This window comes from Phragmites australis, chromosome 8 (assembly GCF_958298935.1).
Source record: "Phragmites australis chromosome 8, lpPhrAust1.1, whole genome shotgun sequence".
NCBI lineage: Eukaryota > Viridiplantae > Streptophyta > Magnoliopsida > Poales > Poaceae > Phragmites > Phragmites australis.
Genome location: NC_084928.1, coordinates 3,031,852 through 3,083,217, shown reverse-complemented (window position 1 = coordinate 3,083,217; position 51,366 = coordinate 3,031,852). Strand labels below are relative to the sequence as shown.

Here is a 51,366-nt window from a genome sequence, read left to right as displayed (position 1 = left end):
ATATTGGAGGTACTGGTCGCTTAGAAGCTCGGCTAAGCTGCCAGCCTGCATTGCAGCAGCTCAGTCAAAATCACGTGTGCCGCTCCAGTTAGGCATCTGCTGCGTACAGTCAATGACGACCTCATGATGAGTCGATACTGCAGGTGGAGGTGTCATCGTAGTCTGAGGAGGTTGTGTCCACTGAGGGGGCTATGAACCCAGTGTACATTGTTCGAGCCCAAGAGCCTCCGTGCACTTCTCGGTTTTAGTACTGGAACGTGACACATGATGCTCCGCAGCCGAAGGCATCTCTCGCGACTGTGCCCGAACGGGTTCCTCATGGGCACTGGACGAGTGCCTGTTGTGGCACCGGTCCATGGCTGGTAGGATGAGGGTCATGTCAGTAATATATAGGTTTAACTAATGAAAATCATTAGAAGTATCGCATCACTTACCACAACATAAAGAAGGCGAGCACAATCCTCGGGGAAGGGTCTGGGGGCTGGGTCTACAAGTCCACTGAGTAAGGTGGTACGCCTGCACGAATGGTACTACCAAAGGTACTCCCAGTACATGTCGTCGACGTATTGTACAGTAGGAACGACGACATCCATTGCGGCTAACTCTATCCACCTGTTTATATGCTCGGCATTAATGGATGACCAGTTCTGCATGCTTGCAATCCCCTATGCGCTCCTCCTATACGTGATATAAACAGTTATAATTTCTTAACATGGATCACCTAAGGTAATAATAGTACATAAAATAACACACTTACTCATGCGCCCATCCAGCGTCTTGTGGGAGAGGTACTGGAACCAACTGTCGGTACCCGAACTGCCTTTGTACATGCTCAGGAGAATATACTTTCACGTTGTTCACGTACAACAAGAAGCATTTGGTCATCCATAAGTACGAGTCATGCAAATAAGAGGATAATATGAGGCATCCAATCGCAATTTCAGCCACTTGTGCCATACACCATGGATCCAACTTCACGATATCAGTGTTGAGGACGTCCAGATCACTTGCTGCTGACTCCATCTCAGCCTCGCATGAATCCACTGATACCCCATCGTAGGTCTCATGTTATCTGTAATGCCATCGGACATGGGGACTGGATAGTAGCTCTTGCTCACCCAAGGTCGACAAACTGGGAGGTACTCCCAGCTCCATAGTTGTAACAGGTGTAAGAAGCCTGAAATAGATCACTTCTTCTTTGACCGCTGGGTTGCAGCACATAATCCTCTATACGTAGCAGCCAGCACAACCGATCTCCAACTATAATATATCAGCTCATAAGGACGTAATGCAAGCTGACGTGCTAACCATATAATATGAGGGAGGATATAATCGTCTGTCATGTTGCAGAACATGATGCCTCCCAGCAGGATGTACAAGTACATCTCATAATACTGCATAACTGTAGTCTCATCCGCATCCTGTGGGCATGGACCAAACTGTAGCATGCCATGAATCCAGGACATGGAGAGGCCAACATCATTCATGTCATATTGCACACCAAACCTACAAAATACAAAGGGCCACTGAAGCATGAATAGCATTATATCATATGAAGTGCATTACGTAACAAATAATTACCTGCCATGAACGTAACTCTTCCACTGCTCCTTTGTTGGTAGCGAAACTACTAACGGGGTGCCCCTGATCGGTAGTCCGGTCAGTATAGCCACATCCCTCAATGCGACTTAGGACGCCACCAGTCCACAAGAGCTGTGAGTAGTGACGCCTTAATTGACGGGAGAGGTGTCATGCCACTACCAACCATGGAAGCTCTGATCATCATGAGAGCAAACGGTAGTAGTCCTACTCGTGCGAATGGCTCATGGAATCGAGAGTCTAACTCCTTAATCGTTTGCACACTCCTGGCACGCAACGGAACCAACTGCAAAGGTATCCAATACAGGTACTGAGTAAGCAACTAATTATCGTGGCAATTCAAAAGCACATATAATTGCTGTACCTGCTACCTTGTGAAAATCATCCCCCCTATGATTCTCGTCGTACCGCAGCTAAAGAAGCTTGGGAAGACGATCGTGAGCCATGATAACGATTTCGAGCTTTATGGTTCAATAATAAAACAGCATAAGATAACAGATATTATGTGAATAACAATGATGCTAGTACCACACAGTATATTACATGAACATGTATGTGATGCTAGTATCATACAACAACTAAATTGCAATAACTCTAATACAATACAATTCGATTGTGACTTGATAGTTTATTGCCAGGTGAGGCAAGTCCTCCTATCATTGCTAGGTTATTTGCAAATTTTGCACTTGCGTAGACCGTCAACAGCATCTAATGCATCTATGTCACCTTGCAGCCTCGTGGCTCTAGGCCTTTCAGGATCTGTGCATTATGCTCGGGGATAAGGTATCCACTTAGGCCCCTCGATCGCTTTTGTAGTTGCTTCCGATGTTGAAGGAATGTATCTTTAGAAGTCATGTGCTCCTCAATGTATTGACCGTGAAGTACGGTGATACATACTGTGATCCGTCATTGCTACTCATGTCCCTGCAAGCGGCGAAGACATGGGAGCACGAGATATGGTGCAGTTTTGGCTTATTGCATATGCACTTTACCTCGTGAGGCCCAACTTGACATTATCGCAAGGTGTCTCCCACGCTATACCCTGAATCATACTTGTGGCGGCACATGACCTTTAATCCATTGTTGGCCAGGTCATAGATTCTGGTCCGATGAAAGTGTGCCTTGTTACTCCTTCTGGATATGATTTCCTCCACCTTAGGTGTGAACCGCGTGCTGCACTCCATAGCAGCTATACCACTGTCTCGAAGTAGTCTGCCTTTCTATAGAATGCGAGCTCAATGATGGCACACAACGGGAGGCCCCGTACACCCTTTAGAATATTCTTGAACGTCTCTGGTATGTTCATTGTCATGATGATGCATCTAACATGGGAGACAATAATTTTAGAAGGGATATTTGTATAAGAAAGGATAAAATACGATAATTAAAATGTTATGTGATAACCTGGCATTGTGAATGTCATGGATTAGGGTCCAACGCTCCGTCAGCTTTTCCGTTATCCACTGGCTAAACATAGCACGTGAATGGCTAACATTAGTTTGGCCCTCACCATTTTGCCTCCGCAGATGGTCCTCCTGTGCTTCCTGCTCTGCCATCATATTGCGAGTGGTCTTATTTAACTCTCTCCATATCTCGTTGAACTTCGCCTAATGGTTTTGAAGACACAACCATTTGAACCTCTTTACAAGAGCATTGTTGTGGTACCTTGTATATAGATTCGCGCTCAAGTGTCGCATGCATCACCTTCTCTCAACATCAGGTCATGCAATGGAGTAGTTTGTGATGTCATGTAGCACATCTAACACATGTAGAAGGCCCTTGTTGCGGTCTGAGATGATGCAAACACATTCCCCATTAGTCACTACATGTGTCCTCACCAAGGTGAGGAACTACAACTAACTATTATTATTCTCACTGTCAACCATTGCAAACGTGAGAGGAATGATCTAATTGTTTGCATCCGCCACTATCGCTGTCATAAGGTTACCATGGTATTTGTCGCTTAGAAATGTGGCATCCACACATACAACCGACTTGTAATGTCTGAAAGCTTTGATGCACTGTCCAAAGGACCATAAAAACCTAATAAGGTATTGGTCAGTGGCTTTGTATGACCCATCCTCTAACTTGATCGGCTCATCCACCATGGCCCACTGAGTCCCTGGATTCGTTATGGTAATCTTTTGTAGCAGCCTCGGAGCATATTGTAAGACTCTTCAAAGCTTCCAAACAGCATCTTCAACGCTTCTGCTTCGCTCGCCACACGGTGTTAATTGGTCAGCATACTCGTCTTAGTCTGCACCTCCTTCATAATGGATTTTGACAACAAACATATGTTCGTGCCAACAAGAGTGATGAGGAGTTGGGCTATGAACCTCGCATCAACAGCGTGGCTCACATTCCTAATAGCCTCTTCACCACATATATGTGGGGTGTGTCTACTGAGTACAAAATAGTTCTCATATTTTAGCTTATGTGCTCGTATGAAGTAAGGACAATTCGGGTGCTTGATATACCTGACCTCATACTTCGTAGGGTTAGACTGAGTGCACTTGTGATCCCTTCTTGTGATTACAATATAATTGTTGTAGGATTAAGATAGATGACTAGAGGGGGTGAATAGACGCCTTACAAATTTCTTGCAAAATAGATAGTGTACTCTTTATCCACCCAACACACCTCAAGAAGAAATCACCACAAAGAGCAACGCAGCAGAAATTCAGGCTCAACCCAAAAGTTCTGATTCAAAAACCAAATTTGAAAATCCAACAAAAGGTGGGTCTCATGGTTGGAATCTAACCCTAGGTTCCACAGAAAACCAATCCATGGCTCAACCCCACACAAAAATTAGATCTTTAGAAGAAACACCAAAAACTCAAGGAGATGATCACCGGATGAAGAAAGCCTCCAAGTTAATGGATTAGAGGCAAAGAAATTTAATAACCAATTATATACTTTTATACACGAATTTTATGCCTCTAGCAACTAGAAGATTAACTCCAATAAGGTGGAAAAATTCAGCTCAAGCACGAAAATGAAAATCGCAACCAAGATCGAAAACTTGCAAAAAAAAAATAAGGGAACCAATAGAGGGAAACTAGGAGGGGAATTCAAGCATATGCAAAAATATAAACTTCATTACTCAAAGATGTCAACTCTATTTTAGACAAATTACAAAGATTTTTCTCTCAAAACTCACACCTATTACATAAGCTAAGCACTCATCCTTCCTCTCCTCTAAAACCCTAGCACTAGACTCTCAAATGGGTGGTGCAAGGGGATCAAGTGGTTGGTTCAAACTCTATCATAGCTCCACCCCTTTATTTATAGGCTTAGAAAATTTAACCCCTAATTTTTCTAGCTTGTTACCAAAATACCCTTTTCTTGTAGTAGACTCCTACCTTCAGGACTTAGCTTCGTCTCGACGCAAGCTTCGCGATAGTGCCATATACTCCTCCAGTCCTCCCATGGTTTTTAGGCCCAACCGTGAAACCCTCTGCACGCTTCTCAAATCGTGACTCACCACTTACTTACACCTTAAGCAAGCGCTCTGATGTCGACATATGTACTCCGTCTTGCGATCTTGACCACCGACAAGTCTCTCCCACTCCCGATCCCTCCAGCCGCCTTGTCACTTGCACTGGCATCCCTTTTGCTTGACTTTGTCAACACACCATCTTCATCCTCCGTTTCATGCTTTGCTTGACCTCCACCTGTATAGCTAGGATCACCCTTGACTCCGTCCAGCCTCCTTGATCGTTCGTCACTAAGCACTCACTTAGCTTCGATCACCCGCCGTCGACCGTCAAGTTGTATCCATCACCCGCACACCCCATGAGACAAGCAAACACATTTCTTCAAATCTAACTCTAGTTAGTCCATAATCAAAATGCTTAAACCAAGCTTAAACAATCCAAAACTTGACAAACTAAATCGATAACCTTGTCAATCACTCATCACACATAAACCAATGCACATTTCAAGTTGGTTTCTCAGTTGCTAATAAAGTGGATGATCTCCTCCCTGTTACGAAACCGTTGTCCAACATGGATATCGCTATTTTGGTATCCCTAGTTAGATAGGGTGTTATACTCAACGACGACACAATTCAGCAACCCAACACCATAAAAGCACTAAATCGGCGGCACTGGGTCATTATTGTCAGCACTTTCTTCCTCCCTGCTACCACCTACTTCATCATCCATACATCTTGCATCTACCTCAGAAGAGTCCACTCCAGCTCTCTTTGTATCGGAACTGCCCTCCCCGATATGTCATCCCTCCTCTTCATGCATCACATGCTGGCATGATCCTTCCACGCTAGTCACTGTATCACCTTGTACCAGTCATGACAATATGTTTATGTACACCCCCATTTCAAAGTTCTCCTCTAATGCCTTGCACGAGTACAAAGCCTATGTCTTGCTCCTTCTCATCTTGAATAACGTATGGACAACGATCGAGCTATTTGGAACAAGCCGTGGCTATACACCCTTTAGAACAACATTATAGGATGTTGGTTCACACGTAAAAGGCTCGTAACATATGATTTCAGACCATCTAGATCAATAGGTAGCTCAATCATACTCTCTATATGCTAGCAGTTCTGAAGTGATACGAGCCTCCCGTGCAAAATAGTGGGACATTCTCAATATAAATATGGATAGTCATAGCATATCTGCTAAACAAACGTTATAATAAAATAACTACTTACATATATATACGATACACAACTACTTACTCTAATTACTATACTTACTCTAAGTATTAATTACATACATAATCTAAATACTCTAATTTATCTACTTGATATAATTTATCAAATGTAATTGAACGGATTAAATAATCTACTTACTCTAATTACTATTACTAATCTAAGTCTTAATTACATAAATAATCTATATACTCTAATTTATCAACTTAATATAATTTATCAAATGTAATTGAACAGATTAAATAATCTACTTACTATAATTATTACTAATCTAAGCATTAGTTACCTACATAATCTAAGTAATTACTATAACTAATATCACGCTTATACTCCTTCTCTTCCCGCGCTGCTGCTCCTGCTCTCTTGAGCTCATCGCCTGAGCTCCGTTGCTCGCCTCTGAGCTCCTTGCCTCTGCTTCTCACCTGAGCTCCGCTGCTCGTCTCTGCTGCTCCTTCTCACTCCTCACTTTATAGCGGACAGGACGTGACACAATTAACACAAAATCCATCACCACTCAAACCGGTCACGCTGAAAGCACCTATGGCATCAAAGTGACCAACCGACGTGACGTGACGCGACCATGAGGTGATGCGATGCGACCGCACGACAATCCTGGCCGTATTCAGCATATGAGGTGCCGAAAATGGCAGGGCCGACCTATATTCGACACATCGTGTACCAAAAAACGGTTTTTGGTAAATAAGGTGCCGAATACGTATGCTAAAATTGTAAATACAATAATATGCTATCTATTTTGATAAATACGATCGTATATATTATCTACTTTTTGGATTTTTACCTTTAACATTTGACACATGCAGATTGGTGCTGCAACTTGTGGTTGCCTGTTGATAGGGAATGAGTAAGAGCACCTGGCGTGGCGTGCCCTTTGTGGAAGCAAGCTGCCAGATTCATGTTCATGTTGCCTGCCTAGTGCCGTTTGCTGGACGGAGGTTGAATGGATGGTTGCCCAGTAATCAGGGTTTCGGTCTGCAAACCTTTTACAATACAATATTAATTGTGTGTTCTTGCTGATGTTGCCAGTGATAGATTAGAGTCACAAAGTAGAAAACTCCCTTGTTTTTCTTCCTCTTCCTCTTCCTCTTCTATATAAAAAATTAGGGATAGGGCCTCAAGCCTAAGCCCCCTTCGCCCACCTGAATTCGCCCTGGCTGTTGCATGGAAAAAAGATAACAAAACTGGTCTGCGTCCTGTTCTGCAACATTTTTGTGTTCAACCATCGGTCGATCTGCTATTGGAAAGCAGGAACCAGCAGATGAGCTGGTTTTATTTACCTGTTTGATTCAGAAGTTAACTAATCACTGAAATTTGCTTACATGCACTAGGGCGATTAAGATTTTGCTTATTTCCTTCATCAGTTGGACTATTACTATGACCCAAGCGTTACAGTTCATCCCTGTTACTATCGACTACTTTAGCAGTCTACTATACAACATGCTCCCTGTTTTCCAAAAAACTATGAGCATCAACAAAGGGATTTAAGTCATTAACCAAAGAAACGACCAGCCGGTCAGCCACTGCCACGACACAATATACTACTAGTAAAAAATCCTTGTTCCTAGTCTAGTCAGCCAACACTTCTTCATCTCTACTCAAAACATATTTCTCATCGCCATCACCCCAAAACGTATTATTGGCTAGAATCTTCTTCCAGCAGCTCGTATTTCCCCCTCGTTTGTTTTTAGAATATACCTTTTTTCCAATTAATTCTTTCACTCGCTAGGTCTCGAAATCGATCCCATGACTATTCTTAGCAACTCGTGCTACTACCCCTAGGCTAGTACTTCTGGGTTGCAAATAGGTGACTATGTGAATATGGGTGAACGTGTGATAATAGTGGTGGTTAGGATTCTGGGTTGACGGTGGTGGTTTCACAACAAATTGATTTATCTGTTATAGGCTTAGAGTCATAGGGAGGGAGACTAGTATAGCGGAGAAGGCGGGCACAAGGGCAAAGCAACGAGGTGGTGGGGACACAACCAACCACGATGGCAGAGGATGGTCGCTGGACGATTCTAGGATAAGGGCGAGTGGCGACGGCCCGACAAAACTAAATTAGCGTGGCAGTGAGAAATCTAATGGTGGAAGCACCATCGAAGATGAGTGAAGAAGGATAGGAGGCGGGGGAGCGAGCCGACATTGAAAACAAGCACTAGAGCAGGTGCCTGAACAAAAGATAAAACGGGAAGTTGAAAAAACAACAGCGGCCGTCCGATGAACATCGAATGGATGAGGACGTTGGGATAAAAAGAAGTGCTATTTTCACATGCATGGAGTATATCATCACTCTATATATTTATGGACCGTAATCCTCTTGCAAGTTGCAACAAGTGCAATGCTCAAAGTAATCAGTAAGCAAAACAAAAGGAACAAGTCTTCTGGACTAGGGACTAATCGCCAGCTAAGGTGGCAAGAGATCAAATCTAGTAGAAACCCAAGCAAAATCCTCGTGACGAAGCGAGACGTGTCGAGCTCAGGATCCGATCATGCCGCGTCACGCTTTGATTTCCTACTGGTAAGGGCCGCCGAACGGTGCAAACGGCAGGTTCGGGTCGAGCTCGGGGTGAAGGTGGTAGAGCGAGGAGTCGAACCCAGCGGCGGAGAGGTCCGCCGTGGGGGCGGTCGCCCTGGAGACGACCTCGCCGAGCTCCGACTCCGGCCCGCGCATAAACACGCCCGTGCCGTAGTCGTACCTGCCTCCCGGGCAGTGCGGCGCAGAGAAGTAGCTTGACTCGGCCGGCGAGGAGAAGCGCGCCGCGGCGTCGTCCGGCGCCACGCCAGCGTGGAAAGGCACGGAGGGGAAGAAGAAGGAAGCGGGTGGCGCAGAGGCGGCGCCGTCGTCGTGGTCGTGACGCGGCCCCTCTGTGGTCTCCACCTTCAGGCAGTCCTTGAAGCCCGTGAGCAGCTCCATGCTCGGATCCTGCGGCTGCTGCTGCGGCGGCGGCGGCGGCGGCTGGCTGATGTCGTGCGCGGTCACCGCCGCGGCGGCCTGCCGCTGCTTCTGGTGGCAGGTGTGCGCGCCCTGGTACGTGACATCGAAGACACACATGTCGGAGTCCGAACGCTGCACCTGCTTCGTGGCGGGGCACCCCTGCGTGGCGCGGTAAGTGCACCGGTAGTAACCCCTGCAGGAACGGCAGCAGTATTTGTCAACGGAATAAATGGATGATTTGCCATTTAAAAGATGGACAATTTAATTATAGTATTACTTATATTAATGAAATATAAGATTATCTAAGTCATGATCGTAAGTTAGAATGACAAATAAGTAAAATCACTTCTTATCAGCATCAGGAACTAGAAAACGCTCAAATCACAACTTTCGCCACAGGAATTGAATGGTTTACCATGAAATTTTCGTAGAGTATTTTTCATATGCTGCGAAGAGGTCCCTATATGCGGAATTTTCTATAAAAAAATTATGCGCTCGAAATCTAATCAGTAGCAGTATTCGTCAGTGTCGGAAACTAAAGCCTCAAATAAGAACTTTCTCCACAAAAATTTCTGCAATTGTTTTTTGCTAGACTCATGTTTTGAAGAGGTCCCTATATGCAGAATCTCCTACAAAATATCACACACTCTATGTTCTAAAAATGGCATATCAATATATCATGACAAAAATTAAATCAATCATCAGGTTTACCTAGGATACTTGGCACCGAGTATGTCCTTCTGGCCGTACTTCCTCCAGCTGAACCCATCCTCAGGGGTGGCCTCCAAGTTTGCATCTGGCACTCGGAATTTGGCGGCCCATCTTGGCAGACCTTTCCTGTACTAACCAGGACCAGAGGTGACAGATGTTAAGGGCATGTTTAGTAGTGCTCTAACTTTAATTTTTTTTAAGTTAGATATTTTTTATTTTAGTAATTTATGAAGTTAAAAATATAGGTACATTAATGGTATTTTGCTGAGCTGTTTTATTTTTATTTTAGACTAAAATTAATAACTTAAATAGCTTTATTATAACATACAACCTCAAAATCTAAGGTGAAACTAGAAGTTAGAGCTCTGTCAAACAGAATCTAAAATTTTTACGATAACTTGCAAAATGCTGATATTTGACCGAGTGTTATGCGTCTATAATCACAAAATTCGTTTCTTTTTGACCAAACAACCATATCCTAAGACTGTGAGTACCATTCATTGATTTACTGTAGGACAATTCTCGTATTCCTTAAAAAAAAAAGACAATTCTCGTGCAGTTAGGTATCTTCCGAATACATATTTCAGGTTTACTAATGCAGCCATTGGTTTGAAAATTTCCTGCGTTCTTGAAAATAGTTTGAAAATTTCCCTGATTATAAAGTATACATGGAATAATCCTTACTTTCCAAATGTTTTCTTATGCTATTTACTACCTTTGAGCTGCGATGGTTGCCACACTTCCCACAGCTCAGCAGGGCGAACCGTTGAGCCGTGGTGCCAAACGAGGAAAACCGTTTGAGTTTGAAGTGAACGCACCTTCTCTTGCACACGCCTTGGCGCTCCTGCGCGTCCATCGCCGTCCCGACCGAGCTCTCGTCCGCCGACCGTGGCGAGTCGGAGCGGTCGGTGCCCCGCGACGACCCCGACGCGGCCTCGATGGCCTTCGCGACGGACACCGCCTTCCCGAGCGTGCACTGCAGCCGCCGCGCCGCGCCCCTGTAGTCGTACACCGCTCGGGACGGCGGGTCGTCGTCAGGCATCTCGCCGAGCTGCCTCGCCTGCTCCTCGCCCTCAGCCAGGATGCTCAGGAGCAAATGGATGCCCCCTTCTCCTGTAGTACCGTCCTGCATGGCTCGTACGTGCACTGGTGCACGAAAAGCTGCAGGATCTAGCTTAGCAACCTCGATCTGTGCTACAACCACACTGATTGGATACTCAGCAATCTCTTGTTCTGGGATCAGCTGGTTAATCAGTAATCCAGCAATCTCTGGTTCTTGGAGGTGACAGGCATGGTATGGCAATGGCAGATTTGAAGCGCGAGGCTAGCAGGCAGGAGCAACGGGAGGATCATGACAGGTTCAGAGAAAACAGAGGAGAAACAAAGTGAACTCTGATGACGCTTGATCTCTTCTTTCGACTTGCTTCAAGAATGAAGAAACCAGAGGCGAGAAGGATAGTAGTTATAGGCAGGTTTGCTAGGGATCGAGGGAGATGCGTGCGATGGCCATGATAGCAAGCTGGGTTTGGGCTGGCTGTACTTTTTGGCAACACTTGTGGTCTTCTGCATGTTGGTGAGAGGGAGCACGTTTGACCGGGGGAAACCGAGTGAATTTCGACGTATTTTTCTTTGCTTTGGGTCCTTGTCCGTCCATTGACCAGTCTTTGGTCAGACTCTTCATCGTACTGGAGGAGTAGAAGGAAATTGCTAGGTCCACTCGGTGGGGAAAGGCTTCGGCCGAAAAGTTTGTGGCATCTTTGTTAGTGGGGAAGAAATGAGTGGCGTGATGAGTCACTTTTCTTTTCGTAGTATCAGTTTCCTGAAAATCTCTTGCACTTTATTTTAGTCTAGGTGCAGTACTAGTATGAGAGCTGAATTTGCAAATTTGTTTAATATCTTTTCACCGTTATTTACTTCGAGTCAGATGGTTTGTTTAGACGGTAAAAACACAACGAGAAAAGCCTAATTTTGATTGCAGGAAACAGAAGAATATAAAATAGTTCTTGAAAGATTTTCTTCAAAAGATGAGGTATTTCTTGGAGTGTGAAGATCATGTTCATATGGATGAAGCACTCCAACATTTTTTTTCTTTCGGAATAGGTTGGAATTATATTAAAATTGAAAAAAAAAATTACATCCTCATATTACATAAAGATCTCTGAGAAATAATGAAATTAAAAGATTATACAATGAGGTCATCTTCTTCACCTCTGGTAATCTTCGCCATTCTTCACCTCTCACTGCAGTAGCTGAGCGAAGTAGAACATCAAAATCGGTGTCGGAACATTATACTAACTTTGACAAGGAACCATAACCTTTAGATAGCCGCAATAGTTCAGGCCTTGAATCCACTATGAAGATGAATACGAGACTCTGAACGAACATTGATAGTGTCCTTGTCAAAAGAGGTAAATGATCAAATCCGGTGCCACCTTCCACAGATTGATCGAATCCAATAGCCTAGAAACAAAATTTGTGACTACGGCGATGAAGCCATTGACCCAGAACAGTAACCCACACAAGGGGATGATGAAGTTCTTCAATCCTACTGCAAAGAGATGGAGAAAAGCTAACCTCCCACATGATTCACCGGAGTCGTTGCCGTCGATGACGTCCGTAGCATGGGATTCTGTAAGAGCATCTCTAAATAATAGCTAGGCATCAGTTTGAGCCGTCGTAGTTGAAGAAGAGGTGAAGGAATCCAATCTTACATGATCGTCGTACCATCACAACCACCTAAGGAACTCTAGTACACTGTACCTTTATCCAAAGAAAAACAAATCCTACTCAAAGATCTACAAGAAAGATGGGACACCGCTCTTCTCACCGTCGACGAGGTTGTCGGAGGTAGAGCAGGAGAGGGGCCTAGGGCAGGGCCGGCCCTGGAGGGGGGCAAGCAGGGCAGCCGCCCCGAGCCCTCAAAATACAATGGCCCTTTCTTATATTGTGTATTAGTGGTGTATGTACTTTGGTTATGATTAATTACTTTTACAAGCTTAGAAGGCTTTTCAAGTTAACTACTTTTTGGTTATAGTTGATATGGCAAACACTTCATTGAAAAATAGATTTGAAGAACTCCAAGCATTCAAAAGTATATTTAGGTTTTTACTGAGCTCGACAACCTTGAAGTCATTGGGTGATATTGAGCTGAAAGATTGTTGCACTAAATTTGCAAATACTCTCTCTAGATGGTTTGTATGATGTTGAGTTAAATGATCTAATGTATGAGTTAAGGATTATGCAATTGACTTTGCTAGATAGACTAATATCTTCAATGAAATGTTTTCAGTATGTCAAAGAAATAGATTGTTATCCAAATGTTTCTATTGCTTATCGAACCTTATTTACTTTGCATATGGTTGTGGCGTCAACTGAAATAATCTTTTCAAAATTGAAATTATTGAAGAACTATTTAAGGTACATAATATCTCAAGAAAGATTAAATGGCTCGACAACTTTATACATTGAGAAGAAATTATTAGATGTGATTGATATTGATATCATAATTAATGATTTCGCATTTAGAAATGTTAAAAGAAATGGTTTAAGATGATATCTAGAAAGTGTTTGAGGTTAACGTAGGTTTTTAATATACTTTAAGTTTTATCGAAAATATTTTTTAATATACCAAATATTATCAATACAATTTATATATTAATTAATTTTTTTATGTTTCAATTCAATGAGGTCTATTTTTAGTTTAGCTCCGGATCACAAAATCTGAGGACCAGCCCTTGCCTAAGGTGAGGGTGGTAGGGAAGCCTTATGCCAAGTCACCGATCGGTGATGTGCTTTTTCATCTGTAGCTTTCTTATCTCATCACGACGTACTCGAACATTTGTGTGCTTATAAAATGAGAAAATGAAGCTTAAGATAATACACTGAAAATTCAAAAAAGGTAAATGTGGTACTTTCCCAGTAAGGCACATACTTGATGCTCCTTTGAGTAGTATGCTTATTCTCACTGAGACAAGGACATGTTCTCTGATACTTCTGCGTTTCGTGTTGGCATGCATTCACTCACGAAGGATCGCTTGGAAAAGCTTGGTAAAACCTAGGAATATTCAAAACCTGGGCAGTGCTGAGACTGCTGACCGTTCAACCCTGCGATTTTAGTGGTCGAGATAGTCCAGAAAGAGGCTGAAGAGACCACAACAATATTGGCAGAGAGGTCAAGGACGAAGATTTGGAAGAGCTGGCATGGAATCTTCAAACCTGTTTCCGCGTATTAGACCAAGAGGAAGGGGAAGTGACAGTGACGCAAGTGTCAGAACCTGTGCTTACGCCGGTAAGCTGACCGAAGAAAAGAGGCAGACAGCCGCACAAGGAACAGAACCTGTGATTCCGTATAAACCACGGTGTAACACAAAGGCAGGAGTTTTACATGAAACAGTTCATTCCCCATGAGAAAACGCATGAGTTTTATAAGAAACAATTCAATTCTCGTGGGAATAGGAAATTTCCGCGCCTTCCTGATGTTGTGACTACCGACTCAGGCCAACTCAGGAGAGGAGTTATCCAGTGCTACAGTCCCCCGCAAAGTAATGCAGCACTGGAAATCGTTCTCCAGCAGTACCCATCCGGTGCTACAGTGCCACAAAATACTGCTACAGTGTTGCGGAGGTAGAATGAAGATGTATTTTGTCGGGAGTACTGTAGCAGTACATATCAATGTAGCGACGCTGTAGCAGTACTGTTTACAGTGACTGGTAGTGGGTCCAGAGGGGGGGACTGTAGCAGTCCTGCAGAAACACTGTAGCCACTCGGACCGCGTAACACCGTCCCATACTTAGCGCACTCGGATGCCACCTCATCTTCCAGCTCATCGTCAACCTCACCAGGACCAATCTAAACATGTTTCACCTCATGCATCAGAATGGTTTGCATTTTATTTAAACACTAATGTTTCCTTCTTGCTGAACAATACAGTCCCTCTAACTAGAAATGAATAATAATTCAGACTTTAACATATCATCCCTCCACTCCAAGCATAAGAAATGCCTCACAGACTTAAGCAGTGTTGGGATCATCCAAGGACTCGCGCAGTTAAAACAGACATACAGTTCAACAAGATAACTACATGAGTATTTTGTCAAGACTTCTTTTAGGAAGACTTTTTACCAAGATAAGTATATATCAATCATGTAGGATCAAATACTTATTATTTTCTGATTTATCAATTTTGTTCACCATGATATCGAGTGAACACTGTATGCCAAAACTGGGTAATAAAGTTGTTCCAGAACCAGCTTCGATCATGCTAATCAGGTTTCATGACCATAGCGTACTGTTCAAATTTATTACTAATCAGATGAAGAGTATTGCAGTGCCATAGTCAAAGTCCTACAGAGAACTCACTATACACTCAACTAACTTCCTGAGGAGTTTGACCACAAAGTATGTTTGGATCTATTAAATAAGTTGAACTAGAACTCCAAAATGCATTCACTTCATTCTGTGTAAAGAAAAATGACTAGAAAACTATGTAATTCAGAAACCTGCAAGGCCTGAAATTCAGCATTTCTAGGCATGTATTAACCAACATTATCACATAGAATGGAGTGAATGCTTGAGTCAGAAGCTAATGAACCCAGCAATTCATGAAGTTAAACAATTTTCCATTATCTTTTTTTAACCGAATCTTGAATTGCAAACTTACCGCACATTCAACAAGGTGAAGGTAAGGGCTTATGATACAATAGAGTATTGTTAACTATGCACAGCAGATCAATAACAGCAGCGGGCAGACAGTAGTTAGGGTGACAGATAAATTATGCAGTGAACAAATTCCTTTTCAGAAATTTTCATAACAATTCTGACTTCTGAGCATATAAATAGACCAGCACACATTGTACAACTCATCGACTAATCCAAATCCTTGCAAAGCATTACCCATGATCATATTAGCTGATCGTTCATGGAAAATTGCAGACGTTGACAAGATGCAGATTTTGATTATAAGATGCCACGCTCTTATCGTACAGATCCTGGAGAGGCATTTACCATGTTACGAAGCAGCAAAACTCGTGTCGGCAGGCCGTCAAAGTTGACAGATTTTGGCTTCTTTTCCAGCCTGGAATTGTTCTCATCAACTATAACCCCTCCCCTCCCATCGGTCTTCTTAGCGACTAGAGGTGCGGTGATTCCTTGCTCCTGCTTGCCGAGCCCCTGGCCTTCCTTCCACCCCATCTTGGCCATCATCCTCTGAGCGGCGGTCATCTGGCCGCCAGCGCCCACGCCCAACCCAGCGGAAGAGGAGCTCCCGATGGCGAACCCATCCCCGTGAGGCGGGGACGAGGGGATCGTCTGAGCAGAAGAGCCGCCGCTCATCGCCGCCCTCCTCTTCCACGCCTCCTCGCCGGATATGTTGAGGGAGGAGGCCCTGGACTGGTAGTCCATCTCCTCGCGCTCGCGCTCCTCCCTCTCCCGCTGCTCGCGCTCCTTCGCCCTCTCCTGCTCCTCGCGCCGCCGCCGCTCGAGATCCTTGCTCAGCTCGGCCTCCTTGGCCCGCCGGAGCTTGTACTTGCGGTAGTCCTCGTAGTCGTTGGGCCTGGCGGGGTCGTACTCCTCGAGCACGGTGGACTGTACCGCGACGAATGCGGGCTGGAAGGAGGCGGCAGGGGCGGGTACGGGTGCGGCGGCCTCGATGGTGGGAGCGGAGGCGGCCTTGGGCGGCCGCGAGTGCTGGTTCCGGAGGAGGGACGGGGGAGGAGCGAAGGTGGAGGCGGGCTTGCGGAGGGTGGGCGGTGCCATCTTGGTGGCGCTGGACCAGACGGCGGCGGTGGAGGCCTTTTCGTCGTCGCCGGCAGACGATGGCGGCGGCAGGTCGCCGTACAGGCCGCCGAACATCTTGCCGTAGGGTTTGGCTGCTTTCGTGGGGAGAGAGATGCGCGCGTGATGTGATTTGGGGAAGAAGACGAGGAGCTCTGATTTGCTGAAGGAAACTGGGGCTTTGTGCGATGGTCCAGTTTTTGCAGGGGGCGTGCTGCAAAATGGGCCTCATGTGGGGGGTGAGAGCAATTATAATCCGATCCCTAGGATTTGGATCGTACGGCTCGGATTGAACTGCAGAAACGGGCCTCATGTTGGGGCAGAAGAGAGAATCTGAATTATCCGGGCAAAGGGTGCCTAATGTGTTTGGTTACATGAGTTCTTAGGTGGATACGTATAATTTTAATAAGAAATATATTTATTTGCTTATATTCACTCTTTTAGTCTGATTCGACGAATGTAAATATATATCTTCAATCTAGTCCGGTGGATACATGCTCTACATTTGTTCAGTAGGCGAGCTCACTATCAGTAACACAAAATTATCTCATACGAGCAACCAATCATACTCTTAACTCCTGCATCTGTTTATGTGGTATCAGGTTCGATCAACCAAACAGAAACTCAGCTCAACTTATCCAGACAGACACAACCAACTAAACACTCTTTTTTCAACAAATATAACCCCACTTAGCCAGACTATACGATACAGCTATCCGAGGAACCAAACACTCCTTATTCACCTTGCTGTTTGCAAGTAGATGAGGCAATTTTACAGCTTGATGGTGCTAACCCAATGAGATCTCTCATTCACTACTTGGGGGGGGGGGGTGGCATGGATACGGTCTCCAATTCAAATACCTCGATGTCTACATTACATAGTGGTTAGAGTTTTACTAACTTTTGGGTAGCACATATGTAAGGATAGCATCTATTTTGGGCAATTTCCACATTGACTGGTATAAGTGACTGTCACTGTTTTGACATTTCGATGTTCCAATCCGAAGCTTCTTCTTTTTCAATGTTCCAATAAGAAGCTTCTATTTCTAGAATACCATCTTCCAATCAAACGTCCGTTGTAGCTTATTTTCTAGAAGGCTACACGATTGATAGAAAATATCAAACAGTATTGGCTCCAAAAAAATTCTAAAAATCCCTTATATGACTGGCATGTACACAACACATGAATGTGTTTGGGCACTGATCTATAGACCGGGCAACCGAAGGTATGATCATCGAACGAAAGCCATGGCACGAAAAAATGGTTCGTATATACTGTTTACCATGAATTTAGATGTAAAAAAATAGCGTTTCAAGATAGTGGTACGTGAACTTGTAAACCTGCAGCATAGCAGCAGTTGCCGGTGAGTAAGATTCACAGTAAATTGTTTCAAAATTGAAAAGCAATGATCTAAGAAACAAAGTCATTTACCCCATTCAACCGTACTTTCGAACGTATGAAATATATCTTATATGACTGACATGTACACAACACATGAACGTGATATTATTCCATACAAACCACCATGAGCATATCCAGTTTCAATATTTTCTTCTTTCTTTTTTACTTTTATCTTCTGTAATAGCTTGGTGCATCAGCATTTTGCGAAGTGCAGAGGTCGGAACAATATTTCATCACGAAATAAATCTTATTAATCTTAAAAAAGCATTGCTTGCTACAAATCTTCGTGTTTTCAACATTTATTATATTTTTACCGGATATGCCCTCTACAATTATAACATTTTATCGTTAACAAAATGTGTCTTTTATATGATGTGACACGGTAACATAATTTGATTTACTCGAAATATGCTCTTCGTTACAAAATAATCAAATCGACGAGATTATTCTGCTCTCTCATGTCATCTTATCTGTTGCTCTCCATTCAATCGTATACTAATCTTTCTCTCCTTATGGAATCCGGCAAAAACGAAGACAATACATTTGCGTTCAGTTTTACAACTAAAAGAGCACGAAGGAAAATGTGATTAGGTTTTTACAACTAAAAGATCACTTACGTTGAGCAGTCAAAGTCGGGCTTTGTCGGGATGAAGCCAACTTGCACCTTACACGCGGCGGGGAGGGCGGCGGCGCGTGCCGGGTCCACCTTGCCGGCGGCGGCGATCGCTTCCTCCAGGATGCACGCGCAGAGGGTGCGGCGCTTCGCGATGGTGTCCCCCAGTTCCCTGACGTCGCCGAGGCCCCTGCAGCAGTCCTGCGTGACCGCGGCGTCTTGGCCCACCACGTAGTTAACGCAGTCGCTGAACGCCTCCTGCGCCATCTCGCAGTCGTCGTGGCTCGCCGCCGTGGCCAGGCCGGCTGCAGCGGCGAGGACGACGAGCGCAACGGCCGCCGCCGCCGCGATCCGCCGGGTTGCCGTCATGGTGGCTGCTGCTGCTGCGATGCACCCTACTTCCACGAGGAGTGGATCGATGGATTTACGACGTACTTGCTGCTGCTGGTGACCAATGGGGATGCGACGTACACGAGAGATTGACGGGTTATTTATAGAGGGGTGGCAGCGCGGCTGTATATGGAATGTTTGCATATTTTTGTCTTTGGAGCTCTACGGAATGTTTGCTGGTCTGATGGGCATGGAATCACCGGTGTCAATTACAACCTCTAATTTCTCTCTTAAAGTTGGGAAGCAACGGATATGGTAATGCAGCAGCAAGGCATGTTTAGAGTACAATAATTTCTTTCTTTTAATTTACTCTAAAACTGAGTTCAAACTTGAATTTAATTGCCACGCGTAATTATTTCTCTCCTTTTTGTTTCTAGGTGTAATCTTCTGAGGTATCAATCCCGCAGCGGATTGCATGCTGCTAAGTTCGGATAGGCTTCAGGAGATCAGAGGCATCCCCTGCGTAAACCAGAAATGCGGCTGTCAACATCCAAATTGTGGTCAAACAGGAGTTTAGATTGGCAATTTTTATTTAAAAAATATATAAATAAAAAAAAATCGTCCAGACTGCATCTACATGATTCCTCGGCCTGGTCTGGAAGAGATCAAACCTGAGTCACAATTGAGCGCAACTCAGCCCAGCCCAGTATCTGATCAGGTTATTATGGGCTTGGTGCCAACTACCAGGTCAGGCATGCCCATCTCGCACAGAAGATCTCGACTTGTTCTGCGTGGTCTTCGAACATCGCGAGCTGGCATTTGGCGAGTTTTTTTTATATATATTTTTTAAAAAATTTAAATAAATAGATTCCCCGCGGGAGTATTTGCAAAACTAGACGCCTGCAGCTCTCTCACGGGTCTGTAGCCCTCTAAGAGAACGGTTAGAGACCCTAACCGCCTCTGAGAGGGCGGCAGGCCTAACCGCCCCCTCAGAGGGTGGGTACGGCGTGCCCGCCCGAGCTAGCTCCCTTACCACCCCTTGAGGGGGCGGGTAGGGGTCCTTACCGCCCCGCTCGCTGCGCTCCGCTGCCCGCCCGTCCGCTCTCTCCTATAAAAAGGCCGAAAAATAGGTCAAAATTTCATTATAATCCGAAAAAAGAAAAAGTTGAGAAGATGGGGGAGAAGAGAGGAGAGGAGAGGGGAAGAAGAGAGGTCGGCGAAACCCTGCTGCATTTGAGCCACGGATTTGAAGAATAATTTCGGGTAAATCTTTTTTTTCTTTTTGTTGTTGTTAATTAGTACAGTAGTAATATATGACATATGTTTTAGACATTTATGATCTAGAGTTTAGAAAATTGTCAAATTTATTTAGAAAATTGTACGATAGCAGTACAATGTAGAATATTATTTTTAGTATATATTTTTTACTATATTGGGGTTGTACCTGTGGACGTAGGAGGTAGCAGTATATGATAATTTACGAACCTAGGATAGCATTTAGAAATAATTTTATCTGATAATTAGAAATATAGTTTATTGTCTTAACATTGGTTATGTTTGTGGGTGTTTTTAGGGATGGTAGATAAATTAATTTCTCAGATATATTATGGTGAGAGTGAAATTAGGTACGGTCATAACGGTGTAGATCTGTCTGAATTTCGTCATGTCATGAAGGTTCTTAGTAAAGCTAATGAGAGGACTATTGTGGGTGTGTGCAAATGGCTCATGCGGTTTTTCCAACTGGATCCGCAGCAACATGAGCTGAAGTTGAAAGCTATCCTCAGCCGTGCTAGTTATGGATACTTTGGTGAGCTTGTTCCCATCGAAGCCACATCAACTTACAGGCAGTATGTAGATATATGTTATGAACGTGGCCTGCCGCTGGTTTTGTTAGCTGAGGCGTACCTGAAAGATCAAACTAATGTGAACTCTACGGAAGCAGTAGCGGGACCAAGTGAGGTAGTGGAAGATGAATCAGAGACGGCTAATGTCGGGCCCAGGGAGGATGTTAGTGATATTCCAGGGCTGCAACTGATGGGTGTAGCTGATGAAGAGGAGCACATCCCTAGCATAATTGAAGATATGGATTTGGAGGATGAAGAGTGGGGGAAGGCTTTGCCGATGGGGATTCGTTTGACGAGGAGGGTGATGCTCCAGTTCCTGCAGAGTGGAGGGATCATGAATTTTCGAAGCTGGTGGTTAGCGAGGCTGACCGGACACTGTGGCAGTACTATGAGAATGAGGTGTCACAGGGTGCTATGTACCCTACAAAAGAGGCAGTTATTGATGCAGTGAAATTCTGGTCGTTGTCTCTTCGTAGGCAATTCAAGGTTGTTAAATGCAGTAAAAGGGAGTTTGGCCGCGTCATGCGACAGTTTGGCCATCACCAGGCATTCCCTCTCGTCCACATTCGTACCGTCCCCGTGCAAGTCCACAGGTACATATGCAAAATTACAGTTTTTGTAACCTTCGTTTTACTGTGACTTACATTTAACGTGGTTCAAATACAGGTGCACACGGAAAGGCCAGCCAGCTGGCAACCTCTGGGCAGAGCGCTTAGCCCCTTACGTGGCAACATGGGCCCAAGCGCTACAGGATATCGTGGAGGAGGCTCGTCCCCACACCGAGCGGAACTTTAACGAGTACCTACGGTGGTATGTTCCACGTACACGCACACGTGTCACCTACACCCCAGAGGGTGTCCGGCCCCACATCGCGTCGCCAATGGAGGCATACCCGGTGCATTGGGATGAGGACGCCGCATTAGCAGTAAGCTGTTTTTTGAAGTCAGTAGTCCATACTCAACGAACAAAACCGTATACTGTAATTGTTTACTTCTGTTTGTATCCGTAGGCAGATATCATTTATGATGTACATAGGGATGCAGCTGGTGCCATGGACCGCCTTCGGCAAAGGCATCACCTAAGTGCGTCGGATGTTGCGAGCTTCATCAAGCGGGTTCTCGACAAGACCGCGCGCGCCTTAAAGCTAACCTCCTGCCGATCTACCACAGATGTAGCAGGGGCGCCTCCCAGGTCCAGTGGTGTCCACGCCGAGTCGTCTTGGCGGTCAGACGTGCACCGTCGTTCATCCGTGTCGGCACCCACACGACCCCTTTTATCATGTCATGGAGGCTTGGAGCAACTTGGTACGAATTTTAATTTTGAATAATATTGAATAATATCCTTTACTTACTACTGCATTGATTATTAAACTTTCATTAGGTCCACCTGCACAAGTCTTGACGCAGCCTCGTAGATCGAGCCCTGTGCGTCTACCCTCAGGTACTGGCTGCACCATTCATCCTAGTTTTTAATACTTTCGGCAAATTAAGTTAATATTGTGATCAGGTTACTTCGGTGACGAGGCCGGTCTGTCTTCCGCGGCCTCACGCCCGACCCCACCCGCAATGTTCGAGCCATACTACGGCACGACAGCGTAGCCTTCTTCTGCTGCACCGTCATACCACGTAGGTACAATTATACAATTTTTACTACTACTTCCAATACTATATTGTTCGTATCTAATGTAATTATTTGTTTGTAGGCCCCTCCAGCTAGTACACATGGATGCCAGCGGAGCCTTCACAGTCCTCCTTCCCTAGTCAAGAGGATGAGGCTGGCCCGGACGCCGCATACGACCTCGTCCGTGACTTCTTCGGGGGCACACCTGACTACGATGTCCTCCAGCGGTCCCAGGTACCCAGTGCTCCCCTTCGGGCACAGCCCACGCAGGACGAGGCCTCGACACCGGTGCTCCCTACTAGGCCTGCCAGACATGTCGGTCCACCCGACCCCCTCACCTACTCGAGGGGTCACGTGAGGGTTAACCAGCGGTATCGGAACCACGATGGGGCGCACGGGCGACGGCAACGAGGGAGGCAGCAGTAGAATTCTACATTTTATGTAACTTACATATGCATATTCGCTTCGTGATGTACTCCTATGTATTCAGACAAGTTTACTTTGTATGGTCGACTTAGCATGTCGTAACTGCATTTCGTATTCAGACACGTTTAATGAAGAAGTGACCACACTACTGAACTTTAACCATGACTTGACAACACATGCCTCTTTGTGCAGGCTTTAAACAAGACGTGACAACACTACTCAGCTTTTTTCAAACAATAAATGACAACACAGGTACCAATAAATTTGGAATCTCTGACCATGATCAATGACACAACTTTCCTATTCTTCAAGATGGAATTCGATGCTCCTGCCACCAGCTACGCCCCTGCTCTCACTCCTTTCTTCAAGAGCGAATCCAATGCTCCTGCCTCCCCCAACTATAAATAGCCGAACCTCCTTATGTTGAAGCATAACTCATTTCTCATATCTCTCAAGTGCAATATCTTCCTCAGTTCCATCAAGCCCACTAAGGAAACATTGGAGGACTACCGTACCTGAAGGTCTCGAACCACCAATGTGCTTCTGTGATGACCTTTGTAAGTTCCGCGAGTCGCAGGACATCTCATACACCTATGGCCTGCGCTTCTTCATGTGTGCCAACTACGAGTATGACAAGTCTCAACATGCAACAACTGGTTATCGACCGGTACGATAACAGATATCCGCCTCATCTCTTCCGATTTCGCACCCTCTTTTACTAACCGCTCATCTTGTTCCATTTGTTCAGTCCCCTCCACCGCTCTGTAATTTTATTCAATGGCTCGACAATGAGCAAAATGACGCACAGAAGCAGTGGGTCGACATGAACATAAGGTAGAGAAGGGAAACATACGCACGTTGGAAGTACGAGCAACAGCAAGAGGAACTTCGGCTCAAGCGGGAGGAAGAAGAGCGTACGAGGAAGGCGGCGCACGACCGTACCGTGGCTCAGGCTCGGGAGGCTGAGAGGGAAAGGAAGCGGGAGAGAGCCCGCCGTGCTAAGGCGGCAGGTCCCGATGCCCTCCGAAAGGGAAAGTATCATAGATACACTCAGTAGAGAGTATTTAATGTAACCCGACATACTTTCTCTCCCTAAGACATGTTATGATTATGATCGACGCAGTAATAAGTAGGTCTTAGTGCGAACCGTATATGCCACCTTTGTTTTCTCATCGTGTCGTCGCAGTAACAGTGTATTGTAATGTTTTCACCATATATTTAATACTATGTTTGTCCTCGTACGCACCCCATACTCACGTAAAATGCTGCGACTGCTAATTACAGATTTTTTATTCTCCGACTATTACATAACCTACTCCAAATTTAAATTCTTAATTTTCTTAAAGCCCTTCCTTTTTATTTCTTGAATTACACAAAAAATTACATTTTTAAGAGGGAAAAAGGCCCTAACCGCCCTCTCAGGAGGTGGTTAGGTGCTCTAACCGTCTTCTCAGAGGACTGCAGCCCCCTGTAGGTGTCTAGTTTTGCAAATTCTCCTGTAGGAAATCTATTTATTTAAAATTTTAATAAAAAATTAAAAAAACTCGGCATTTGGCCACCGAGATCAGTGATAAACACGAGCAAGATTACACTTGCATCTGTACTGTCCGATCAATATCCAATGCTGTCGATCTGATATGCTGGCGTGTGTAGAGGACGCATTCGTGCGCTTGTGTGTGGTATGCGCCTTCCTGGTAGTCGAGAGAGGGGGAAAAAAACAGCCGCGGGAGAATTCGGTATGCTAGAAATCTCAAGTGGAAGGAATGATTATGCTTCTTCACAGATCCACTATGCACAGGCTACTACACCCATGACGAATAGCCAGCAGCTACCATGCAACACACACATAGCATTCGAGTAATTGGGAAAGCTTAAGGTCACATAACAACAGACCCAATTGATGATTGATACCGTTAACAAAGTCCATATAAACTGCCGAAATTAATTATGAACCTCTCTGATCTGAAACTGCAATTGGTAACACTCAATGTAGCCTTCCGTCCTATCAATAGGCTCTCTACGCAAAAAAAAAAAAAAAAAAAAAAAAAAAAAAAAAAAAAAAAAAAAAAAAATCATCGAGAAAAACAAGAGTAGAAATGCAATTTAACCAGACACAAACCGGTGGATGCCTACTCCCAGGGGCGGATCTTCAGTGTGATGCCAGATCTTTTGCTGCGGTCCGGCCTATCTCCCGCTCTCGAGGCATAGTTGAAGCTCAGCTCACTCTCCAGCCCCCTCTCACCGACAGTCTGAGCCTGCCTGTCATCTCCCCCTTTCACTCTAGCCGTGCCCGCTCCCGTGCACCGTGCTCGCAACCGCCGCCCACCGAAACCGCTGGCGCACGCCCCACTCCGCACCTCATGTCTCCGCAACAGCATGCACTCTCTCGCGCCTATAAATGCCGTCCAACCCCACCGTGCTCCCGGTTCCCCCATCCTTGTTGCCGCTCGGAGCTCCACTGTCGCTGATCGCCGTGCCCGAGTCCTCCCCGTCGCGTCTGAGGATGTCACCAACACCGTAGGAGCACGAGAAGTCTTCTCCGCCGCTCCTCGACGCCATTCCGTCACTGCATGGCCATCTCCGCCAAGGTCCGGTAAGCACCGCCGCTCCTCTCCATCGCTAGCTTGCCCCGTAGCGTCTTGACGCCCACTAACCCACCCTTCGGCATTGCATGACCCCCAGAAAGCCTCCCCGGTCCTCGGTTTCACCTCCTCGTCACCGTACCCGCCTTCCCGTCAAGCGCCGATCATCGCCGTCGCCATCTCGCTGTCGCCAGCCATCTCTGAGCCATCTTCGGCTGTCGTGAAGCCTCGGTGAGACTCCTGTCACCCCGTCTCTGTTTTGCGCCACTTCCCATCATGTTTGGTAGGCCGTAGCTCCTTATCAAGTGTCGTCGGTGATGTTTCGGCCGTGTTCGAGGTGACGCCGCCATTTCCCGCTGCCCATCTCCCCCCCCAACCGCTCTCGACCGATCGATCGTAGATGGACGGCCGCGATTAGAAGCTCAGATACCCCTTCGTGAGCCAATAGGATTTTGACACGTGGCACATAAGCCCAGTCAGATTATGTGATCCACGTCAGCACCACACATCGCCCATGTGTCAGCCACATCACCCACCCGAGCCCAATCAACATGCTGACACATTAATTAGGTTTTTCAATTCCAAAATAAATCCTCTAATCTCTAAAATTAGGTGATCTTGCATTTAGGCCCTCAGACTTTACTGTTTTCACAATTATGCCCCCGTTAGTACTGTTATTTTACTTTCAACCATCTGAATTTTTACTTATTTACAAATAGGTCCCTAAATTTTACAAATAAGCCCTGGAACTTTCTGTTTTTACAAATTAGCCCTTGTTCTTTCTCAGAAAAGTCCCTGTAGCTTAAAACCCTTATAACTTTTTCATACGAGCTCCGTTTTAAACGATTCTTGCACTCACACGATCGTAGCAACGAGTACTATCTGTTGGTAGGCTTTTCATAACGCTTTGCTTCTGTTTAGTATACTATTCTTAGATGTTTGTACTTGTTCATTTTTGGTGTGCGCGATTGCAATAGGAGACTAGTAGTTCGTGAATCTGCAAGACTAGACTTTTGAAGAGTTTGAGCAGCCTGCTGCTGAAGGCAAGTTTCCTTGATCACATTGATCCTATTATAGTAAAGTGTGTCTTTTACTTTCTAAATGCATGGTTGTCAATATGAATCCCATGTTTAGGGTTCATTAGTACTTTCCATGATTATCCTTGTCGCTTGTGTTGTAGTTTAAGTGTCAAGGGTAGAAATGCTTAGTCATGCTGTTAAGTCGGGTGGTTTAAATGTTAATCTAACTAATGGTCTCTGCAACATGAACTGATTTGGGTAATCTTTTTTAGCAACATGGAACATAGGGATATAGGCAGGTTGTTTGGTTGGTATGGCTGCTGTGTGCGCATTGGGTGATGTGCGAGTACTTGCTTGAGATCCTAAGGACTGGTTCATGGATATGTAACCCGGCATAACAACGCAACCACGAGACTTATATGGTACGGCCTGACCAATTAATTGGATATCCTCCTTATTTTGTACGCACCAATGGACGGTTGAGTGACACAAGAAGGGACCTCTGCAGTGGATGGAATCCTTGTTAGCGATCAAACCTTAGTGGGTGTTTACGGATTTGGAGACACCTTATAAAGGCCTTGTAATGATCTCTCGGTACAAACCTCGGAAGCGTGTAAGGTACCGACGGGTACCGGCAAAAGAGTGATCATGACTCGTGGGTAAAGTGTGCATACTCTGCAGAGTATAAAACTGATCGATCAGTCGTGCTCACGGTAAAGAGTGGGCTTGGACTTCTTCATGATTAGTGGGGATCTGGGATGGTTGGTTTCAGGTTGTCAGGTGGTGTTACCCCGATGAGTTGGTAGCCGGATATGGGATATCTGGTGAGTCTGGTAGTCGGATGGAATCCGATGAGCTGTTCCTTTAATGTTGGCGTCATCACACATAGTAAATAGAATTGTTAAGTCCTTTTTGAGTTATAGATTAGGATGGCATAGACGCAGTCAACCTAAGTCGAGCCTTTCTTGCCTTAAGCCTTCATATCATGTTTTCCCACACTTGCTGAGTACTCCATGTACTCACGCTTGCCTTATCCCAACCTTTTGATGCTGCTTAGAAGGTGAAGACTTCGAAGACATCTCGAATGATGGATGCTGAGTTCTAGGCGAAGGAAGTTTTCGACCTGAAGACCATGTTCTAGGCTGGCGCTCCCCCGGACATCGCCTGTAGATAGATAGAAGACCCGCTACCGCTAGAAGTTATCTTAGTATTTTTTTAAGACCTACAGATCCTTTTGTAATGAATCTTATTGTTATGTAATGACACTGTTATGTTATCACTTATGAAGTCACCGTATGTATGAAACTTGATCCTGACATACATGTGGAATGCATCGGGTGTGACAGAGGTGGTATCAGAACTGTGTTGACCGTAGGACGCAAGTCTAGCTAGAAATGATCATTATTAAGGACATATCTATATCAAAAATTAATTTTTGAAAATCTTTTACTCCAGCAGTGTCGTTTTTGCCCTCCTTCCTATTGTTGTTGTTTATAAAATTGTGCAAAATGGTTACTGACTCCTCTCTCTCTTTCAAAATTTTTAGATGGCCCACACGAAGCAGACACCCTGCAAGAGCACCGGTGGTTTTGTTCAAGCTAGAGCTCCCGCAGAGGCCACCTGGGTGTTCCAGCCGCCCGCAGAGTTTCACTCTTCTAGACTTCAGGCAGGGGAGCTTCATTGCAAGCTTTGGACAATTCTCGAGTGTCTGGGCTATCAGGAGGCCCTGGTCTACAAGGGAATCAGGACCCCGCTCAACGGCCATGGCTACGCTTGGATGGTGAAGGTGATCATCTTTGAGAAACACCTGGACGACTTTGGCCACAGGGTGCGTAGGATCCATTCAGCCCTCGTACCGAGAGAGACCTTTGCAGTTGGGATCTGTGATGCAGCTCGCCAGGCAGTTTCAGTCATCTGCGCAGAGTACCATGGCACTATTTAGACTACACAGTATAACTTCTACCCGCAACGTAGGAGTGGTAGCTTGGAGGTCACCTTTGATGGCATCAACAGGGAGGGTGACGCCAGACTGGTGAAGCAGGTTCGCCTCACTGACACCTTAACTCAGGAGCCCTTGACGAGCTAGATGACGTGCACTTGAGGCTTGCTGAGGTAGAGGAGAGGATTCGCACCCTTTAGGATATGATGACTGATGACTCGGAGGAGGAACCAGAGGAGATGCCCGAGCTAGAGTTGCCCCACTCTCCCTCCTGCAGGAAGCTCCGCCTCGACGCCGCTCTACGTGTTGCACTTTAGGACCTTTCTGAGGGTGATGACAGTTCCTGAGCTAGCAGTTTCCCCCTAGTAGCAGTTTAGCGTCGTTTAGAGTCGTTTGTTTTATGATGTAATGATCCAGTTTGCTTTCGATGCTATGAACTTGTGTGTTAGATTTTCTTTCTGTGTGTCGATGCGATGTGAAAGTTTGTCTTTCACAGTTGTATCCATCTTTGATCTCTCTCTCTTACTCTCTCTCTCTCTATACATACATACATATATATATATATATATATATATATATATATATATATATATATATATATATATATATATATATATATATATCAGCTTATGAGTTCTTCGTCATGCTTCATCTATTCTTGCCCTATTCTTGTTTCCCAATCTCATGTCTTTGCAACCGTCAGATGTTGAACACGAGGAATGCGAACAATGCTAGCACCAACAGGAACAAAGCTGAAGGCAGTAACCCCAATGCTCACCCCAGGACGACAACCATGACGCGTTTCCCTCATGGAATAGGCGGACCAACCGGAATCCAGTGGACCCAATATAGATGATGGTGGCGTAGACTCAGGTTCTGCAGGGACTGGTGCAGGCCATGGCAAGACTTCAACAGGCACCTCCAGCTTGTCAAGCACCGCCACCACCACCGCAAATGCAGCTGTAGAACAAGCTAAAGGACTTCCTGAGCACCAAGCCACCTACGTTTGCACAGCAGGCAGTCGAGCCAATGGATGCCGATGATTGGCTCAAGACGATTGAGAGTAAGTTGCAAATTTCTCAATGCATAGACATGGAAAGAGTCCTCTTCGCTTCTCACCAGCTTATAGGACCAGCTTCAGATTGGTGGGTAGCTTACATTGTAGCCCATGATGACCCCCAAGAGATTACCTGGAGAGAATTTAAGGACAGTTTGCACAAGCACCACGTGTCAGCAGGGGAAGTGAAACTGAAACGGAAAGAATTTCTTGGATTAAAGCAAGGTCCCATATCAGTGCATGAATACCTTACCAAATTCACGCAGCTATCCTGCTATGCCCCCGTAGATGTGGACATCGATGAAAAGAAACAAGACTGTTTCTTAGAAGGTTTGAACTTAGGACTTCAGTATTCTCTCTCAGCCAATGAGTACTCGAGCTTCCAGAAACTTGTTGACATAGCCTTTATTTTGGAGAAGAAGAAGAAGCAAAATTTAGGAGAAGAACGCAAGTGGATGATGCAGGGTTAGTCTTCAGGCAGCAACACCTATCCCCGCTTCAATCCACCACTCACAGGACAGGTGTACCGTCAGGCAGGCCAGAACCAACAACAGAGGGCACCGAACCAGACTTCGGGATCTTTCAGTCATCCAAGGCAGCAGCAGCCGTAGAAGTAGCGGCACTCCAACTACCAGGTCCCACCCCCAGTGAACCAGAACCAGCAACAGCAGGATCGCATTGGCCTGGGATCCAGTGCCATTGGCCCATGCTTTAGCTGTGGGAACTTTGTGCACCTTTCCAATAAGTGTCTTAATAAACAGCAGGGTCAGACCAACAACCAGCAGCAGAACCACCCCGGAGGTCAGCCACAACAACAACCTTGTTAGAACTTCATGAGTGGGCGAGTCAACCACGTTGCAGCGGAGGGTGCGTAGGACACCCCGGATGTGGTACTTGGTATGTTCCCCGCCAACTCTCACCCCGCTACAATTTTATTCGATTTCAGAGCAACACATTCCTTTATTTCAACTAAGTTCGTAGAAAAGCATAGCCTGCCAATAACCATAATGAAATGTTCGTTGATAGTTAGTTCTCCATGCGGAGAAATGGAATCGAGACATGTATGCCCTAAGATAATCCTTGCCATTAAAGGGGTGGAATTACCCATAAATCTTATTGTCTTGGAGTCTAAAGGGATAGATATTATTCTCGGAATGGATTGGTTGGCTAAGTTCAATGGAGTGATAGGATGCGCCACCAAGATAGTTTAGTTGACACACACATGTGGCACCAAGGTGGAGTTCAAAGCCACAATAGCATTAGTAAAGATGGCAATGGGTAGAGATTACTCGTGTGCCCGCGGGTAAAAAACCCGACGGGTGCGGGTTTGGGTTTCAACGCTTGCCTGCGGGTATGGGTGCGGGTTTGATCTTAAACCCGATGGGCAAAAGGTCGCGGGCAAGAAAAAGGCATACCCGTGCCCGTGAACCCGTAAACCCGCTCCAATCACGTTATAGGTGGGCCTAAATCACCACTAGGTATATAAACTAGGAGCTTAGGTATATAAATTCATCCTAATTACCCGCAAATCCGTGCTTTGGGTGGGCATACGGACACGCCCACGGGTACAAGATGCCCGCGGGTAGCGGGCGCAGGTAGCATTTCTTACCTATGACGGGTAACGGGTACGGGTGCAGGCGCGAGTATAAGGTCGCGGGTACGGGTCTGGGTAGCTTCTACCTGCGGGCATTTTACCCGTTGCCATCTTTAAGCATCAGGAGAGAATATCAAGCTCAACCAGGCCAAGGCAATGGAGGGAGTTAGAGTAGTCAGCGAGTTCTCGGATGTTTTCCCCAAAAAGTTGCCAGATATGCCACCAGACTGAGACATTGAGTTCTTTATTGAATTAGTACCTATCAGTTCTCCCATATATAAGAGATCGTACAGAATGGATGCCAATCAGTTGGCTGAGCTCAATGAGCAAATCCAAGAACTATTAGACAAGGGATTTATTCGCCCCAGAACCTTACCCTGGGGAGCCCCAGTTATCTTCGTGCCAAAGAAAGAGGGGACTCAGAGAATGTGAATTGATTATCGTGCACTTAATGAGGTGATAATTAAGAATAATTAACCCTTGCCTTGGATCGAAGATTTGTTTGATCAACTAAAAGGAGCATGCGTCTTTTCCAAGATTGATCTTCGGTCAAGTTATCATCAGCTGAAGATCTGAGCGTCGGACATTCCCAAGACCGCTTTCGTCACCTGTTATTGTCTGTATGAGTTTACAATGATGTCTTTTGGATTAACCAATGTCCCAGCATACTTCATGTACCTCATGAACAAGGTCTTTAAGGATTATCTAGATAAGTTTGTGGTTGTGTTAATCGATGATACCCTGGTCTTCTCGAAGGATGAGGAAGAGCACGAAGAGCATTTGAGGATGGTTCTGCAGAAGCTTAGGAAGAATCAGTTGTATGCCAAGATGAGCAAGTGTGAGTTTTGGTTGAAAGAAGTCTCTTTTCTAGATCATATCATCTCAGCAGGGGGAGTATCCATTGACCCTAGCAAAGTGAAGGAAGTTCTAAATTGGAAGCCACCGCAGACCGTTTCAGAGATTCAGAGTTTTTTGGGTTTAGCAGGATATTACCGTCGCTTTATAGAAGGCTTCTCCAAGATCGCCAACCCAATGACGGAGCTACTGGAGAAAGGAAAGGAATTTAAGTAACTCCCACTAGTGAGACCAGCTTTAACAAATTAAAGAAGAGATTAACCACCACCCTAGTGCTAATCATGCTTACACACAGAAGCCGTTCTCGGTATACTGTGATGTCTCATGCCAAGGTTTGGGATGTGTGCTAATGCAAGAAGGGCATGTAATAGCCTATATTTCAAGGCAATTAAGGAAGCACGAGAAAAATTACCCTATCCATGACTTGAAATTAATTTCCGTGGTTCATGCACTCAAGATTTGGAGATATTACCTGATAGGGCTAAGATGCGAGATCTTCTCCGACCACAAAAGTCTGAAGTATATCTTCACTCAACCTGTTCTCAATCTCAGGCAGCGTAGATGGCTAGAACTCATCAAGGATTATAATCTGGGAATCAACTACCATCCAGAAAAAAAAAATGTAGTGGAAGATGCTCTGAGTAGAAAGGCCTATGTCAGTATGATGACTATACAAGAAAGACAACCTGGACTATGTAAAGAGTTTGAGAAGTTTAATTTGGGAATTGTATCTATCATAGAAGCAGTTGTAATGGAAGTAGATTCTACCTTGGAGCAGGGTATACGCAAGGGTCAACAGGAAGATGAGAAGATTCTAGAGATCAAGCAACTCATTAAGGAGAATAAGGCCCCAGGATTCACGGAAGAGGAGAAAGGTGTGGTGTGGTACAAGAAAAGAATATGCGTTCCAGATGTTAAGTCTATTCGGGAGTCAATTTTAAGGGAAGCTCACGACTCAACCTACTCTATTCACCCAGGAAGCACCAAGATGTAATAGGATCTCAAGGATCGTTACTGGTGGTACGGAATGAAACATGAGGTAGCAGAATATGTAGCCATGTGTGATACCTGCCAGTGAGTTAAGGCCGAACATCAGAGATCAGTAGGATTGCTTCAACCACTGAAGGTACCCGAGTGGAAATGGGAAGAAATCGGCATGGATTTTATAGTGGGATTACTTCGAACATAGTTTGGGTATGATTCAATTTGGGTCATAATAGATTGGTTAACAAAGGTAGCTCACTTAATACCAGTTAATGAGACATATCAAGGACCGAAGTTTGCAGAGTTGTACATGTCCAAGATGGTGTGTCTTCATGGTGTACCTAAGAGGACAGTATCTGATCGAGGTACCCAGTTCACATCACGTTTTTGGCAGCATTTGCATGAGTCTATGGGCACCAGGTTGAACTTTAGCTCAACTTATCACCCGCAGATTGATGGATAGACAGAGAGGACCGATTAGATTCTAGGAGATATGTTGAGAGCATGTGCTTTAAAGAACGGTAAGAGTTGGGATAAGAATCTTCCCTATGCGGAATTCTCGTATAATAATAGCTACCAGGCAAGTTTAAATATGGCCCTATTTGAAGCACTATATAAAAGGAAGTGCAGAATCCCGCTATTCTAGAATCAGACCGGAGAAAGCCAAGTATTTGGCCCAGAAGTTCTAAGGGAAGCAGAAAGGCAAGAACATGAAATTCGAAACAACATGTGAATGACGCAGTCACGGAAGAAGAGTTATGCAGACAATTGATGTCAGGAGTTGACCTTAGAAGTTGGAGACTTCGTGTATCTCAAGGTATCCCCAATTAGAGGCCTTCGCAGAATCAAGGTCAAAGGAAAACTGGCACCCTGATACATTTGTGCGTTCAAAATATTAGAAAAGAGAGGTGAAGTGGCCTATTAGCTCGAACTGCCACCCCAGCTCTCCGACATCCACAATGTGTTTAACATCTCATAATTGAAGAAATGTCTAAGAGTTCCAAAAGAGCAACTATTGATGGAGGAATTGAATGTGCAGGAGGATATCTCTTATTTAGAATACCCTATCAGGATTCTCGAGACATCAGAACGCGTTACTCGGAATAAAAGGATATGTATGTGCAAGGTGTAGTGGAAGCATCACTCAGAAGCGGAAGCCACCTGGGAGAGAGAAGATGATCTAAAAGCAGAGTTTTCCAGTCTCTTCTCCGATCCTTTTGAATCTTGAGGACGAGATTCATCCTAAGGAGGGTAGGTTTGCGACGCCTATTCTTTTGCTGCGGTTTGACCCATCTCCTGCTCTCAAGGCCTAGCCGAAGCCTGGCCCACTCTCCAGCTCCCTCTCATCGATAGCCTGGGCCCGCATATCATCTCCCTCTTCCACTCTAGCCGCACCCGCTCCCGCGTGCCATGCTCGCAACAGCTGCCCACTGAAATCGCCAGCGCACACCCCACTTGGAGCTCTATTGCAAGCTGCTTAAAAGATTCACCCAGTTTGATGGCCTATTGCATACTTTGATCCCCTGTAATCTCACTTGATCTTCTGCTTTTTGTAGCATTGCCAAGAAACCCTATGTACACAGCAAAAATAAATATGGTGATAGTGGATCTCCTTGGCGCAAACCTCTTCATGGGGTAATAATATCTGTTGTGTCATTATTAACCTTTATCTGATAGCGCACTGTAGTAACACAATTCATTATGAGCTTGACCCATCTTTCTTGGAAACCCATTTTTAACATCATATTCTTGAGAAAGTTCCATTCTACCATGTCATAGGCCTTGCTCATGTCAAGTTCGAGTGCTGCATAACAGACTTTCCCATTTCTCTTGTTCTACAAAATGTGAGATAATTCATATGCTAGCAGGATATTATCGGAGATCATTCTCCCTGGTACAAAAGCGCTTTGATTAGGGGATATTATTTCATGGAGAATCACCTTAAGCTGATTGGTAAGCACCTTGGAGATGATCTTGTATGTCACATTGAATAAACTAATTGGCCAAAGATATTTCAGTTTTATGGCCTATTTATCTTGGGAATCAGGACCACCAAAGTATCATTCCATCTCGTTGGCATTTCACCTCCACGTAATACGTTGAGCACTTCCTGAGTGACCTCTTTGCCAATTTTGCGCCAAAATTTCTTTAAAAAAATTACTGGCATGCCATCAGGACCCGGAGCCTTTAGGCCCCTAATGGCATCCAATGCGGCCTTCGTCTTCAGAAAAGTCAGCACATAGAATATAATTCATATGTTTATCCACCTTCGGATGAATGCAGTTCAAAACTTCCATGTCGGTGCCTTTTGCACTTGCTGCAAACAGAGAGGAGAAATAAGGAGAAATTAGCTTTTTGAGGTTTTCCTCTCCTTCCACCCAATCTCCATTATCATTTTTCAAACTGTGAATTGTATTCTTCTTTTTTTTTTCTTTCAGAGGCAAAAGTATGAAAATAACTAGTATTTCTGTCACCTGATTTAAGCCAGTTGACGTGGGAGCGTTGCCTCCAATAGGTGTCTAGTTGCTGCTCTAGGTTATTTAGCTTTTCTCGAAGGAAAAGTTCTCTGGATACCTACTGTTGAGAGACGTTCTTTTCTGGAGATCCCCTAGTACTTTTGTATTCCAATCATGGAGTTCTCCTGCTACCTTTTGGAGGCCTTGCGCAAGATTGAACACTCCATCACTTATAATTGCATTCCAAGCGTTATTCACTATCATTTCACAATTTTCCTCCTCCAGCCACTTTTCTTCAAATTTGAACCGTGGCCCTATTGTCTTCCATGTAAGTATTTTTCTCATCTGTGGTGACAATGACTGGTTTGTGGTATGAGTGTCTCGGATCTCCATTCACCACTCTAAGAAGGGGAAATCTGTCACACCAATTTTGAGTAGCCACATCTCTGTCTAACCTTTCTTTTACAAATCTCTCAACTGAATGACTATTATTTCTCCAAGTGTATTTGTCACCTTCATACCCCAGATCTCGAAGACCACACAATTCAAGAATCTTCTTGAAATTATCCATGTGAGTTTGGTTCTTCAGCATTCCCCCCTTTTTCTCATGACTGTGAAGAATCTCATTAAAGCCCCCCATACAAAGCCAGGGCCTATCACGTTGTGCATTCAGGATCTTCATAAGTTTCCATGTGTTTTCCTTCTTGTCGTTGGCTGGTTCTCCATAAACTCCAGTGAACCGCCATCTAAATATGTCTTTTTGCAGCTCCAGATCCACATTTCTTTTCCAAAATAAATCCAAGCCTACACTCTTCCCATGACAATCCTTGATTATGACTTCCTTCATCCCCAACACCCATTTAAAATGCTTAATCTTCTTCTCATCCATCTTTGTTTCAGACAAGAAGAGGATATCTAGGTCCTTCTGCTTCTAGAGATCCAGAAGCCCTCGAACTGCCGGGCCATTACCCAATCCTCGACAGTTCCATGCTATTATCTTCATTGGGATTCGCCAGGCTATCCCTGCAGCCCAGCGTTCACAGGTTCAGTTGCAGTTTTTTGTTCCTCATCTTCCCTCTCTTCTAGACCATCTACTTCCATTCTTGTTTTCTTTGTGAGATCTCCGTCTTCTTTAAATCCAACTTTGCTAGAACTTCTTTTCTTCATTATCTCCTCCACCATGCCTTGCTCTTGATTGATGTTGTGACGCGCACGTTTTTTTATAGTATCCTACCTTAACCTTATTTGACTCCTCTGGTCTGTTCTCATCATTTTTATTTACTGTCTCAGCCTTTTCCTCTTTCTGAATATTTACTATCCCCTGATGAACCTTAACCTTCGTGTCATTTATCAGTTCCTGCATGACACGTTCATTGTGTTTAGCTCCTTGAATCGCCCTTTGCTTCTCTGTCTTTATTCCCTTTTCTTCTGATTCTGGTAATCTGAACCGCAAATTCAATTTTATCCTTCTTCTTCTTTTCAGACCTCTGCATTGGTGTTTTGCTTTCTCAAACAATAGCTTCCTACAATAGATCATATCTTCCCTATTCTCTGTTGATGTCTTCATTGGGCTTGTGACTTCATTGCCCTCCTCTTATCTGTTTTCTTTCCCTTTTGCTACCTTTTCCACTGGCTTCTTTCTCCAGGATAGTACATCATTACCAGATTTGCTTCCCCGACTTCGTAAACTATTACTCCTCCAGAAATTCCCTTTTCCATCTAACCCTCTTCCCCTTTCATCACTAGAGCTTTTTTTTCATAGGAAAAACATGCAGGTTTGGTCCAAAGGGTCTTTTTTTCTCCCTTTTTCCTCGTAACTGAACATGTTTTTTCACCATGTTCAATAGTGCCACAGTTATAACAGAAGTCCGGTACATATTCATAGGAGAAATTGCACCATAATCCCTCCTCTTCCTCTTCTCCATTCTCTTTCTCTCTCTCTCTTCAATCATCCTGGTTTGTTCCTCTTCCTCCTCCCTTTCCCTGTGTAAGGTAAAACCTCTCATCAGAGGTTTAGTAATGTCCACCTTCATCTTGATTCTCAAGTATTGGCCTATAGCTGAATCATTCTCATCTGTATCCACATCACAACTTCTCCGATCTGCTCCCCTATTACTGTACCAAACTCTTTATCCATTGTGCCCAAAGGTAATCCTTCTACTCTCACCTAGATTGGAATAAACTTGAAATCATACTCTGTTAGCATTTTACTCGGCACAAAATCCTCCATTACTAGTAGATCTTTATTGAAATTCCAAGGACCATCCCCAAGAGCTCTTTTTTTACTCCCCTCTTGTGGAAAAGTAAAAAGAAAGTGATTCCTACCTAGATCCTTGCATTCCAATCCACCCATGGGACACCAGATCACCCCTAGGGTCTGTCCCATGGCATCCAAACATGCTGGTCTCTTCGATATCAGCTTTCCAATAGTCCACAAACTTGCCTTCCCTCCTTTTGCTGCACCTGCTCTGCATAGCTTCAAACCCCTCTTCTCTGCTTTCGATAAGTGCAGCTTCCGCAGTTGGCCTTCCACCGCCTCCATCCCCCCACCATCACTACCTCCTCCAAACTCCTCTCAGGCTAGGGATACAAGATTTTACTTTCGCTGTTGTGTTGTGGTGCGGTCTTCGGCTCTCGTGTTGCCTTGTGTGCGCGATAAAAAAAGGCATGCACCGCCGCGTGCGAGAGTATGCGACCTGACCGCTCGTTGGCCCAGCCCAAGTGACCGAGCCTCTACGAACGGGCCCATTATATGATGGTCCTTGAGCGCCGTTAGAGATGCAAGTTTTATACTTTCTGGATCATTAAATCGGCACAAAATTCAAAAAATTAAAAGGTGAGCAAAAAATAACTAAGCAGTGACCTAAAACTAACCATTGAATACCCACTTACACCCCTAAGCATTGTGTATGCGACACGATTATAGCCCATTATAGGACGGTCCTCAAATACCATGATATTTTGGAGTTTCCAAAAAATCCACTCTCAACCTCTTTTTTGACACCCGGGAAGCACAATTGTGACTTTTGGTTTCTGCTAGACATGAAAAAAAATTATGCCCAAGAAACATACTACCGAATAGTGGTTATTTGCTTTTGGACATCACACATATTAAAATATAATATTTTACTACATAGGATAGACAAACAATTCAAAATGCCTTAGTACCATTCCGACCTGCATGGTCCCATGCGTTAACCTCTTTCTCTCCCTTTATTTCTTTCTTCGTCTTCTTTTCCGTATTTCTTCTTTCCTTCTTAGACGGTGGCGAACCTAGAATCAAAATGTTCCGGTGTTCCACTTGTTAGGCTAGATTCTTTCTTCGTCTTCTTTTCCGTGTTTCTTCTTTCAATTCCTTCTTCAACGGTGGCGAACCTAGAATTAAAATGTTCGGTTGTTCCACTTGTTAGATTAGAGATTCGAATATCCTATTTGCTACTTGCTAGGCTAATGAGTGTCTTATGGACCTAATACATATGATATATCATTGAAAAACACAAATTTACTCAGTGTCATGTACATCCCTGCCTTCAACGTGTTCTTCGGATATGCCGCTTGGACCCTCTTCTAGATCATGTAGCCAAGTTTGCTTGATGCGTTCCTGGACTTTAGCTAGCCCATCAGACGTACGAGGAGGCCGCGGGCAATCACTAAAACCAGCTGCCTACTCGATCGGCTCTTTTTCTCATGGATCTCCTTGCTGCCCTGCCTACCTCCTCTACCAGGCCAGCGTGCCTCCCAAGAGCTATAAGCTCCCCCTTCAAGCTCGGCATCGATGGAACCCTCCCGGACTCCAACCCAAACCCCCTCCCCGAACCATTAACCTCGCACAGCTAAGCTAACCTCACCGGTGCATTCAAAACTACCGCCGTTGGGCTGCAAGAATCGGCGTTTTCAGTGGATTGAAGTGTACCAAAAGCGATAGAATTAACGCTAACCTTGCTCAATTTGTACCCACTGCCAAAAATGCTGTGCATGCCCTAGTTCACTGAAGCACAATTATAACCAATATACATAGAAGAAGTTGAATCCTTAAATATGCCAACGAATATTACGTACGTCCATTAACAAAGTCTGCGCCTGAAGATGTTCTTCTGCAATGGCAGGCATCCGGTGAATATTATTCTTCTGCAATGGCCCACCAGTCGCACGTGCCGATGTGCTTACTTTTAGGAGCTTTTCTACTACTTCCATGATCGATTCTTCAACTATCTGATCAGATACGGCGGCCGGTCGAGCAATTATTTTTCCCAGGTTGGTTTACGAGTATATACTATTAGTGCTGTTATATTTATGCATGGGTGATTATATTGATTCTTCAGGGGAATAATGCTAGCGGCAGTGCTAAGAATAACCGATGCATGTTGTGCCGTGGCAATTGTTCAAAGTGCGCAGCCTGAACCATCCATTTACACATCAGCCGTACCACCCTTAAATTCAAAACGTCGTTATAATTCAGGAAGATAAATTCAGAGGACGATGGGAGCTGGAGACGCATGAAATCACATACGAATTTCTCCATACAATAGCTAATTTTACATTATATTCCACACCGATGACTTTTTACATCAAGTACACGCATGACATGCATGTTATTGTAGATTCTGTCATTTACATGTTTGTGTTTGCATGCATACATATATATATGATATATATGGATGGGTAGTGACTAGAAGCAATAATTAATACGGCCGGCATGGCATAGCACGCCTGCATGATGTAGCTCCCGGCCGTAATGATATATATCAAGCTAGGCTTCATCGCCCATAGCTGCTGCTGCTAGATCATATATGTGTATAACTGTATATATGTCGCTACATATAATGCTGCGGGCTAGCCACAGCTGTATCATCTTAATTAATTAGTTCTTAGCTTGGATCGATGACTGTTTAGGGGTAAATCCTCCTGCCCCCGGAGCCGGCCTCACGCTGGCAGTTGAAGTAGACGGCGGCGACCGGCGGGCCGAGGTTGTAGAGCTCGGCGAAGTCCCTGGTGTTGAAGTTCTGGCGCCAGCCGGGGGCGTACACGGTCTGCCGGCCCAGCTGCTGGAACAGCACGAATACGAAGCGGTGGATCCCCATGGTCGGCCGAGGGCTCTCGTAGCACATCACCTCTTGCCCTGCGATCGATCAGCCATATATGTATATATATCACATGCAAGTAATTCATTGTTTGGAAAGAGGGGAGAGGCAGATTAAGACATGGAGCTGATCACCCTATCTTAGAACAAGTTATCATAAACGGTTGTTAAACTCTATCACATACGAGTTTGGTTTCCATCTTTACAAAATGTCTGTGATATTGAGCTTTTCACTGACGGATAACACTCCATCTGTAACATAGCTACACATAAACAATTTTTGTTAATATTCGTATGTGTCTTGCACATCATAGACAATTTTTGTTAATATCTGTATGTGTCTTATACATTGTATATGATTTTTCTTAATGTTCATTTGTGATACTATTTTCAGAAAATAGGATTTTAGATGTAGAAAAAATAAAAAACATCTCGAACTCAGTCCATTTCATACGATTTTTCTCATGAAATACACGCGAGTGTGGTTTGTGGGCATCAAACATGCAACATCCGGTCTCGCGCGTAGATCTCATATATGCATCATTGGTGACAATAATAGATTATTTTATCCTTTTGACCTTTGTTGTCTAAAATTTTGGATAATTATTTGAGCATCTAAATAACTTCAAATTAAAATGTTATAAACTGTAAAGTTGTAGATCTCGTCGAGTGTTATAATTTTCATATATTTCTTTCTTCATTTGACACTATTTAGAAATTTGTAAAATATTTGTCCAATAGATGCGTACGGTTTTTGTTAATGTCCGTCTGTATCTTACGACACATCACAAAAAATTTTAGTTAATATCCGTATACGTCTTATGATACATCACAAATAATTTTTTAATATCAGTCTGTATCTTATGACACATCATAAATGGTTTTTGTTATTATCCATATGTGTCTTCACATCACAAACGACTTTTTTAATATCCGTCTGTATCTTATGACATATCATAGATGATTTTTCTTAATGTATGTTTGTTTCTTATCACAGACAGTTTCTATTAAAAACTGTCTATGACTTCTATCATATCGAGACGACCGGTCATATTACATACATATCTATTTTAGCAACCGTCTCTAGGTACTTTGTCAATGATTAGTCATAAAAAAAAGTCTGTACTCTCTGTTTGCTTTTATTGTTTCTGTGGTAGTGTCATGACTCACCAAATGATGCACCAGTAGTTCCCGGAATATCAGTGACCAGCCTGCATGAAAGACACAGAGGATCAATCAATATATTATGACGACAATATGTACATGCAGTATCGTGAACTGGCATAATACACGTGCAGAGAGAAACAGAGACTGAATTGGTACTTCACTACCAGTGCAAATACTCCCTGAGGTTCGGGTCGCTTGGGCTTGGAGCATCCGGGTCGACCATCACCTGAACAAGTACGTTATATATGCATGGCATGAGCTGATGAGCATAATATGGCAAATTTTGTTTCTTCAATATAATTCTGTGCTCAGACACGAAGCCAACCATTAAAACAAAATATCATGATATATACGTACGAGGGTGTAGAATGTCCTCATGTCGGCGCCGCCGACCTCAACCCTTGGCTGGTGCACGACCATGGATGGCTTGAGCTCGCAGCCGTTGGATACCGACCTGGAGCCGTAGCTGACCCTAAGGTTGGTCGTCCGGACGAAGGGGTCGAGCACGTCGCCCACCACCCTACCAACCACCAGCGAGTCCCTGTCCCTGCCGGCCATGCTGCTGCAACTTGCTCACACGAACAGGGATGTTTGGTACTTGGCTGCTGGATCGATCGGAGGTTGACCAACCAGCTGCAACTTTCGCCGAGCTAGCAGCTAGCTTTGGTCTACTGGTTTTGGTTGGTTTGCATGTCTGCTTGTGTCCCACAGCTGAATGTGCACTTTATATAGGAGTCTGTCAAGCTCAGCGTTAGCTTGCCTACATATCTTACTGCTGTGTACACTGTGCATACCTGACGCTTTTGTTGCTGGCTTGCTGCGTCTAGGTCGTAATACTCTCGCATCCTTTCTATCTTCATGTGGACGGGACACGCTCAGCAGTCGGGCATCGCGCGCTTTTGGAGCCAGCCAAAGCAATGGCTCCTGTCTCTTGGACTTGGAGAGTACGATGTACGCAGCAGCGGCAGTACACTCCACAGCTGCTGCATGACCATGCATATCTATCGTCTCTTAATCTGCTGCTGGCTGCTATCTAAATTAACCAGCTCTTCTCGATTACGTTGCGTCTTGGGCTCGATCGAACAATAGAATCCATGGCGCGGTCGTCGAAGGAATGTCTTCCAATCCGGCGGTGATTATACATTCGATAGGTTACCCTGTTATTTTCTTTTCGTTTCGTTTCTTAATTTTCTCTGTGCATACATGGCCGTTGTTTTTTGCTTAGCTAGATTTGCTCAGGCTAGAGCAGGATAGGGTCTCCTGTGCATGCACTGTCCGCCCGATATTATTCAGTTGCAGTCAGCTGTCGATCCACGGTATAAAGCTTCCTTTTTTGTGCATGGTGATGATGCGAAAGGCGAACAAGATCTGAACTTTGGATAGTCACAGGACGAGCGGAACATTATTTGGGGGGCAACGGCCTGGTGTGTGGTCGGAAAGGATGAAGAAGATGGCTTCGTCAGATCTGTAATACATTATCATAGAAACAATGAGAGTAGACAGAGTATCACAAACAGTTTATTAGATCTGTCAGTAATAAAATAATCACAAATAATCACTAAAACAGATGAGTCTGTAAAATCCCTACCGTTTGAGTGTGCCAACATACATAAACAGATTTTACAAATACTTCTATGTGTCTCGAATAAATACAGACATGTTTTAAGAAAACCCGTATATAACTTTGTCAGAGATGATTTCTTGTAAAACCCGTATGTGCCTTTGTGGCAATCACATGCAGTTGAAAATGACAAACCGTCTAGACTTAGCGGTCATCTTCACGATGGTGAACATATAGACAATTCATTGTAATAACCATTTGGGTCCCTGAATTATTGGTCTTAACCCTTTGGCGCGAGTTTTTCAGACAGAGGCTTGCTCGGGTCATCATACAGCGTGTTGAGCTTCCCCTGCGGGGTGATTTTTTTAGAGCTGCCTCTGTAGCGCGCGAACTTCCTTTGTTGGAATAATTAGAGGTTAGTATTTACCTTCTTTAGCTCTAAATTGGTACCTAGATTCATAGAACCATTGCATCCAAATATTTGAGCTTTTGTTCAACTCTGCAGCGCGAGCTTCCTCTGCGGGTCCACATGGAACAGGATAGGTAATAGACGGATATTAATTAACACCATCTGTGATGTGGTAAGACACAAATGAATATTAAGAAAATCCATCTATGATGTGTATTTTAACCTAGCCGCGTATTCTATTGTTCATTCACTCAAACAGATGTTGCGTGCGCTTCACATTCTCCTCCTCTCCACGACGACGACGCTTGGTCACTCCTCCTCCTCTCCACGATGGCGACGCTTGGGCACTCCTCCTTCTCTCCACTGTGACGGCGCTTGGGCAACCCTTCCTCGCCCGCTCCACTGCGGCGGCAGTCAGGCCCTCCTCCTCCTCCTCCTCTCCACCGCGGTGGCACTCGGGCACTCGTCCTTGTTGTCATCCTCTCCACTACAGTGGAGCTACTCCTCCTCCACCCCTCTGACGGTGCTTCAGTCCTCCTTCGATACTCGTCAGGTATTGCTCGGGCCCTCCTCCTCCTCCTTCTCTTCCCCACTGTGGCGCTAGGGTTTGCTAGTTGAAATATTCCTGCGTTGGTTATTGCTTGTTAATTGGTATTGAATGTTGGCTACTCAAGTCATTTGTATAATCTTAGAGCTTGGTTTAGAATATAGGATTTTTTTTTTACATTTGTTTCTATAGGATTAGTTATGTATGCATAACTCTAGTGTGACCTCTAGTTTAGACTGAAGCATGATTAGTTATGTATGCCTAATTGCTAAATCTTTAATTTGTTTAGTCCATGTTATTTAGTTAGAATGCTAGAATGCAAATCTAAAAACAGAAAAATAAATCAGTATTGTGCTTGCCTTCATATTATTTAGTCAGTGCAATTCTTCAGTTGCAGTATATTTTCAGTTGTAATAAATTTTCTATAAATAAATCAGTATTGTGCTTGCCTTCGTATTATTTCTCTCATTTTGCTAATGCTGTTCAACTAGGTGGCATTAAGGGGTCAATCTTTGTCGTCATCCTCTCACGAACATCTATCAGAACCAGTTTAAGGATAGACCAATACTCATACTATATATTGAGTCACGAATCAATCTCAATATACAGGGACTCCATAGATGATAAACAAAATACAATGCTATAACATAACGTAATTACTTACTATTACAGAAGAGACCTTTGAAGTTCAATAACCAAATAAAAACCGCAGCTAGCATAGTCTTCTCATCCACATCTCCCACATGTAGTCGATGTAGAGCACCACTGTGAGGAACAGTGACACATAAGTCACCCCTAATCCATGTTGGAGCTCTACAAAGAATACGCTCCTAGTCGTCAAGTTTCTTCTAGTCACGACACTTGAGATACCAAGTCACCAAGACAGGCCTCAAGCACGATAAGCCACCAAGCCACCAAAGCGAGATCTCACCACTAATATCTCTTCTGGTCACTTGTGTGCAGTCTTTACTTTGGAGCTTTAGTCAAAAAGATAAGGGACTCCACGTCCCTGCACAATCTTCTTGCCGCTGCTCCACACCAAGTCAGAGGATCAATAAGTTACCAGCAAGTCACTAAGACTCCAAGACGCCAGCATCGGTACATGGTTGGATCACTTCTTGATCCACTCTCTAGGTTGCAGAACCTAGCAACACTTCTCTCTAGGCCTATAAGCACTAATAACACTCTAATGACGTGCTTAATTGCCTTGGATGAACACTTTAAGCACTTTGATGGCTTGAGTATCTTCTCAAGTGTATATGGGATTCTCTGGACTCCAACACATTCAAATGGCTGAGTGAGTGGATATTTATAGCCTTAAACTCGTCAACTAGCCGTTGCTCCAATGGCTAAACTTTACTGTGAACACCGGATGATCTGGTGACAACAGTAGTACAAGCACCGAACCATTCGTTAGAACCCACTCAGAACCACTTCTGAACATCGGATTGTCTGGTGTATACTTCATCCCCATCACCGGATTATTCGGTGTGTATACTTGAGCCTAACCGAGCCAACTTCTTCACTGTTCAATTGTCTGTTGTATTGATCTTCTGAGCACTGAACCTTCCGGTGTGTATAGCTTCATCTTTTTTGAGTTCTAGAAAACACTCCAGTGTGCACTGTCTTTTCATCACCGAACCTTCTGGTGTATTGCTCTTCAGTCTTCGACAGTTACAGAGCTTTTGTTAAATACTTCGGTGTACAATGATTCTGATCACCGGACCTTCCGGTGAGTACAATCTCATTTCAGCTCAGTTTTCCATCATTCTAAAAATGCTCCGGTGTGTACACTTGAGGTATCACCGGACTATCCAGTGTAGTCATTTTTCCTTGGGATTTCTCCAATTCAATCAAACTTTGTCCTGACTTCGGTAGCTTCTTCATGTATTGCATCCATGAGACCTACTAATCATATATTCTTGACAAATATGTTAGTCCTAATGACTATGTTGTCATTAATCGCCAAAATCATAATTATGGCCTAATAGGGTCATTTTTGCTACATCAACTTAGAATCTTTCATCATCAGAGTATTTCTTCAGAATTTTTCTGACTGAGTAGTGTGGTTATAGCAAGTATGGATATGTCTCATACTCTGCAAGTTGTGGTAGAAAGAGGTAGCCCAGGAAGAGCCTTGTGTGCCAGTCTTGGATCCTAGTATGAACCCAAAATTCAAGTATGCAAAACTGATCCTTTCCACTAATAGACTCGCAGCCATAGTTCCTGCATGTACAGATCTCCATAAATATTACATGGACCAATGCAAGTGGAGAAGCGCATAAATCTCCATCTAATTTTCCAAGAACCATTTCTACTACAGCGATGGAGGCTACTTCCCTGTTGGCTTCCATTATTTCTATGACCTCTTTACCCTTGATGCACTGGACATGTCACTCTTGATGGCCTTCACATTGTAGGGATTTTTAAACGCACCTTTCAATCACTCATGCCACTATATATATGACATCTAACTCGTTTGTTATGTATATATAGTCACATATACAAGAAAACCGGGTGAAGAAACAACCTGTTGCATATCTTGACCTAGGTTTTCTCTCCCTACGAAGTATTAATCTGATGAGATAGGGACCACTAAATATCTTATACATCAATTCTCGCATTTCAAAGGCAAGGAATAGTTTATCTTTCCTTATAACCCAGGTAATCATTGGGTTTTAGTTGTTATAATTCCTAAAGTCAACAAGGTGTGGTACATGGATTCCATAAAGGCGCATCCACATAACTATGCTGCACTATAAAATCTTATCGACACATGAGTTCTATTAAACTATACTCAAATCATTTGATGTTATTTTCCTCTTGTAGCACTTTTTCTTGCATGCATGTAGAGCTTCGATGCATACATTTGACTCAAACATGGTCCACTGCATAAAGGAGCAACCAAACTAAACTATTCATTCAAATACCTGGTATAGTAAAATCTTGTAAATACTTACTTATTGTTATGTGTCCTACTGACTTTACATAAATATGTTTCTATGCTTTTCATTGTTATCAGCAACCACCGGGTAATGCATGTGGCTTTGACGTTGGCCACCACATGCAACAAATCACTGACATGAGCAACCGTGAAGATCCATATGTCATACACAATCACTTGTAGGTCAATCTTGATTTACACATGCTCATTACTTATATATTTTCCCTACTGATAGACTTTTAGACTACCAAACAACTACACTGCCAACTGTAACATTTGTGGAAATCCGAGGATGACTCAACCTTTTCTTAATTTCTTCGTAATAAACCCAAAAGAGGAGTTTCATTCAGATTGGTGATGTATTTGATGTGTATGCTACATTGTGGAACTAATTTGTTAATGAGTTATGTACATGTGTGGAAGAGTTCTATACATTATGTAACCTAGATAATAAATTCTGTTTAATTTGTGCTATGTGATTGTCATATATATAAGTCATAATGTTATGAGATTGTAATATATCCAGATGGCCACCTGGGAGCAAAATTGGTGCTAGGGGTGTTAGGGACACACATACATTTTTTACACTAATACGTCTAAAATATTCACATACAAATGGTTCTTAAAGTAACGTGTCTGTGAAATTTGACTTGAAAGGGAATCTATGTCACATGACACAAACAGTTACTTACGAACTCCGTCTTAAACCATAAGCCAAACACAGACGATTTCTATAATCCCTATCTAAAACCATCTCAGTGGCACATACGATTCTGTAAAAAACTCATCTGTGAAAGTATACACACATAGACAATTACTACAGTAAATTGTCTGTGATACATGTGAAGCTATATTACAGACACAATTGTTAATCATATCCATCTATGTGTTCATATATTATAGACAGAGTGATACCCATCTATGACACGCACAAAAACACAGACACTTTTGCACGAACGGAAATGAAACCCGTCTGTGATAGGGTTTAACAACCGTATGTGATAATCCATTATGAGGTAGTGACACCCTTTGTTTTTTATTCTACAAATTTCTTTAAAATTTGAACTTCTTAAATTTACAAGAAATTAAAGCAAATGCATATTAAATTGGGCAAAGTATCATAAAATCACTTCAAATTTAAATTTTTGAAAATGAAAACATGCACAAAAGATCACAAATTTGCATTTTGGGTTTTTTTGGAATTTTATTTGGATTTTCAAATTTAAATTCTATTCAATTTTGATATTTCTAGTTTTTCTAAAATATTCAAATATATTTCTATCACCTAAACTGTATTTGGGCAAAAACCCATGACCTTATCCCGGCCCATATTTCTCTCCCCTCTCTTTCTCATCCCGATCAGGCCCAACCCATGCATACTCTTTTCTATTTCCTTTAATTCTTAAATGGGCTTAAACCCTTTCTCCTTTCTTCGACCCATCACCAACCCTCCTTCCTTCCGCGCTTTTGGCCCATTAAGGACACGCCAATCCTTGCCACCCTTGTTGTCTTCCCCTTGTCCCGATTCCCCTCTCTTCCTTCTTTCTAATGGGCATGTCGACAATGTTAGCATTGCTCTTGCAGTCCTGTCACTCCGGCCGCCTGCAAGAACTCGCTAGCACGCCATGATGGCGTACTCCCCATACGCAAACACACACACACACACATGAGGGACAGTCAAGCCCTGCATCTCTGCTGCCATCATCATTCCGAGACATCCCATTTAGACAGTGCACCGCAAAGGCCATTTTCAACTCCATCAGAGCATTGCTCATCTCTGGCATGCTGCCATTCCCCCCATTTAGAGCCCCTCTACTGCACACTAGCACCATCCGATCCATCCCATCATGCTCATCTGATGAGGAACTTATCTCCGTTGGCTGGCTGTAAAAGGAATCGCTGAGCACTCCTCTGCACTCCACCATGCCACAACACATATATATTCCTTCCTCCACCTCCACACTCGTTTTCACCTAAGCACCACCTCCTTTGTTTTCGCCCAATCAGGTCACCGTCACCAAACTCGCCACCGATGGTGAGTGACTCCCCCCTTCTCTCTATTTCTTTAGCCTTCCCATGTTCTCACTTGCTCCCTTAGTCACGGCTCGAAGCACACTAGGAGCCGCTTGGGGACAAGCCTAGATCCACCACCACCACATCCAAGCTCATCTCCATCGTCGTCGACACACCTTTGACCATTTTCGACCTTGCTGCCAACCTGGCAAGCATCATGGAGACCCACCATGCCTCCTCCTGGCCTCTCTCTCTCTAGACCCACACAAGCACCGGATCATCACACCCCCTTCTACCAATCTTCCTACTTGCCTCTAGCCACCATCGTTGCTTTGTTGACCAAGTCGAGTGCTTAGGCACATTCGGTAGGTCCCGTAGATGCTCCCTTGCAAACAAACTAAGCCCTAAGAGCCCTCCCCATGCAACTCCACATTCCACCACCATTGCCCATATCTCCAACGAGCCGTCAACATCACTCCGATGATCCTCTGGACATGATGCCCTACCAATGTCATCCATGTCTCATGTAGGCTCTCCCAGTGTAGCATGTCAACCACTTCGAAGCTGAATTGCAACTCTAACGAGAATTTTGGCGAAGAATCACTGTCCTAGCGCCTCTCTTCCCCTTTGACTGACATGTGGTGGTCACTTTGGATGCACTCTTCCGATGTGGTGCACATTTTTCCTTGGCCCCAGACAAGCAAGAGCCCTTTATATCCAAACTCCCATCACATTGAAAGCTAGTCCTGGAGCCTCAGTTCAGCAAGCACCTTTCTCTACCCCCTGGTCCACGAAGGCCATTGACCAAATCCTTTTAGAGAATATTCTTAGGAATATTCTCCCTCTTTTATTTTTCTAGAATTTATCTTTCGAAAGAATTTCTGAGAGTCATTTCTCATTTGTTTCAACTTTGATTTTAATGATTCTTTTACTTAAATTCATCTAAATTCAAGATCTATTCAACCACATTGGTTTAATAATTTTTTGTGTTCATTTGAATTTTTGTTATTTTTACCATACGATACATATTAGACATTAATTTGCATATCTTGAATGAAGAACTGTATAAGGGGGAACCTGAGGACCCAGACTACAAGGAAGGACTAGAAGAAGACTTTGAAGAAGGCAAGTGCTAACTTTTCCTGATCATATTTAACCTATGTTTTATAACCACAACCCATTTAAGCCTTTTGAAAATGCTATAATTATGCAAAATTAATTTAATTAATTTAAAATGCTTGAATAATTATTATCTAGCTTTGTTTTACTGTTCATCTAGGAACACTAGAAGGTCCCAACACCAAATATAACAATTATTTAGATAAATGCCTTTTTACTAGCATGCTTAGGGTTTTATACTCTTTGAGATGAATCATGAGTATTAATATGTTAATCATGCTTTTTGCGAATTTTGAGAAAATGTGTGGAGTAACTTGGTGGTATGACTGTGTTAAAATGGGTGTGTTAATAGAACCAAAAATCTATTTTGGCGAGGGTAAGTAAGGTACCCATCAAGATGGGACTACCTTAGGAAATGTTTGTATTTGTGAAGTTTTGCTATGATGCATAAGGATAGGTTCATGTGGCGTCATACTAATCAATCATCGTACAACCACATGTCTTGTATGGGCGGGGCTTGGCCTCACACCTTACTAGTTGGACTCGATATCCATTCAAGAGGTAGATATGCAACTGGATCCAAGAGAAGACTTGAGTGATCTAAGTGTAGTCCTGTCATTCAGCTGGGGATTCTAAGTGAGTCCTGGGAAATTCCATGTGAGCCCTCTTGTTATAGGCCCCTAGTAGTGTGTCCCATGGGTGGATATTGTGATGAAACTCGATGGGTACGAGACCTCGTTATATGTCTACTCGAGCCACGATGGTGGTGAAGGTTGTGCATATCTTATGGGTAAAATATGCCACCTCTGCAAAGTATAAACCTATCTAGATAGCCGTGTCTATATTCGTGTATGCGCGAAGCTACGACCACACAATGACTATCTCAACGGTGTGCGTACCTATTTGGTATGTGCGAATGGGCTATGTGCCCGTGTTTTTAGAAGTGCAAGCTATGTGATGTTGGTTGGATATGACTATGTGTCCACCAGCAATTCATTGAAAGCTAGTCCTTGAGCCTCAGTTCACCAAGCACCTTTCTCTACCCCCCCCCCCCGGTCAAGCACCTTTCTCTACCCCCCCGGTCAACGAAGGCCAT

The 51,366-nt window shown here is 44.0% G+C and overlaps 4 protein-coding genes across 4 annotated transcripts; all 4 read right to left on the bottom strand.

The window, feature by feature from the left end:
• Window positions 1–8,573: 8,573 nt before the first annotated feature.
• On the bottom strand, window positions 8,574–11,426 carry LOC133926282 (transcription factor WRKY19-like). The gene is made up of 3 exons (XM_062372127.1): window positions 10,757–11,426; window positions 9,939–10,064; window positions 8,574–9,420 (listed from the first exon to the last, which is right to left on the bottom strand). Exons 1-3 carry the CDS (start codon window positions 11,068–11,070, stop codon window positions 8,805–8,807), a joined length of 1,056 nt encoding a protein of 351 aa, XP_062228111.1. The 5' UTR covers window positions 11,071–11,426; the 3' UTR covers window positions 8,574–8,804.
• A 3,180-nt stretch (window positions 11,427–14,606) lies between these two features.
• On the bottom strand, window positions 14,607–17,048 carry LOC133927519 (DNA-damage-repair/toleration protein DRT111, chloroplastic-like). Its single transcript, XM_062373996.1, has 2 exons — window positions 15,942–17,048; window positions 14,607–14,786 (listed from the first exon to the last, which is right to left on the bottom strand). The coding sequence occupies exons 1-2, from the start codon at window positions 16,785–16,787 to the stop codon at window positions 14,607–14,609; spliced, it is 1,026 nt and encodes a 341-aa protein (XP_062229980.1). The 5' UTR covers window positions 16,788–17,048.
• A 1,676-nt stretch (window positions 17,049–18,724) lies between these two features.
• LOC133927518 (non-specific lipid-transfer protein 3-like) lies at window positions 18,725–19,163 on the bottom strand. Its single transcript, XM_062373995.1, has one exon. The coding sequence runs from the start codon at window positions 19,091–19,093 to the stop codon at window positions 18,725–18,727; it is 369 nt and encodes a 122-aa protein (XP_062229979.1). The 5' UTR covers window positions 19,094–19,163.
• Window positions 19,164–39,917: 20,754 nt separating this feature from the next.
• LOC133926280 (protein VERNALIZATION 3) lies at window positions 39,918–42,383 on the bottom strand. Its single transcript, XM_062372126.1, has 4 exons — window positions 42,035–42,383; window positions 41,842–41,903; window positions 41,681–41,721; window positions 39,918–40,549 (listed from the first exon to the last, which is right to left on the bottom strand). The coding sequence occupies exons 1-4, from the start codon at window positions 42,233–42,235 to the stop codon at window positions 40,320–40,322; spliced, it is 534 nt and encodes a 177-aa protein (XP_062228110.1). The 5' UTR covers window positions 42,236–42,383; the 3' UTR covers window positions 39,918–40,319.
• Window positions 42,384–51,366: the final 8,983 nt, after the last annotated feature.

Coding starts and splice junctions, on each gene's coding strand:
- LOC133926282 (XM_062372127.1), bottom strand. CDS start 11,070: ATGCAGGACGGTACTACAGGAGAAGGGGGCATCCATTTGCTCCTGAGC. Junction 10,065..10,756: donor CAAGGCGTGTGCAAGAGAAG/GTGCGTTCACTT, acceptor TGGTTAGTACAG/GAAAGGTCTGCCAAGATGGG. Junction 9,421..9,938: donor CTCGGTGCCAAGTATCCTAG/GTAAACCTGATG, acceptor CCGTTCCTGCAG/GGGTTACTACCGGTGCACTT.
- LOC133927519 (XM_062373996.1), bottom strand. CDS start 16,787: ATGTTCGGCGGCCTGTACGGCGACCTGCCGCCGCCATCGTCTGCCGGC. Junction 14,787..15,941: donor TTTTGCTGCTTCGTAACATG/GTAAATGCCTCT, acceptor AAACATGTTTAG/ATTGGTCCTGGTGAGGTTGA.
- LOC133927518 (XM_062373995.1), bottom strand. CDS start 19,093: ATGACGGCAACCCGGCGGATCGCGGCGGCGGCGGCCGTTGCGCTCGTC.
- LOC133926280 (XM_062372126.1), bottom strand. CDS start 42,235: ATGGCCGGCAGGGACAGGGACTCGCTGGTGGTTGGTAGGGTGGTGGGC. Junction 41,904..42,034: donor TGAGGACATTCTACACCCTC/GTACGTATATAT, acceptor GTACTTGTTCAG/GTGATGGTCGACCCGGATGC. Junction 41,722..41,841: donor CTCAGGGAGTATTTGCACTG/GTAGTGAAGTAC, acceptor TCTTTCATGCAG/GCTGGTCACTGATATTCCGG.